The sequence below is a fragment of the Gastrolobium bilobum genome, unplaced genomic scaffold (genome assembly GCF_033153095.1).
Source record: "Gastrolobium bilobum isolate Gb01-03AN ecotype WA unplaced genomic scaffold, APGP_CSIRO_Gbil_v1 utg913, whole genome shotgun sequence".
Classification (NCBI taxonomy): Eukaryota; Viridiplantae; Streptophyta; class Magnoliopsida; order Fabales; family Fabaceae; genus Gastrolobium; species Gastrolobium bilobum.
The window spans coordinates 534,133-598,557 of record NW_026900059.1 but is presented as its reverse complement, the minus strand read 5'-3'; the positions used below and the strand labels follow the sequence as shown (position 1 = coordinate 598,557).

General features: G+C 33.9%; 3 protein-coding genes and 1 pseudogene across 4 annotated transcripts; 3 read left to right on the top strand and 1 right to left on the bottom strand.

Moving 5' to 3' along the window:
- The first annotated feature begins 13,980 nt into the window (after positions 1 to 13,980).
- On the top strand, positions 13,981 to 16,423 carry LOC133295096 (uncharacterized; annotated as a pseudogene).
- An 18,443-nt stretch (positions 16,424 to 34,866) lies between these two features.
- LOC133295049 (common plant regulatory factor 1-like) lies at positions 34,867 to 40,391 on the top strand. Of its 2 annotated transcripts, none has more exons than XM_061493825.1 (13): positions 34,867 to 35,023; positions 36,157 to 36,261; positions 36,349 to 36,402; positions 37,168 to 37,263; positions 37,385 to 37,465; positions 37,896 to 37,937; positions 38,038 to 38,198; positions 38,340 to 38,388; positions 38,507 to 38,555; positions 38,937 to 39,172; positions 39,309 to 39,386; positions 39,616 to 39,741; positions 39,825 to 40,391. In XM_061493825.1, the coding sequence occupies exons 2-13, from the start codon at positions 36,199 to 36,201 to the stop codon at positions 40,059 to 40,061; spliced, it is 1,272 nt and encodes a 423-aa protein (XP_061349809.1). In that variant the 5' UTR covers positions 34,867 to 35,023; positions 36,157 to 36,198; the 3' UTR covers positions 40,062 to 40,391. The 2 variants fall into 2 exon arrangements, with proteins under 2 accessions (XP_061349809.1, XP_061349810.1); XM_061493826.1 differs by lacking the exon at positions 34,867 to 35,023 and adding an exon at positions 35,146 to 35,163.
- A 1,806-nt stretch (positions 40,392 to 42,197) lies between these two features.
- LOC133295113 (4-hydroxy-tetrahydrodipicolinate reductase 2, chloroplastic-like) lies at positions 42,198 to 46,540 on the bottom strand. Its single transcript, XM_061493910.1, has 8 exons — positions 46,229 to 46,540; positions 44,996 to 45,233; positions 44,442 to 44,575; positions 44,261 to 44,335; positions 43,591 to 43,692; positions 43,052 to 43,161; positions 42,848 to 42,935; positions 42,198 to 42,526 (listed from the first exon to the last, which is right to left on the bottom strand). The coding sequence occupies exons 1-8, from the start codon at positions 46,445 to 46,447 to the stop codon at positions 42,458 to 42,460; spliced, it is 1,035 nt and encodes a 344-aa protein (XP_061349894.1). The 5' UTR covers positions 46,448 to 46,540; the 3' UTR covers positions 42,198 to 42,457.
- A 3,639-nt stretch (positions 46,541 to 50,179) lies between these two features.
- LOC133295047 (large ribosomal subunit protein uL18) lies at positions 50,180 to 52,806 on the top strand. The gene is made up of 9 exons (XM_061493823.1): positions 50,180 to 50,305; positions 50,636 to 50,705; positions 50,803 to 50,894; positions 51,087 to 51,213; positions 51,324 to 51,403; positions 51,489 to 51,605; positions 51,688 to 51,822; positions 51,925 to 52,094; positions 52,488 to 52,806. The coding sequence occupies exons 1-9, from the start codon at positions 50,303 to 50,305 to the stop codon at positions 52,600 to 52,602; spliced, it is 909 nt and encodes a 302-aa protein (XP_061349807.1). The 5' UTR covers positions 50,180 to 50,302; the 3' UTR covers positions 52,603 to 52,806.
- The last annotated feature ends 11,619 nt before the right edge of the window (positions 52,807 to 64,425 follow it).

Here is a 64,425-nt window from a genome sequence, read left to right as displayed (position 1 = left end):
ACCCGTAAAAAACGGAGCGGGGCGGGTTGATCCGCCAAAAAATATGGGTTGTAAAAATGAACCCACCCCGTTTTATGGTGGGTTGGCGGGTTGGCGAGTCAACCCACCAACCCGCCAATTAAAAAAAATTAATTAAAATTCAAAAATAAATTATATTTTATGAATTTTTTTAATATTATTTTATTTTATTTCACACTTCTCTTTTTTTTTTTTAGTCTCAATCTTAAATGTATACTAATATTTGTCAAACATTCTTTAGGAATTTATAAATAGATAACATTTGTTATAAATAAAATTGTTATTCTTTATTTTTTCTAGAAAGTACTAAGATAAAAAAAAAATTGAATATCACAAAAATTTAAGTACTAATGAAATACTACCTAATTGTAAAAAAAAAAAAAAAAAAATTAAAACCCAGCAGGCAGCGGGTTGAACCCGTTTTGACCCACTTCTAGGCGGGGCGGGTTGAGGTGGGTTGAAAATCTCAACCCAACCCGCCCCGTTTTGGCGAGTTGACGGGTTGACCCGCCGGGCTCAACCCATATTGCCACCCCTACTTTAAGTTGACTACTATGTTATTGTTCGAAGTTTTTTTTTTTTTTTTTATAACAATTGTTCGAAGTTTTACATCTTTGTCTAATGACATTACCACATTATTACTGAATTCAATAATTCATGCATTATAAAATTTATTAAATGATATGATATGGCATCATTAAATAATAGTATAAAATATTTTACAGTAATAATACATAAAAACTAAACTCTAAAAAAAGTTTATGTTGTATTTTCACTTTATTTTCAGCAAAAATTTAAGGATGGAATGCAAATTATGACCACACCATTTTGATAATATTTTTAATTACATCCTAACCACAGCGTTATATAATCCAAATTGAATTTTTTTTTAATTTCTAGCCCTCTCACTCTCTCTCCCTCTCTATCTCTCTCTCTTTTCACTTTCGTAAACACTAAGCACACATTTTCGAGTAATTCAGGTGCTGACAAAACCATTCAAGAATTCGGACAGTACCACATTTGCTTTGTCAGCAAAACAGAAATAACGAATGATAAGGTCATACGTGATATGTGTATATGCAATAGCTTGTACGTAATGAAGACAAAAGTGATAATCCAACCTTTTCGTGTAGGAATCTTGTCTTTTAAAGCAAACTCCTAATCTATAGGTTAATGCATAAGCACAGTTTAAAGTGGTCTAGATATGTGAATAAAGTATAAATTTACAACTCCTTTAATTTGTTCTAAAATTCTTTAATAAAACTCGATAACGAAAATAGGTATCGATACTCTAATGCAGTTCCACCTACATGCACAATGTATAATTACAATACAAGAAGATATATTATATAGAAATAAAATAAAATAAAAACATAAATTATAAAATTAATTAAATAATCAGATATAAATATAATTTTGAATTTTCATGATGTTTTAATTCTGAGTTTTCTAGCAAAGAATCATAAAACTATCAAGTAACCAAAAAATATTTAGAGAGGGTGCAATATTTGAAAAGGTGTAATCGCAATTTATTTTATTTAATAGCAAACCAAACTTATTAATAACAAAATTGGATATTTTACAAGGATCCACTTGTATTTATGTGACAACGGTTCATTGCAAATTGCAATGATTGACCAAGATGTACCACAAATAATTTGATAGCCAAATTTGATAAAAATAAATAAATTACGAAGTATAGGGTACCTAATCATGTATGCCCAAGGAATACTAGCATGAGATATGTGTATCTAAGTACGAGTAAAGCACAAATTTAGGAGCACAATTCCATTAAAACAAAATAAAAAGCATTAGATGGATTATTTTTTAACTGATGTATTAAGTATTTTTTTTTTATTTTTTTTTTGATAACAATGTATTAAGTATTTTATATTACAAGAATAATGAAGATGTTCAGAATGAACACCAACTATGATATTAGGATGACTGGGTAGGTGTGTGGGATACGCTAAGAGTGGATATGATATGGTATCGATGGTATAAAGGCCAAAGTGTATGGAATGATGAATGTCTTAGGTTGCGTATGAATGTCTCTGAAATGTCCCTCTTATGGTACTGTAGATATATTTATACGAGTTGTGGGGTGCAGTTATAAGGATGTATCGTGGCCTTAGGTGCAATTCGATTAGTGACGATCGTGAGTATCAAAGAGCGGGAAAGAACCGTGGGTCACAGTCTCACGATCCGAGCTAGCGAGTTACTATCCAGACCTGATATGTTAAACCCGTTGGGATCGTCATTAAACTCATTTAGGGCCTAGGTTCTTAGGCTCGTAATGGTGGGCCTGCCTGGGTATATACCCGAAACGAGATGATATTTTCAAGATTGAGATTAATTGAGAAAAATGATAATATAGTAGGAATTGGAAGGAGGGGTCACACCACTAATCTATTGTGTATTATTGTCATTTCAATTATAAAATCAGTCCTCAGAGGGATATGGTTGTTTGATCCGATTAATTAATATTTTATTTTCAATTAATAAACATAAGTTTGGGTCAATGGAAAATATATTTGCATTTAGGGATGGTTAATGTCCTGATCCCCTTTCGCATCTTTATTTTTTTATTTTTTATTTTCTGGGAAGAGGTCACAATAGATACCATAGAAAAAAATGTTTTCTTATTCACCGAATTCTAACTTCCTTCACATAAATATCCCTCAACTGAGTAGGAACGTACAAAAAATGCACTCGCATTATATAATCTGGAAGTAGGAAGTTGTCAATACAATGTATTATATACGTGTGTGTAAAACGTACAACCTGCTCCTCATCATGAACAAATTTGTCGGCAAAAAAATTAATTTAGTGCATTTTAAATGAAAAATTACAAATTTTTGGCTATTTTGAAAATATTTACATATTTATTGTACAATATCACGCTCAATTTGGGGTTCACATGTCAAGCCTCATTTAGGCGTGACACCCACGTGGGTCACGACTAAATGGGACGTGACATGTGCTGCTCAAATTGGGCGTGACACATGTAGACATGCTGCCCCCAGGGCGTGAATGATGGAAAAAAGTCTATATAAACCCTTATCACTCTATACACTCTTCACAACTCTTCTCTACCATCAATTCTTACATTTACATACATAATTATTAGCTTAAATTTAGTCTTTAATTTTATTTGTTATTCCATTTTAAAATGAGTTCAAATTCTGATTCACTTCGTGTTGTGTTATATTATAATGGTAGGAAGGTGGAAGGCCGACGAGGTGTCATGTTTGAAGGTGAAAAAGACCAACATGCATCCAATGCAATGCAACCGTTGATGAAATTCATTAGAGAATTCGTCAGAAGTTAACTCTTCAAGGTAACCAATGTATCACCCACCCAAGTCTGGAGAAGAATGTGGCATCCACCCATGTCAGATCTACCAGCATCTGTACACTCGCACAAATTCTTGAACAAGTGTACCAGAACCACAGATCCCTAGCTATATCGGTCAATGTCATCAAATCCTACCCAAGCAACGTGACTAGATGGCAATTCATGTTGCCACCTCCAGACCAGTCGCACAGTAGCCAACACCCTAGCATACAGGCAATACGCGCCCTCGTGAAAAAAAATCTCTCGATCATGATCCCCGACTGCATCACTCCACCGGGCCCACAACTGATCGAAGAATGAGATGCGTAGGACGCCTGTGCCATGAAACTCATCGGCCAGAGGCCTGGCACCAAAAACAACCTCACAAACAGCAGGCCAATCCTCGGATGTAGACCCGGTAACGACTTGCCCGTCAATAGGCAATTCCAGTATACCGGCCACATCCTGCAAGGTGATACTCATCTCATCATGTGTCATGTGAAAAGTATATGTCTCTGGTCTCCACCTCTCAACCAGAGCATTAATCAATGCAGCATCAATCTGAAATACATTATACAATTATCACACGATATGTCATTGTATTGAATAACTATATAAATTGTCACATCGTCAAATGCGTACCTGAATATGTCGCATGCGTGCAAAATGTATAAATTTAGCCTGTGTGGGGTAATCGACGACCACGTCTGGAATAGCGCTGGCAGGTGGCCCCTCCTGTACCTTATCGCGCTGGGTCTTCAACTAATGAACATGCTCTGTATTCCACATTCGCTATGAAATATGGGCACTCTGCGTCCTCTTCCAAAGAGCCTCCCACCTATACGGCCCCATGTCACAACCGGATCGCGACATGACGGCGAAGGATTGAAAGTTAAAAAAAAAACAATGGAGTCGCCACCAAGGTTTATTTAAGAGAACATTGAAAAAATCTTTTTGTTTGAGAAAACTGATCTTTGAAATAAAAAATGGGTTCGGGAGTCAATTACGAGTAGGGAAGGTATTAGCACCCTACACCGTCCGTTAAAAAAGCGGTTACCTTATATTGATTGTGAAAATTATTGATAAAATTTTAAATATTTAAGTCACCCTAAAAAAATTAATACGAATAATTATTGGAAAAGAAAACTAATTTTGAAAATTTATTTTTGTGCTTGACGGGAAAAACCCCGCTCCGACGTATCCCTCGGTACAATAAGAAACTCAAAGCTACGTCGTTCTGTAAAAATATGTGTGTTTATTGACTTTAATTTTTTAAAATAACTTTGAGAAAAGATTTTTTTTTGTTTCTGAAAAAGGAATACATCGTAGCTCAAAATTTAAGGTAGCATGACTACACGTAAATTCCTACGAAGCTTACAACACTTGAGGATAGAAGGTCATACATCAACGTTGTACATCGCTGCTAGGATATTGGGAATTTTAGAACAAAAAAATATTACATAAATAAACTTTAATCTTTTGAATCTCGGAAGATGATATTTTAGAAAGAAAAAAAAAAAAGAATCCATATTTGCCCAAAGTTTAAGAAAACATAGCTATACGAAAGCCCGTATAATATGTACAACACTTGAGGATGAAAAATGTACAACACTTGAGGATGAAAAATCATACATCAACGTTGTAAATCATTGCTGTGGATTAAAACAAATTTTAAAATTTAAATTTTTTGAATTTTTTTATAATTTTTATGACAAAATAATTGATCGTATCAATACTAAGTTAAGAAAATTTCATAAAGACAAGCAACTAATAAAACCATACAGGAGACATATGTTGTTTTATCCACATTTGATTTTTAATTAATCATTATATTTTATCCTTTTCTTTGGCAACTAAATAAATTGTAAAATAATACTATATAAAAACAAAATAAGTATAAAAATATAAAAAAGAAAAAAAATATTTGAAAGAGCACCCCTGTCAATTTCTTCAACATCATGTCCTTTTGTATATTTTTTGTTTTGTTTTATTTGCATAACTTACTTAAATTTGTCATAAATAATTATTTTTTTTAGTTTTTATGATATTTGACCGTAACAAATATTATATATGAAAAATCTAACAACCTATAATTAATAGGCTTCGTATACCCAGCCCATTGAGATACACTACAATGACCCGAACCTAACTCTTCAATTTTTTAAAACCTAACAGCAAAAGTCATTTACTTGCGTTATTTGAGAAATCCTGACGGTGAAGGAAAAAGGCAGAACAGCAAGGTGGCGCGGTGGAGCTCGAGGAGGGTCTGTGGTGGTGCGACTCGGCGGTTGGCTGCTGGTATACGATGGAGATGATCGGCGGTGGTGATCCGGCCGGTGTGCGCAGTGACTGGCGATGGCGGCGCAATGATGCTCCGATCGGCGTCACAAACTCTTTATTGTGTTGGGTTTTGTTAGATTTGAAAGTTGATGATTATAGATTTACGGTGATTCAGTAAATGGCACACACAACTTAATATATTGGTTTTTTCTGGATTTAGGTTTGAAGGATTTTGAGTTTCAAAGTGTTAGAGTGATGAGAAGCTTGAGATTTCTCTACCTTTCTTCTTCTATTTTTTGATATTTTCTTTTTTAGAGAGTAGCTAGAAGCAAAAAAATCTTTGATTTTGTTGTGCGTTTCTAATTTGTATAGAGGAAGAAAAAGAGGAACCACACCCGTTCTATATGGGGGTAATAGATAGAGGTGAACTCTCCGGTGTATTGCAAAAGTGCCATTCTCGGACCACATGGAGATCTTTCAATGTTCTATTTTTGATCTCTGCCTTTTTCTACTTTCACAAGCAAACACGGTGTCTTGTAACATGGGATTGTGATCAAAATGTCACCCTTTGACGAAAAAAATTATCAGAATAACACGTGAACAGTAAAAATTTTCAAATTTTCACGCGGCATAATTCGTTAAACAGGGTAGCGAATTATGTATGCAAGTAATTCGCTATACAGTGTAGCGAAATATGCCACGTCAGAATGAACAGAACCAAAAAGTGCCGTGTGTCAGAATGTTGAAATTCGCTGTATAGAATAGCGAATTTCAACATTTTGACACATGGCACTTTTTGGTTCTAACGTGACATATTTCGTTACACTGTATAGCGAATTATGTCGCGTGGCAGTTTGAAAAAATTTACTGTTCGTGTGATATTCTAGTAAATTTTTTGTCAAAACGTGACAAAATGGTCACTCTTCCCTTGTAACAATAACCAAACCTCCATTGCACAACAACAGTGACAATATTTTTTTTGTTTTATTTTAAATTTGAAATTCCTAGACAATTTTTGGTGTCTACACCCTAGTATGATATACATACTAGGATATCGGCTCATAAATCAGCCATGATAAAAAATTATACAAAGTTGAAAATTTACTGTAATAGTTAATTTATAATAAAATTATACATACAAGTGTAATACAACATTGAAAATAATTTACAGAACAACAACTTATAACAAGTAACGGCAACATTTATTAAAAAGTAATTAAGCAAATTCCTATTCACTATCAAAATTATTAAGCAAAAACCTTAAATCACTAATTCATTCATAACTACATAATATTATCATGCCTAGGTCATTAATTCGTTCGTAAGTAATTAATTCATACCAATAATCACATCATGTTCCTAACAATTTTACAATCAAGTATATTAATTTATTATTAATTAATAATAATACCTAGGTCACTAATTAATTTGTAATTAAATAATAATAATACATGGGTCACTAATTAATTCGTAATTAGATAATAATAATACCTGGTCACTAATTAATTCGTAATTAAATAATAATAATAATACATGCTCACTAATTAATTCATAATTAAATATCAATAATACCTAGGTCACTAATTAATTAGTAATTAAATAATAATAATACCTGGGTCACTACAATATTCCTAAGTCACTATAACAATTTTCCAAGTCACTAAATATGCTAAACCCTAACATATTTCTAATGTAGCACTGTAATTTAAACGTATACACAGCAGGTATTAAAAGCTGCATCTAAAGGCACAGAATCAGTGTTATCAGGCTACCAAACTATATGTTCGTCCCCATCCTGATCAGTATCATCCACATCTCCAATCATCATTAAGAGCTTAGCCTTGCAATGATGTCTGGAGGTCCATTTTTCATCACAGGTATAGCATAAACCAAGATCACGACGCTTCTGCAAGTACTCATTGGAGAACTTCTTAATTGGAATATTAGAGGGCAATGTTGTAACAGTTTTGGTTTGGTTGGTAGTGGATGGTAAGGCTAGAACAGAGGAAGATTGGTTAGTCGTGGAAGGTAAGGATAGGTGGAAATTGGTGTGGTTACTATCAGAAGCAAAATTGGACTTCTGAAAATTTTTCTTAGGAAAGCTTGGGTTTGAGGGAAAGGAAGAACGAAGGTCAGCGAAATGTGCTTCATAAACCAGGGCCAATTGCATTGCTTGGTTCAGGGAAATAGGTTTGTGAAGTTGGATTGCTCTCCTCAGTTCCAAGGATAAACCCGAAACAAAAAATGTCATCAAAACTTCATCCGAAAAATCATCAATTTGATTAATCAGGGATTCAAACTGTTGCATATAATCCGCTAAGGTACCTGTTTGTGTCAATTTGGAAAGGACGCCCCTAAGATCTGAGTAGGCAGAACCCCCAAAACGATGACAAACTGCATTCTTAAGATCCTGCCATGTTCCAATCGATCCACCCTTGAAGAGCCATTGATACCAAGGGGAAGCTGGTCCCTCCATCTTCAATCCAGCAAGGCGTACCTTGTACTCCTCTGGAATCTGCTGTAAACCGAAATACAGCTCTGATTTAAAAATCCACCCATGTGGATCTGCCCATTGAAGGTCGGAATTTCCATACGAACAACCTTTAATGGCAAAGAAAAATTCGCCATCTGTGCCCTAGGAATGGCAGCAGAACTCTCTGGGCGAACACGCTCATCTCTTCCCACAAGCAGTTCTTGAAGTTGTTGCATCTGCGCAACTAGGTTCATGAACTGGGTCTGGTTTTCACGCTGACTTTCCATAAAGCGTTGATCGATCCGAGCTTGAAAAGCATGATTGGCTCCTCTGTCCTTGTCAATTCGAACTTGAAGAGAAGAAAATTCTTCAGCAAGTTCTTGGATGCGCATGGTGATGAAAGCACTAAATGATAAGAACCCAGTTCTTATCGAGAGAAGAAGAGGAAAGAATGCTGAATTTCTCAATTAATTTCTGAATGAATGAAACTATACAATGAGTTTCCAATATAAACCTTGGGTCTAGTTATTCAAACAGAATAACCAACTTACTAACACAAGCTATATTACTCTACAACCATATGTATTTGACTAATATACAACCAACTAGTCTACAATGAATATTAACAGCTTCCTACATATGGGCCGAATAGTCCATGGCCCAACTGGGTGCTCCCTTGATCCTTCTTGGTCTCTGTATTGTAACATCTTCATAATCAGTTCCAGCCATAAGACAAATGTTTGCTTCAGTCTCACTACTTTCAGCGTCTTCTTCTTCTGATTCAGAGTCACTCCAAGCAGCCTCATTGCTTTCTTAAACTTTTTCTTATCAAAGTTTTTGTGTTCTTTTTCCTTCTTCTCTTTCTTGGCTTCTTGCTCTAATCCAGGACAATCTTTGACCCTATGATCTGCGTACCGAATTATGCCGCGTGACAATTTGAAAAATTTTACTGTTCGTGTGACATTCTGGTAATTTTTTGTCAAAACGTGACAAAATAGTCACTCTCCCCTTGTAACAGTAACCAAACCTCCATTGCACAACAACAGTGACAAGATTTTTTTTGTTTTGTTTTGTTTTATTTTAAATTTGAAATTCCTAGACAATTTTTGGTGTTTACACCCTAGTATGATATACATACTATGATATCGGCTCATAAATCAGCCATGATAAAAAATTATACAAAGTTGAAAATTTATTGTAATAGTTAATTTATAATAAAATTATACATACAAGTATGGGTGTCAATATGGGTTGACACGACACGAATTCGACACGACACGAATACATCAACACGAACACGACACGAATTTTTATTCGTGTCAAAATCTTCAACACTGACACGACACGAATTTTTTACGGGTTGACACGACACGACACGAATAACACGCAAAATAGGGGTCAAAACGGTAATTGACAAAAAAAATTAAAAAATAGATCGAAAATAAAATAAAAATTAAAAAATAATAATTAAAAAAAAATACGGGTCGACACGAACACGAATTGATAAACACAAACACGACACGAATTTTTTTACGGGTCAACCCGAACACGAATTTTCGTGTCGTGTCGCGGGTCGACCCGCGTGTCAAAACCCATATTGACACCCCTACATACAAGTGTAATACAACATTGAAAATAATTTACAGAACAACAACTTATAACATGTAACGGCAACATTTATTAAAAAGTAATTGAGCAAATTCCTATTCACTATCAAAATTATTAAGCAAAAACCTTAAATCACTAATTCATTCATAACTACATAATATTATCATGCCTAGGTCATTAATTCGTTCGTAAGTAATTAATTCGTACCAATAATCACATCATGTTCCTAACAATTTTACAATCAAGTATATTAATTTATTATTAATTAATAATAATACCTAGGTCACTAATTAATTTGTAATTAAATAATAATAATACATGGGTCACTAATTAATTCGTAATTAGATAATAATAATACCTGGTCACTAATTAATTCGTAATTAAATAATAATAATAATACATGCTCACTAATTAATTCATAATTAAATATCAATAATACCTAGGTCACTAATTAATTAGTAATTAAATAATAATAATACCTGGGTCACTACAATATTCCTAAGTCACTACAGCATTCTAACTCACTACAAAATTTCTAAGTCACTATAACAATTTTCCAAGTCACTAAATATGCTAAACCCTAACATATTCCTAATGTAGCACTGTAATTTAAACGTATACACAGGAGGTACTAAAAAATTACTTTTGTTAGCAAAGCTTCAATACGCAAATTTCCAGGTAAGGTAGGGTGTGTATGACAACCTTCCCGGAATCAATTCTTTTTTAATTTCTGTTCCCGAGAACAAAATTGGATAAGAAACTCGTTTGGTAAAACTGGTTTATTTTTTTGTTCCCGGGATGAACCGGTTTAATTTTTGTGCTAGGGAACAGAAAAAAGAATCGGGCACAAAATGAGAAACACTTATCCTCTCAATCACTCTCCACCATTGTACCACTAGTGTCGTCGTCACCACCCCTCGCCACCATTATGCCACCACCACCTCCACCTATCCACCACCCCAACTATCGCCGCCGCCGCCGCCACCGCCACCACTATCACCATCACCACCACCACTACCGCCATCAACCACCACCACCACCATTATCGCAACCATTGTCGTCACCGCCACCATCGCCATCACACGCCACTGCCACCACCTCCATCGCCATCACTACCACCACCATGACGCCACCATTACCATCACCACCACGTCACCAACCACCACTACTATTGCCGCAGCCACTACCGTCACCACCACCGTCGTCGCTGCCGCCGCGACCAATCACCACCACCATCGTCACTGCCATTACCGTCTCCACCACCACCATCGCTACCATTACTCCACCCCTGCCACTACCATCACCACGCCATTGCCACCACTACCACCACCACTGTCTCCTACTACCACCGCCACCGCAGTCACTGCCACCACCACCACCATGTCACTGCTACCATTGTTGTCGTCACCAACCACCATACCCACCACCGTTGTCGCAACCACTGTCGTCCCCTCCACCACCACCATCCCAACCACTACCATCGTCGCTGCCACCATTACCACCGCCATTGTCGCATCCACTGCCGTCTCAACCACCACCAATATCTTCACCACGTCACTGCCATCACCACTACCGTACCGCCGCCACCACCACCCAACCACACCATGTGGAAAGGAAAGTGATGATCCGGAATTTATTTATATTTAATAGGAATTATTTTTTATTATATTATTTGTTGTGTTATCAAACACAATTCTCATTCTCGGAATAAAAATAGGACATATTATCAAACATATTTTTTTCTCAGAAACTGTTCCATGGCACAGAAATATAAAAGAATTGTTTTTTTCAGAAACAGTGCTAGGGAATAGAATGGTTGTCATGCACACCCGTAACGAGCACAATCGTCTTAGAGAGAGGTTAGAGTGAGGGTGTGAAATGGTAAAAAAATAAAAATGAGGGTTTATATAAGCTGCATAGGTTATGCCCCTTTTGGGCGTCACGTGCCGTGACCCACCAGGCAATGACGCCCTCTTTGGGCGTGACATCATGCAATAAATACGTAAATTTTTTCAAAACAACCATAAATTTATAATTTTTTATTTAAAGTGCAATAAATTATTTTTTGCCCAAATTCGTCACATCCATAGAATATTAATTTTAATATTGTTAATTTTTAGTGATTAGTAAAAGTTAGTGAATAATAAATAAATAATGAAAATATTTAGTGATTAGTTTTTTTTTTTGGTAAGCAGTGATTAGTTTTTTTTAATTGTTAAATTTTGTAGTAATTAAATATAAATAATAATTATTGTAGTTTGTGGATCATAGTTACTGGCTTTAAATTTAATTATATAATATTTAAATTAGTATTATATTTTATAAATCATTAAATAATAATTTATAAGTAATAAAATAAATTTAAAGTAATAATTAACTGGTATTTAAACTATATGATGAACAAATTATTGACTGCAGGACAGGGATAATAATGCCTCTCTGACAGAATATTCGATTTCATAATTAATAAAAATATTTAAATAACAACAAATAAAATTAACACTAATATGAAATTTTAAATTTATTTTATATCAAACGGTTATGATTTAATATGTGGGAAGCATGAACTTGTCAATTACATTCATATATTCTTGTAACCTATGTATTCAGCTAAAAAACAAAAATGGATGACATTCCTAGCAACCACATATAGGTTTTCTTCTCCTTAAAATATAAGCGTAGTCAAATATATTTTTATAAAAACTCTTATTATAAAAATATTTTTTTTATAATTAAAAAAATAAAAAATAAAAAGCTCCCAAAAGAAGCTTTTTTAATATGTGTGTCAATTTTGTTGACTCCTCATATTTATTTTATGGTTTTTCTCTTATTCTAAACTTATATTTATAAATTTTATCTTTTATCCTAAAATAAAATATTTTATCTTTTCTCCTTCAAAACTATTTGAATAACTTTATATAATCACTAAATGATTTTTAGTTTTAGTTTTTTAACTTTTTTTTAAAATTTTAACTTTAAAAAAATGCAAACAGACTATTAGTGTTCTATTTCTTTTTGTTGCTTTGTTTCCATTTAAAAGCAGTGGCGTAGCCACTTAGTCGCAAGATGGGGCCCGGGCCCCTGCTTACTTTTAAAAAAAAAAATTATTATATATATTTATATAATTAATTATTATTTAATCCCTTTTAAAAGTTAAAATTTGGCCCCTTCTTGGAAACCCCAGCGCAGCGTCTTCGTGTTCTCGCCATTGTCCAGACTCCAGAGCTCTACTCATCCTCCAAAGAATCTGTCTTGAAGGATTTCCAAATGAAGAGCTCTCAAGGTATATAGCAAAATCCTTTTTTTTTTGCTTTTCTATTCTATGTTGTCATTATGTTGATTTTCTTCACCAAAAATGTAGTTTTTCTCTCTGTATGTATTATGTATAGTGTCTTTAGCATGTTTATTTGATGTTAACATGGTTGAAAATAGTGCACCACAAGTCCACAACGACAAGATTGTGTAAACAAGTAAAACATGAGGTTTTCCTTGTTCACTGCAAGCCATTATTAAGTTATTCAATCAAACATCCATGTGCACACCCATTGCAAACCCTTTGCGACTTTTGTTGATAATCCAGGTTTGATTTGGGGTGAAAGGCGTGGGTGGGTTATACTTTAACAGTTGCCACCAATTTGGGGTGATTATATTTATTATCAGTTTGGTTACCATTAGACTAGTTTTAAGTCAACAGTTACAGAATGAATATAAGGTGATAAAATAGGTAGAGGTAGATTTAGGATTGATCTATGGTAACCCAAAATTGATGGTAAATATAATTGCCCCATATTTAAATCAGAGTTCTTAAGGCCAATCCTGTTGAGGACAAAAGATATAACCACTTAAATAGAATTTCTTGTTCTATAATTTTCTAATATACAACCTAGAATTTCATGTTTTATGGGATGCATTTTGATAAGTGTTTTAATTTCTTGTTATAATATACACCCATTTCATGTTTTAATTATGCCTTTGACTTCTTTTGAAGATTATCTCAGGCTTGCAGAATTTTAATAATGCCATGTGCTTATAGGGGGGAGCAACTCACGTGGACATAGCATGTGACCCAGATTTGGTGAAGCTAGCTATCGGCTTAACTTCTTATCCGGTATATTTATACTCTTCCAGATTTCTTAACCACTCTCTTTAGATGGAGCAACTTTCCTTATTTTTTTCATATTGAGCTTAAGAGTTATGACTTAATTATTATCACAATGACTTTTACAAAATGTCTAACTACAAATTAACATGTAGGTTGAAAAAGTATGGGCAAGGATAAACAGAAAAGTATAAATGTATTCTTTAAAAAGAAAGTAGTCTCTGAAAGTAAATCAAGTGATGCTCCTACAAACATAATTTCTGAAAGTGATGCACCTTCTCATGAGCAACCTCCTTCCAAGTGTCGCAGAATTGAACATACTGATGACATTATTACAGTGAGAAATAAATTTTTTGAACGTGATCCAGGCAAACGTAAGCCAATTTGGGAGTATTCAGCTAATGAAGTCGATGAGATACGGAGAGCTTATTTAATGGTTGGGCCATATCAACCTCAATGCTCCTACCCATTTTCAAAGGAAAAGCATCCTCGACGTTTTCAAGCTTCATGGTTCAAAGATTTTTCTTCGTGGCTTGAGTATTCACCTTCTATAGATGCTGCATTTTGTTTACCGTGTTATCTTTTCACTACAAAGGCCGGTGGGCGACATGGTTGGGATGCATTCACAATCAAAGGTTTTAATACTTGGAAAAAAGTTCGTGGTGGAAAGAATTGTGCTTTTCTAAGTCACATGGGAGATGATCCTTGTTCACTACATACTAATGCACTTGTCTCATGTGTAGATTTAATGAATCAGTCTTGCCATATTGATAAAGTTATGCATGCTCAAAGCTCCCAACAAATTGAAAAAAATAGGTTGCGTGTTAAGACTTCAATTGATGTTGCCCGTTGGCTTGCTTTTCAAGGATGTGCTTTTAGAGGGCATGATGAGACTATTAATTCAAGAAATAGTGGTAATTTTATTGAAATGATCAAACTTTTGGCATCTTACAATGAAAATGTCGCAGATGTTGTTCTAATGAATGCTCCATTGACAGCCAAATATACTTCACCTCAAATACAAAAGGAGATTTTATATGTTCTCGCAAACAAAGTGCGAAAACAGATTTGCAAAGATATTGGGGACTCTAAGTTTTGTATTATTGTGGATGAAGCACGTGATGAATCCAAAAGGGAACAAATGGCTCTTGTCTTGAGATTTGTTGACAAAGATGGTTTCATTAAAGAGAGATTTTTTTATCTTTATCACGTTCAAGATACATCTTCTATGACACTTAAAAATGCTATTAGTGAAATACTCTCGCATCATTGTCTTGATATTCAGAATATCCGTGGCCAAGGATATGATGGTGCTAGTAACATGCGTGGTGAATGGAATGGATTGCAAGCATTATTTCTTAAAGAATGTCCTTGTGCTTATTATGTGCATTGTTTTGCTCATCGATTACAATTAGCCTTGATTGCTGCCTCTAAGGAAGTTTCTTCTGTTTATCAATTCTTTCAGAATTTGAATTTCATCATTAATATTATCAATGCTTCTTCTAAGCGTCATGATCAATTCCAAGCTGCCCAAATTTCTGAATTTGAACGTTTGCAGGCTATTGGTGAGCTTGAAACTGGGACAGGTTCTAACCAAGTAGGTACACTAAAGAGGGCTAGTATTGGGTTCTCATTTTTATTCTATATGTAGTCTTCAACGAGGGTATAATGAATCGTGTTCAGTCCTTGAAAAAATTCGTAGTGAAGGCTCAAATTACTCTCAAAGAGGAGATGCTACTGCAGCTTATAAGATGATCACTTCTTTTGAGTTTATCTTTAATTTACTTTTGATGAAGGAGATCATGGGCATCACTGAAATTCTTTGTCAAGCATTACAACAAAAATCTCAAGATATTTTGAATGCTATACAATTAGTTTCAAGTACAAAGGAACTTATTCAAGAATTACGAGATGATGGTTGGAAAAGAATACTTGAAAGTGTTGTGAATTTCTCCAAGCTTCATGAAATAGATGTTCCAGATCTTGATACTCAATATATTGAAGGTCGTGGTCGTCGACAACATGATCAAATAACTATTGAGCATCACTATCACTTTGATATATTTAATTCAACCATTGACTTTCAATTACAAGAGTTAGATAAAAGATTTAATGAGCAAACAATGGAACTTTTATCACTTAGCTCTTCATTAGATCCGAAGAATGGTTACAAAGCATTTAATGTTGATGATATTTGTAGCCTTGCAGAGAAATACTATCCTCTTGATTTTTCTGAGCAAGAGAGAATTATTTTGAATTGTCAATTGAAGCATTTTCACAAGGACATCCCAAAACATTCAGAACTTCAAAACTTATCTTCAATTTCTGAGTTGTGTCAAGGATTAGCTAAGACAGGAAAGTCAAATTCCTATCATTTGGTGGATAGGCTAATTCGTCTTATCTTAACACTACCAGTTTCAACAGCAAGTGGTGAACGTGCATTCTCAGCAATGAAAATTGTGAAAACAAGGCTTCGAAACAAAATGGATGATGACTTTCTTGCAAATAATTTGGTTTTGTATATTGAAAGAGAGATTGCTGAAACTTTTACTACAGATTCTATTCTTGAAGATTTCGTCAGTTTAAAAGAGCGTCGTTTACAATTTTAGGTATGCATTTATTTTATTACATTTTAAATTACTTATTAAATGTTGTTATAATATTTGTGTGTATTTATATCCCTAGGACAATGCTTGTTCATTACTTATTATGCTGTGGAAGAAAAGTGTGATTCTTTTGTTTGGAATGCTTGCCGGAAAGGTTAGTTTTTTTTTATCTTTGCTTTGATATATAATAGTCGCCTATTGTTTATTTGAATTTTCAATATTATGTGACATTATTTAGTAAATAATTTAGATAAACATGCTAGAATTCATGGTAAATTTTTTTCCTAATAAATTTGTGTAATTACGATAAATATTTTGATAATTTGATGTGTCAAATTTTTTGGCCCCAGCTAAAATGAAACCCTGGCTCCGCCACTGTTTAAAAGTGTATTTTTTTACCAAATTCATTTGACACGGGTGGTAAGGAACTTAGGTTCTTTAATCAAAGATCTCGAGTTTGTGTACTAGAAATGAAAGAAAAAAAGATTTAAGAGAGTCGATCTTGAAAGAGTTCGATATTGGTCTATGGAGATTAGCCTTCAATTATAACTGAAGGATACCCTTAAGTTTATTAAAAAAAAAAGAAAAAGTGTATTTTCTAATAGATGATGCTGTTTTCCATGTGAACCGTCATAAATAACAGTAAGTGAATAGTGCTTCATATCTATTTCTTAGAATTACATCATTTTACATAAATATAATTGAAATTTAATTATATAAATAGTGAAGGGGTTTTAATAATAATAAAATGACAAAAAATAAAAAAATATGAAAATTATATATACATATATATTAGCAATTACGTACATAAAAATCACCTTAAAGACATTAGTGATATTATTAGTTGACGTGACATCCAAACTACAATGACACGTTCGCAAATGTGAACATAGAAGAAGAAAAAAATTAGCGGCGGATACGGGCAAGTTGGTCCATTGAAAAAAAGTAGTAAATTGGGGTCCCACACTATGTGTACTGTAGTAAAGACCATGTGATTGCGGGACACGTCATCATGTCGGTAAAGCACAACGAAGGCATCGGAAGAAAGATAGGACACCACGTCATACACATGCCAAATCCACCGTTAAAAGCGCATCCTAGCCAGCTAACCAACGGTTATAGTTTGTCTCCGACGTGTCTCCCACTCCTATAACGCTAAGGACACCTACTATCCCACGTATCGAAATATCGGTGTAACACTTTACATGCCATCAGCATCTTGCACCTCGTGTAATCCATAAAATATAACCGTCAGATAATGTATATAGGAAATTAACGGATAGAATCATTAATTGACTAAATTGGTATTTTTATTTTATTTATTTTTTTAATTTTGTTTTAGAAAAACATTCTGAATTTTTTAGCCTCATTGGTTCCCGTATTTGTTAGGGAGGTAACTTGTTAAGTTTTTTAAATTATCAAAAAATAAAATTATTGCAAGTTTGGTTTTTGTAAAATGATACACAAAGCGTTATTATCTAAATTTGTAGTACCGCTGGCACCGTCATAGCGCATATTCCCAACAATGGGCGACATAAATTCCAAACAAGTTGTGTGAGTCAGCACCAGCCTCCTAAGTGCAGCTCAACAAAATTGACGCTGCTCCATATTCAATCTGCGAAGATAGTGAGAGGGCCAAGGGGTTTGGTGTCATAAAGTAGTTTGAAAAATATATAATTTATTTCACAACCAAGTTTAATTCTTTTTTTATTTTAATTTTTCACACCCTTAATTTGCTATGTCCTACGGAGTGAATCTAACAAGACGTTGATGGAGATAGATGTGTTGCTCTCCTCGTTGAACCATTTCGCCCAAGTATTGGAAGGGACTAAAATGTAATTTTTTACGTAATTGTAGGACCTCACCCATCTTCAAAAAATGTACAGATTAAAAGACATCGGCTCAAAATCATAACTATATTTGAATTAAGCAGGCATCTTTACAATGTCAGAAATTTTAGTTTATAATCTTAGGGGGATATATCTTATTAGTTGAAGGCTATGGGATAGACACCGTAAGTGCTATATAGGCGAGGTTAAAAGAGAGGGATGTACCGAGTGTAAGGTGATCAGAAAAGATTGAATGGTAATACCTCCTGTTGAGATATATAATTTCGCATTGGTTGTATGTGTAACTAAGATAAGATTTGCAGATACCTCTTTAAGTATGACAAGAGATATATATAAGTGTAAAAAATTCTCTCATGATAAAAAAGAAGAGAGTCATGACTTTTACCTTTTATCTCACCTTTTATCTCATTGCGTACATGAGAACATGCTCCACTACATGGTGTAGTGAGCTATGCAACAAGGTAAAGAATCATCTACTTCGAGATCGGAAACACTGACCAAAGTGTCACTGTTGACAAAAAAATTTATCAAACTGTCACGCCAACAGAAAATTTTGCCAAAATGCCACGTGGCATATTTCGCTATACTGTGTAGCGAAATATGTGTGCAAATAATTCGCTACACAGTATAGCGAAATATGCCACGTCAGAACCAAAAAGTGCCATGTGTCAAAATTGTTGAAATTGGCTACCCTACGTAGCGAATTACAACAATTTTGACACGTGACATTTTTTGGTTCTCAGCATTCTGACGTGGCATATTTCGCTACACTGTGTAGCGAATTACTTGCAAACATATTTCACTATACAGTGTAGCGAAATATGCCACGTGACATTTTGGCAAAATTTATTGTTGACGTGACAGTCTGGTAATTTTTTTTGCCAAAAGTGACAAAATGGTCACTGTTCCTCGAGATCGAGGTGCTAATCGTGGGAAATTACGGATATGACCTCTTCATGAGCCTTATCTGGCTCATTATGCCAATAGTGAGCGATCAAGAACAACTCAATAGTTCCATGAATAACACATATTGCACACAATAAATTTGATTTTCTTTATATACAATAATAACACTGAGTTTGAACACATGATCTCGTTTAAATTACTCAAAACTCTCACCATTACATAATCTTAATGGGTTCGGTTATGTGTTTCTTAATACACACATATAGGACAAATCACTTATCCTATCACCTAAACACATGAAAATTTTTGGGACCAGAGGACGTGCCTCTGTTTTGATGAATTAGTCTCATCCTTCCTCCGATAGCAAAACTCAATGCACCCACTGTTCCAATGAGCAACTAGCCTTCGGGCCGTACTCCGAAGACAAGATGACCGAAGAAGGTTGAATGGAGATACCCTCTAAGTTATACCAAAAAAAAACACACACACACGAAAATGTGTAAATTAAAATATGTAGAAAGCAATTTCTATTTCTTAACGAAATAACACGTTTCCTTTAATAAAAAGCAGTGGGGGTTGAAGAAAAAAAAGTTAAAATTTATCTTAACTACATAAATAAGAATATATTAAATATTAAATTTTAATAAATTAAAAATATAATGCATTTCAATTTAAATAAAAAAAATGTCCTCTTGCTTATTTTACAAGAGAATAAGAGCGTTACGCAACCTTGTAGGAGGCACAACACAATCATTCATAGTGCACTCACGTGAGACACGTCACCACAGTCACCGACATCAGCCAGGAAAGTTGCTGTGAGTTGGGACCACTCCAATATCCTTGTACGTACTTAAGAAGATAAAAAAAAAAATTATTTAAGACACTACTCTAATATTTATTTATTTTTTTCTTTCTCTCTTTATTTATATATATATATAAAAGATGAATTATTAAATATATTATTAATTATTGATTGTATTTAATATAACTTTAAATACTCATTTTAAATAAATATTCAATAAATAATTGGAAACAGAAGTTAACTACCACGTTACGAATTTTTTTTTCAAAATTTATCTATCATTTGACAAATAAAAAACTAATTGTTAAAAACATAATTAAAACTAAAAAAAGACTCTTTCTAATAATATTGTTTTGGCGCATATAAATGTTAAGATGAAAAATAGAATCTCATATTTAAGAAACTCGTGACTCTTATCATTTCAACTCCCATAATTAAGGCTACATGCCCACAAGAATTGTCTTTTGCAAAAAATGAAAATTTCTAGACACGACATATGGTGTGGCGAGGCAGGCCTCGCTGGCAGAGATAAGATGTGGCGTGGCTGATTATTTATACACTAATCGTTTGATGACAACAACAATAACCGTACAATGATGTGCCCCTAGTACCCTCTATTTAAAATATAGAAAAAAATATTTATTCTTTTAAAAAAAAATTTTAATTAAAGTAACTATTTTTATTTAATATTTAAGTTAAAAAAATTATTTGTGTAACTCTTTCTCTTACTATAAAATATTATAATTTTAATTAAAATAGCACAATTCTATAAAAGAAAATAATGAAATAATTATTCTATTTTATTCCAAATATTTCTTTTGAACTTAAACTTTTTTTTTTTTTCAATTCGTCTGTACATGATGCATGCCACTTGAACTAGCAGCTTTCAAACTTATATGTTTTGAAACTATTACTATGGCTTCGATCCATGCAATACGAAGTAAAAGACACTTGACTGGGTTAATTTTTTTACCAAATTATTTACTAATTAAATATGAGTAAAATGTAAATGGAAGTGTGGTAATGATTTGTACAAAAGACAAAACATGTGCGCGATGTGTCCCTTTTTACAAGAGATGAATAGGGATTTGTGCGGCTTAAACAAGCTTGATAAGAATCCGCACCTCGTATTCTAGATAAGTTACACATGGGGCGATTTAGGATCTGAATCGTCTCATAATTAAAAAAATATATATTATATAAAAAATTATAATCATATAAAGATAGGTTAGTAATAATAAAGAGAAAAAAAATTATTGAAATAAATAATTAATTCATAATCGCTGACTTACTTTTATATGACTGTGATTCTTTTATATTATTATATTATACATTGAATTATTTTTTTAATATGAGATAATTCATTTCTGGTTATTAAAGATGTGCATGACAACCATTCTATTCCCGAGCACTGTTTCTGAAAAACAATTCTTTTCTATTTCTGTGCCTTGGAACAGTTTCTGAAAAAAAAATGTGTTTGATAACATGTTTTATTTTTATTCCAAGAATGAGAATTGTGTTTGATAACACAAAAAATAATATAATAAAAAATAAATCCTATTAAATATAAAAAGATTCCGGATCAACACTTGTCTTTCCATATGGTGTGGTTATGGTGATGGCGACGACGACGGCGGTACGGTAGTGGTGGTGGCAGTGACGTGGTGAAGATAGTGGTGGTGGTTGTGACGGCAGTGGCTGCGACGATGGCGGTGATAATAGTGGCAGCGACGGTGGTAGTGGTGGGGATGGTGGTGATGGAGGTGACGGCAGTGGCAACAACAATGGTGGTGGATATGGTGGTGGGTGGCGACAACAATGGTAGCAGTGACATGGTGGTGGTGGTAGTGAAGGCATCATTGCGGTGGTGATGGCAGTGGCTGCGGTGGTAGTGGTAGGTGATAGTGGTGGTGGCGGTGGCGGTGGCAGCGATGGTAGTTGTGGTGGTGGTGGCATGGTGGTAGTGATGGGTGGAGGTGGTGGTAATGGTGGCGATGACATCGTGGTGGTGAGGGGTGGTGACAGTGGCACTAGTGGTACGATGGCGGCGGCGACGATGGTGGCGACAGTCGGGTCGGGATGGTAGTGGTGGGGATGATGGTAGAGGTGGAAAGTGATTGAGAAAGATAAGTGTTTCTCATTTTGAGCCCGGGAACAAAAAAGCAGAAATTTTTTGATTCTTTTTTCTGTTCCCAAGCACAAAAATTACACCGGTTCATCCCGGGAACAAAAAAATAAACCGATTTTACCAAACGAGTTTCCTATCCACTTCTGTTCTTGGGAACAGAAATTAAAAAAGAATTGATTCTGGAAAGGTGGTCATGCGCACCCTAATGATTTAAACGCACATATTTTTTATGAAAAATATTTTTCTTATGTTATTGGAGATTAATTATATATTAGCGAAATAAAATTATAAGATGGACCCACAAATAATTGGAGAGAAAAAAATAGAGGGACTCATATTTGTTATGTGTGTGTAAAAATTTGAGTTATCTCATATTAAATGAGATAAATATAACTCATTTTTTGCTTATATTATATTAATAAATAATTTCTAAAAATAATAATAATCCGATGAAAGGTAAACATGGCATAGGGATGCAGGGACACGTGAAGAGATAATGGACGTGACTTGTGGAATAGTTCGTGATGATTGGAAACTGTTCTGGTGAATCAAAGATAAAAGATGCGTGATACATGGAGCGCTCTCCGGGTCTGAAAGCGGAGAGAATTTTAGATATATTCAGTCAATGTACCTATATTTCCATTCAAAAAATTGACTTTGATTGAAAAAATTAAAAATTCTATTTTCCATTCAACATTATAAAAAATATCTCATTCTAATTGGCTCATCATATTATATCAGTAATACGACTGTATACCTAAAATATTTCGCTGAAAGCGATGGGTGCCTTCCATGGGACAATGACCATATTGCCATTTTTTAGGCAAAATTTTACCTTGATTGTCACTTCTGAAAAAAAATTTGTCAAAATACCACGCCTGAATCTCGCTGGTCTGACAAGCGGTTTTTGCCACGTGTCAGCATTCTGTCATTCTAGCTGGGCGGCCCAGCGAGAATGGTTGACCATTCAGACGCTGACACGTGTCCAGTCTATTCCCGCTTGTCAGACCAGCGGGATTCAGGCGTGGCATTTTGGCAATTTTTTTTTCAGAAGTGGCAATCAGGTAAATTTTTATAAAAGAAGTGGCAATATGGTCAATGTCCCGCCTTTCATTGCACTCTTATTCGAAAAATGCAGATTACAATTTTTTTAAAAACGCAACTTTTCTTATTATTAAATCAATTTTATGTTAATTCCATTTAATAATTAAATTTTTTATATATAAAAAGATGAATACGAAACTTTATTCAATAATTTATTTTTAAAAGTATCAATAGATATGAAATATATGCTTCTCTACCTGCGTGTATTTCAAATATTTGCTTTTTTTGCTCAAAGTCTTTTATAATGATTTAAATTGAAAAATGAAATAAGAAACTGAATTAAGGATTCAATTAACTTACAAATGTGCTTATAAATAGGGAATTATAAGGTAATGTAATTATATGAAGTAATTTCTTAACTTTATACATACATATATGAGAAAAATATTTCTGCAGTTAATGCAGATAAATTATCTGCATTTATTTCCAAAACGACGTCATTTTGGTATTGAAATCTTAAAAAATTATAAATATAAAGACTATTATAACCTTGAAATAAATTAAAATTACAAAATACCATGATTTCCGTCCCAAAACGACGTCGTATTGGGCTTACTGCAGATAAGTTATCTGCAGTAACTGCAGAAAAAACGAACCCTACATATATATATAGTATTGTTATTGAAATTTTGTTCCAAACAAGAGCATCACATATGCCTAAACATTCAAGGTGTCATATTAGAATACCAAATACAATAAACATACTATATGCTCAAACATCTCATGCCGAAATGCCTAACATCCAAAATGTCTCCGAGGCATGAAAACTCTCTTTAAGTCGCAAATTTTACATTTTTGTATGAATAAAGCTTAGAGGAGTTTGATGCATGTATATTTGTTCCATATCCCAACAACTAGATAAGCTCATTACCACCGATAGAGGGAGAAACTCAAGTCAAAATCACGACAATAGGATAGGATCTCATAACAACCTCATAACAAACTAAATGGAGGCCCAAACTAGTAACCCATTATAAATAGGGATCATCACCATCAGGTACACACTTTTTGGCTCATTTTACTTCGGCTATCACTGTCCACACACATCACGTCTTGACTAATGTCGTACCATTTAAGTGCACAATGATCCATACACTTCTTACAGTATTTCTCTTATAGATATTCGTGAGCGCACAAATCTGATATTGGTCAATAACCCATCGGGTGAACATTCACGGTCCACCCGAACCGAACATTGGCGTCACCTGTGAGAAAAATCGATAAATTTTGATTCACAACCAGCAATGGTACATATGCGAAGTGCCGTGAACAATTTTCCACCACCATAGCCCCTCATAGATGAAAAGGGCAGCAGGCAGAACATAAGTCTGAAGCCTTAAATTGACCCCATGTAGGTTAGAATTTAAAACAAAGAGATAGGAGGTTAATACACAACAAAGATATATCCCTCCTCTAAAGTACCAGGTACGATATATCCATCCTTCACAAAGTAGCTGGCATCCATCTATTTTGTAATAAGGCTTGAGTTCAAAATTCGGGCTTGATCAATTGCATTAGTAAATGATTGTTCAACTGCGTTCCCCACCAAAGCCTTAGCCTCCTCAAATTCAGCTTGTAGATTTTTTAATTGACGCTCCTTTTCTTTTGTTGCTGCCTCAGCCGAAGTAATAGAGGTCTTCTGTTCTCCCTCAATTTTGCTATGTTTTTCGTTGAGGGTCTTAATTTCAGCCTCCAAACCAGATTTTTCTTTAGAGAGCTCATCCACTTTGAGAGAAAGTGTCGCACTCAGGGAATTGGATGACTTGTAGCTCACATGAAGTAGCTGAAATAATTGGATCAGAGAGGTTATTTTCAAGGACTCCTCCTCCATCCAATTTAGAGCGGCCAACATGTTAGCTTTGAGAGGAGAGCCTTCAGTCAATTAGGGAGGCAACCTCATCACAACATGAAAATTGTCTGAAACTCCTTCCTTCCAAAGTTCCCTAAGCTCAAGGAACATCGTGTCCCCAAATTAAGGATGAGGAGGTGGGGGCGCAACAGCTCGCTGGGAAGTAACAACCCCGTCATATGAGCTCCTCTCCTTAATCTCAAGCATCTTCTTCTTTGGAGTCTCTTCAACAGGGTTGGTGGGCCCCGATTTCCACTTACTTGAAGTCTTCTTGATAAATTTGCGATAATTGGGACCCGTCATACACGCTGCAAAATTAAATCGAAGTTAAGAAACACGATAATAAGGAAAATATTCAACCCGGTTAAAGCCAAGGCAACATACTAAATTCAACATCCAAGTCGGTCTCGAATTTGATCACAAATCGACTTAAGTCGAATATCATGTTATCTTCAACATACGTCATTAACGTATTGAAGGCTGCTCTCTCTGCGTCTATGAGTCGCTCAGAGGCCTGATATTGGCCAGTAGTTTTATGATAATGCCTTTGGGACCAATACAAGGGGAACCTAGTTGATGCAGCACGACCTCAACCTCGTTCAGAATAGACGAGCCTCCTCTCACTTCCACCGCCTATGCAACTACGGAGGAGCAACTGTAGTTTCTCCTCCTCTGTATAATCTTTACCCCAAAACCATAAATGAACCCCTTTGGGCAATCTCTGGACCAAGTTATTTTCTTTAGTGGGACCTCGACTGTCTCCATCTTGGCCAGGGGCCATACTATAACCTTGACCATCGTTCTCATCTAAACCTAGGAAGTCACTCACCACCCTCCTTCTACAAATCAAATGGTGGTAAATTCCTACTAAGATTTTCAGTCCAAAAAGAAGGGGAAAAAATTTCAAACACTAAAATCCTAAACTTCAAGAAATTACTAAGGACACCCAAAGTCCTTGAAATTATGCCAAGAAAATGGAAAGAAAGTACCAAAGGAAACAACAACAGACTATATGAAAGGGAAATGAAAGTATAGAAATACCTTGGGGAGGAAGACGAAGGCAAGCAGGGAAAGACCTCTGATCAAGCTATAGCCTATAAGCAAAGACAAACCCAGACAAGAAAAAACTAGAAACTCAGTTGGTTATAGGAAGTTAAAAATGAAGTGAATAAGGTTCAAAGTAAACCTAAGGGGATAGATGTGAAATGAGGTGACCCTTTGCGCGATAAGTTGAAAGCCAAGGGTAAAACGATAATTTCATGAGACACATTAAATTCAAGTTATCATTGTGTGCGAAATGTAAGGGTGGCGTGTAGGCCTCGATGCGCGAACCAACAATTGATATATGACACATGGACTAACGAACTGCAAAGAAACAACAAAGATATGGAAAGTCAGGCTGACGTGATTGCATTTCAGGCTTTAGTGTCGATATAAGCTCTACCCCCTCACCACGTCAGAAGCAATCATGTGGATGTCCGACCTCAACCACGGTATACGTGCTCGAAATCCTACTTGGGCTCAGTACCAGCCTGAACTGTCGAGCTCAAGGCATAGACGTTTGTCGGCCCATGGTATGTGGACGATCTTAGCGGAGATCTTAAAATACCTTGGCCAAATACGAGATCAACCTCGGCAAACATGCATCAACTCAGCCCTAAACCAAAGCCCTAGCTAAGTTTAGCAGCTCGGTATGGCCGAGATTCTCCGCTTACCTCTACACCCCAAAAGTTCGAGCTCTCAAACTACAGTGTTGGGGGCAATTGTTATGGACCAGGATGTGGGTCCATATCCCAACAACCTAACAAATGGATAAGCATACTAGTAGTGATGAATAGAGGAACTCAAGTCAAAATCCTAACAATAGGATATGACCTCATAACAATCTCACGACAAACTAAATGAAGGCCCAAACAGGTAACCCATTATAAATACACACTTTTTGGCTCATTTTACTTCTGTCATCACTGTACACACACACACACACCATGCTTTGGCTAACATCGTACCATTTAACGTAACAATGATTCATACATCTTTACGGTATCTCTCTTATAGATACCTATGAGCGTACAAATCCCATATTGATCAATCACACATTGGGTGAACATTTACGAACAATATCAAATATTAAACTCATGACATTCAAGATGTCTAACCATATAATATTTAATATGTTGTTATGATAAGTTAAACATTTCAAATGTCCATCAATTAAACTCTAATATTATGTGTTGGGTTGCCTATTAAAAAAGCATTTTACCAAAATGAGATAATCCTGCACACACGTGAGGTCATTCAATTCGTCATGAAACGATATAACCTTCCAAAGATTGAATATGGATAGACCCAAAACCATTTATTTGTTAGAATTGAATCGAACTAAACTAATTTATTTTTTCATAACTTGTTTGGAAATGATTCACGTTAACTTTAAACCATTTCTTTTTGTGGAAAAACATGTTGGAGTCTAAATAATTTACGTTAAGCTGGAGTAAGGCTGAGTATATGAAGTGTGATTTTTCTCTGATAAGAGATGTAGATCAGGATCTCGTGCATCTACTTGGTCAATAGGTACTCAAGAAATATGTTTTTAGATATCTGGGATCCATTTTGAAAAAATATGAAGAGATTGATGAGGATGTAAATCATAGAATCAGAGCAAGGTGGATGAAATCAGCGAAGCACGAACGCACATATTTTCTTAAAAAATGTGTGTCGAACACCGACACGCGATCAACATTTTGGACACGCGGTCAACGCTCCAACACATTTTTTGACACTTAGTCAACTTTTTCCGACACGCAGTCAGCGCTCCGACACGCATTCGACACATTTTTTTTAGATCTTGATTTTATTTTATTAACTAAGCATAAAAAAAATTAATTTATAAATCAATTTTTTTTCTGTTATGAAATTTGACATGAAAAATTAACAAGGTACGAAAAATTATTTATATTTATATTTATGTTATGAAATTTGAATATTTGATTGGTTATATGACTTATTATGAGCTGTTATAAATTATATTGTATATATTAAAAGTATTAAATATAAATTATATTGTATATATTAAAATTATTATTTAATATCAAAACGTGTCCAGGTATGTCGAAATATGACATTTTTTAGAATTAACGTGTCGTGTCCCATGTCCCGTGTCAATGTCAGTGCAACATAGGATGAAATAGCATAGTGCATCTGGATTTTTGTGTAACCATAAAATCCTCCTTATGTTAAAAGGAAAATTTTATATAACAACATTAAGGCTTGCAATGTTATATGGAGCTCAATGTTGGCCAACACATAGGTGACATAAGCATAAAAGGGGAATAACATAAATGAGGATGTTAAGGTGGATGTGTGGTTATACGAGAATAAATAAGATAAGAAATGCAGATATTCGACGAAAGGTAGGAGCAGTACCGGTGGCTAAAAAGATAAGAGAACATAGATTGAGGTGGTCTGGGCATGTAATGAGAAGACCCCTGAATGCTCTAATAAGAGCAAACCAGTAGCTCGACACGGAGAGTGGTAGAAGGAGACCAAAACTTACTTGAGATAAGGTAGTAATATTAGACTTGATGGAGGGGGATATAGTTTAATGGACGATGTGTCTCGGGGAGGAATGGAGAAAAACTATGAGAATAGTAGAGAGTTAGACCTGTTGTTATTTGATGTGCCTCTGGCAGAGAGAGAGAGTCTTGCAATGATCTAGTTCATCTTCTTCTTCCCCTTTTCATTTTCCAGTTCATGTTGAATATTGATATTTTAGCTATGACAATGGTTGGCTAAGTTCTTTTTATTGTAGTTATGTGAACCCTTTGTTACAACAGATTGGTTTATAATTATTCGTTTATATAATTATCTTTATCTCTGCCTTGTACGTAATTTATGTCTTCTTTGTTAGAACTGATCAATCTAATAGTTGATGATAGTTTGAGGGTTAGAACCCTAGATAGGAATATTGGGATTTTGATCTTGAAAGGTTGTAGGATAGCAATTTATATGCATGCTAGGAATATATGTATATTTGATTGCAGATGCTTAAATTATTGGGTTCGCTGCTTAATGCCATGAGGAACATTGTAAGGAATTGGGGTTCCAATTGAGATTAAAGGGTTAACCTTGCAAGGAATTGAGGGTTAACTATTAAATATTTTTAAATAATAATTTATCTGAGTCATTATATAAATGAGTATTGTAAATCAATCCAGAGTAAGAAGCAGGGATCAATTGGTGAGTGCACTTTATCTACAATGCTTTCTCATACCTTTACAAATCAATCCTTATTTTTATTTTTTTTATTATTCATCACAAAAATTCCAGAAATACGTTCTTGCTTTTATTTCTTATTTTTAATCAAATCAACAATATTTGTCACACCTATTTGAACTCTTCCCGTCTTAAAAGGAACGATTATTTGATATTCGATCACAATCCCTGTGGAGACGATACTTTTCTTATCATTGTATTACTTGTGCGATCGGTACATTTGCCGGTGAGCATCATTATTCCTATGTTCTAGATGGTCCATACCAAAACTTACTTGGGATAAGGTAGTAAAATAAGACTTGATGGAGTGGGATATAGTTTGACGGACAATGTGTCTTGGGGCGAAATTGAGAAAAACTATAAGAACAGTAGAGGGTTAGACCCGTTGTTATTCCTACGTTCTAGATGGTCCATTTTTAGTCATTTTTTCTCTTTATCTCCCCATTCTCCTTATTTTTCCCTTCTTTTATTTTATCGTTTTTCCCTTTACCCATCTTTTCTTATTTTTACTTGTATGTGTGTGTGTGTATACAGACATAATCCTTTGACACCCGTGTCAAACTTTGAAATTTGACACCAAATTCTAACTATTGATTTTCACCAATCAAAGATTATCATTTATTGAGAATCAAACTTATTAATTAATTATTAATTCCTAATAAATAATAATCGTTGATTGACGGAAATCAACGGTTATGATTTGGTGTCAAATTTCAAAGATTGACATCGATATTAAGGGAACCTATCTTATATATATATATATATATTTATATATATTTATATATATTTATATATATTTATATATATATATATATACACACACACACACACTTAAGTTTTATTTCTTTCTTTTTTCAATCTCTTCGTATCCTTCATTTTAGTTCATCCACCATCGACACTAATTAGTTGGGATGAATGTGTTGTTGATGTTGTTAGGAAATTATTCGAAACTGATTCAGAAGTAATTATATTTCAAAATTTGTTTATATTTCAAAACCAGTTCAGAACGGATATGCAAGTCTGTTCTGAACTAGTTTTGAATTGATTTCCTAACCGTTTTTAATCAATTCGTCTGGTTCAGTTTAATTTTAAAACTGTTTTATAAAATTAAATCAATTTTCAAAACTAGTTCAAAAGATACAATTTCATTCAATTTAGTTTATTTCAATTCATCGACGGACCTACACTTGTGCCATTGTCTGCAAGTGCATATACAAATTTTTTTTTGGGAGGAAGAGTTCAAATAATGGTACGAAAGTGTAAAGAAGTGTGGATATATATAAAGAATAAGTATTAAATGTTAGCTTATGATTATATCCGCCGAACTCTCAAATCCAAATAAAATTGCTTGAAGAATGAGTATTCCAGTGCCCTAGTCAAATCTTGATATACTTATCATTTCCCTTTGTCTTTGCACTAGGCCTCATCCCATGATCTTGATAGATCCTTTGGCTTCCCTACAACACTCCTACATACTCTGTACAAGTCATTTGATGAGATTTTGGTCACACTGTAACTTAATTATTTATATTTGACTCTTGATTATTATTATTTTATGTTAAGCTGAAGTTTTTTTTTGTTTATATATATATTTTTAAATAATTTTTATTTTTATTTTATTTTTTTCACTAAATAATGAAATTACGTTGCTATTTCCACATAGTACGGGTAACGTAGGAGACTGCAAACATAAATAAATTTTTTTGAGTTCGCCACTGGTTCAGATCAATTCAGTTAAATTATTTTACACATCCTAAAAATCCTTTCATTTGAATTATTGTACGTCTTGAAAGCATTATTTAAATTTGATTTTAATATCTCTCATATTATAGCAGATGAAATTATTTCTTATACACACATAACAGTGTGTGAGGGCCATATTCACATGACCCTATATAAGTCTTATATACTTTTATGTATGTGTAGCAGATAATTTTATTTCCTATAACATCAAAATATAAAACCCTTTAATTTTTTGTGACCTTGGTGGTTTCTGATTTCTTGGTTTTTCTAGCTACTGACATGTGAATGTTTTTTCTTCCGAGCCACCGCCACTTCATCATCTTAATTGCTTGGTTTTGATTCAGCATGTCCTTCATCTTTCAACTAGCGCCACTTAATCGATTTGCTGCGAAGTTTTCAATTTGCAAGAATTTTAATTGAATAATTTTTTACATCTACTTTTTTATCAAAATTAAATTAATAATTATAAAAATAACATCAAAAGAGAAAGGTTAATTTAATTTTAATTTGAAAACAAAAAATAATTACTATAGGTGGGGGTTAAAAATAAGTTATAACCTTATAACATTTGTCTGTTTAACAAGGTATGACATCGATCTATCCTATATTTTCTATAAAGGTTTGTTTTCCAATTTTACTATGGTTTCTTATTTACGTGATTTTTCATTTGGATTATCGTTTCTCTTGTTGTAGAAGATATTTTATTTTGTATACATATATAAATATAACACCCATATACTTTTTTATATATTTAAGATAATTTTATTTTTTATAATATGGAAAACACTAATTCATTTTTTATTTGAAATATATGTTTAAATAGCATGTTTACGTTAGTAAAATAATTTGTTAATACTATTTTAGATGTTAGTATTTTTCAATATTTTTTAATGCTTCACTTAGTGTGGAGTTAAGGATTCAACAAATCAATTTTTGGTCATTGCCAACAAAGATCAACATAAATAGCTAAGGGTTTGACTCATATTTTTTAAAGGTGTGAGTTTGAACTTCAGGCACTTTATTGGGAACGGTGGTCAAAGTGTCACTGTTGGAAAAAAAACACATCAAAATGTCATGCCAACAGTAAATTTTGTTAAAATATCACGTGGCATATTTTGTTACACTGTGTAGTGAAATATGTGTGCAAATAATTCGCTACACGGTGTAGCAAAATATGCCGCGTCAGAATGTACAAAACCAAAAATGTCACGTGTCAGACAGGGAGAATTTCGCTACACTGTGTAGCGAAATCCTCCCTGTTTAACACGTGGCATTTTTGGTTCTGACGTGGGATATTTCGCTACACTGTGTAGCGAAATATTTGCACACGTATTTCAACGTGATATTTTGACAAAATTTATTGTTGGCGTGATATTTTGATATTCTTTTTGCCAATAGTGGCACTTTGGCCATTGTCCCCACTTTATTGATTGATGATATATAATTTTTTTGAAAAATTCTCAAAGAGATTGAGTGGTCATCTATTATTCTAATGAGATATCAGTGTTTAATCTCACTTAAATTTTATTAACCAAAAATAAATAAATATTCTGGCCATTAAGAAAATCTCGCCACCTGATAACTTTCCGTCGAATCTTTATCTTTTAAAAAAATGTTTTAAAATTCCGTAGCATAATCATAGGGTAGAGCTAAAGCTCTCAAAAGGGATAAAGACATCAGAAGAAAATATCTTGCATACAAACTTAGTTTAGATTGAAATAAAAAAAAAAATCGCACGATAAAATATATGAAATTATCATATTATCATTAAGACAAAAATTATTTCATTCTTTAAGAAGTAAGTTGAATATATAAAAGTTAATAAATAATCAACCATTTCATCTTATATCTTCTAAATAAAAAAATAAAAAAAGGAACTGAGATCTGATGGAATTTACAATTTTGCACGATTTCACCGTATTTTAAACAATTTAAACATTTGACAATTAATGTCATTTTGTTTCATTCTTATTTACTTTATTTATTTTTATTAATCTCAACATAGTCCTAATGCATTACACTCTACATTTCAAAATAATTGTCATTGAATTTTTTTTACTAATTTTCAAATATTGATTGTTCTCTTAAAAACCAAGAAGATGTTGAATATTGATTTTTTTTTTTGGTGAACAAATATTAATTTTATTATCTCTTTGTATTTAGCGTAAAATAATAATGTAATAAAATATAGTCATATATTTTTTAAAATTGAAAGTATTTGATACCTTTCATAATTTTTATACAAAATCTCTTAAACAGATATGATTCTTTATTATGGTATATGAGTCTTTATGACCATACGGTCCCGAATTTTATTTTCTCCGCTCCCATTTTTTCAGTGAATTTTTTTTTTTTGGAATTTTTTTTTTTCAGTGAAATTAAGTGAACACAAGGAATCATATGAAAATATCTTAAATCGTAATTATTTAAAAACACAAAAGATAATATGATTTTAATATAACGAATCAAAATAGAAAATAAAACCCTCAGAACCAGGCCTGCAAACAAAATTTTAAGTAATCTCGAGAGTAAGAAATATTTTTATATCATTAAATATATATATAGAGGATAAGGAACATTTTACATCGGTGTAAGACTAATAAATCTTATGTCATTTCTCAATCGTTGATTTTTATGCATCCGACGATTATAATTTAAGAAGTTATACAAATTAATTAATATTATTTAATCATTAATAAAATTAAAAATACTAATCATTAATTTTCGCCCATTAACGATTGAGATATGTATATAAAAAGAATTGATCCATTATATATTTCACGGTAAATATTATATAGGAAATAATTGTCTCATGTTGCATGAGATAATTATCTCATGCAATAGAGACAAAAATAGTTAGATTCATTATTTTATTTTTTTAAAAGTAGTGGAACCTACAATCTTATCTCTGTTGCATGAGATAATTTGCATGAGATAATTATCTCATGCAACGTAAGATTAATAAATTTCATATATTATATTAAGAATGTAGTTAAAACAAATTTCTTAATCCTTGAAGAACATAAAGAATTTCTCAACATAGCGCGTCAGAAGACTAAAAGCCAAATCACTACCCGTGGATTCCAAAGGAACTATAAAATTTAGTTTATTTCGATTTTCATAGAAAGCAAACAATGTTAAACACACACGTTTTTATGATACGATTATATCTTAATTTACTTTATATTCTTCACAGTTCACACTTATAATTTAGGTGTAAAAAACGTAAAAATATAAGGGCAGTGTAATTAATACTTTTTTAGAAAAACATGGGTACGTTACTTCTTTTAATATTTATTTATGGTATTTAATAATTCCCAAATAAGTAATCAAACAAATAATTTTAAATCTGAAAGATCATGGAAGCCCACTAACAAATTTTTAGTGTATCACATCACATGTATCTAATGGAAAAAAATTCATTACTTTTGAAAATTACTTTTCCCCTCATATTGAATTTTTTTTTCTTTTTAATAAAAAATATACCCAATTGAATTTATCTCATACATTTAAGATTTGTTCATAAGCTCACATGTGACATGACGAGTGGGCTAGTGGGTTGTACCTCGTAAAACAATTACCACGTGTACGGTCCCGATGACGTTGGAATAAATAAATAGCCAGCGCAACAACCACCATAATCGTATATCCGGTGTACGCATACGCCAGCTCCTACATACGACACGTGTATGGTGACGTGGAAATTGCCTTCGCTGTCTCTCTCTTTCTCTCTCCTCCTCGTTCTTTTTCACCACCCCTTTCTTTAGCTGTCTCTCTCTCTCAAAGCAAAGCTCTTTCCCTCGTTTTTTTAGAGAGAGAAAGTAGAGAGAAGTTGCGTAATTGCTTTACGAAACCTTAATTTGAGGATAGTTCGAAGCTACGAGGATTGGTTATCGTTGTTCCTTTTTTTTATTCGTGACGACTAGAGTTTGGGTATATTTTTCAGGTACGTGGAATTTCGGTGCTTTGTAGTTTGGAATTTGGAGTTAACCGCAGAAAGATTTGATTTTGAATTTATGGAACTTTGCAGTTTTATGATTAAGGGAAAACCGTGGAAGAAATTATCTGGTTCAGTTTGAATTTTTGGTTTGTGGAAACACCGAAAACCGAAGCTTAGCGTAAATTTGTGTTATGTTTTTTTTTTTAGCATAATCTTTGCATATAGCTAACCAAACAAGGGGATCTCGTGTTTTATGTGCTAACATCTTCAAACTTGTATGCTATCTGTGTTTTGATTCCACTTTTTTTATGTTTATTTGGTAATTTTTTTAAAATTTAGTTTTCCTATATCTAATATAGCTATCTTCAAACTTGTATGCTATCAGGATTAGAAACTGTAAATTATAACTATGGAGGTTCAGGTAGCAAATTCAGAAGTTTCATTAGTCAATGACTCACCATGAGAAAAATGGAAAAAAAAAGTGTTTTTGATTTGAAGGGCTTTTCTGTCATTTAGTTTCCGGATTGTCCTGTTTGGTTTGGTTTGATTATGTTATACTCAATTTGTGTCCATCGCTTTCTATGCTACTTGTGGGGTAGTAAATAGACATAATTGACCCTCTACCATTCTGTCGTTGACTGTAATATTAAGTCTTTGATTTCGGTTTGTTTGTGGTCCTTGGCTAGAAAACTGTAATAGTTGTATGATGCTATCTTTATAGTAGTTTACAAAGTCATAGTGTCAAACAGAAGAAGTTATTTTGTAATATATGTTGTCTGTTCCTGTGTAGTCATTAACTGAGTAAAACCGAATTTCTCCTAGCTATTATACTATTGCTAGAAGCCTACAACCTCTCTCACACCTTCAATGTAATTATTTTGTAATATATGTTGTCGTTTTCTTTATGAAACAATAATTAGAAATGTTGGAATTGTTCTTCCTTTATTTTTTTTCCTTTGTTTTTCTTGCCTTTATAACCTGTTTACAGTTTTTGAGTATAAGATTATGCTGTGCCGGTATAACGAGTAGGTTCTGAAGTGCATGAACCTTGGTTTATGAATTTTGACTTCTCTTCCTGGACTTGTCTTCCTTGCATCGTTTTCTCGCTGTAATAACTTACATTGCACCTTTTAATGCAGTTGAGTAATTTCTCAGGAAGTATTCCACTCAGTGCTTACCTCATGGGAAATAGTGAGGAAGGGAAATCCATTAAGAATGAAAAGCCTTCTTCACCTGTTATAACTGTAAGAAGCTGAGAAAGTGTATGTATGTGTGTGGAAACATTTTATAAAGGCTATGCCTAAATATTGTTCTTGTTACCATATTGACAGGATCAGACCAACCTGCCAAATGTTCATGTCTATCCTGATTGGGCCGCCATGCAGGTTACCTATTTTTTTCCTTCATTTCCTTTGTACCTTATAATTGAAGTTTTCATTGTAATTAAGTGTTTATCTAAATTCACTTTCAAGTAAAAAAACTGTACTCAAACTTTAGTTTTATTTTTATCCCAAAAAAAAAAAAAGACTGTAGTAGTTTAAGCTGCTACTTCTCTTAGTCAGTCACCATTAATGACTAGGTTAAATCTATCCGTTACAAATCACCAACTTTATTGGATTTCTACTAGCTACTTTACTCTTTTTTAAGACTTTTATAAGCTAAGTCTTGATATTTACAAATCAGAGAAACATTATCCTCATCATCTCCGTTTATTTCATGCTTCGAAGTCAGTAACCTGGTTTTACCTACTCCTGGGAAGACATTAGCTACCTTTTATTTGAAAAATATTGTCTACGTATTTTCATTTTTACCTATTCTTGAACAAATGATCTGATGAAAGCTGTTTATTTTGTTCCATTTTGCAAATTGTCAACCATTTTCACTGTAGAATAGAAGTATTAGGTATAGTATTATTCCAGGTTGCGTTGTATTATCTTTTATTTTGTGAGTTGCTATATAATATCAATATTTATTAACTGATTAATATCATGTTGTAATTCTGCATCACGTTGCTAATGGTTTTCATGATTGGTTGGGTTATGAATATCTATGATGGAATTTACATTGGCCCTAAATGCTTTTTCTTTTGAAAATAATTGCCCACTAAAAACTGCTTTTGGTGACTTAAAAAGTGTCTACTATATCTTCAGGCATATTATGGGTCAAGAGTCAACATTCCACCATACTACAACTCAGCTCTGGCTTCGGGTCATGCTCCTCACCCATACATGTGGGGGCCACCACAGGTAATAGCCCAATGAATCATTTATTTTCTTTTACGAATACCATTGTGTGTGTTTTTTTGTTGTTGCATGTTTTGCCTAGATGGCAGGGATGAATAATTTGCTAAATTATCATTTCTTCCAGCCTATGATGCCACCTTATGGGCCGCCTTATGCAGCATTTTATTCACATGGAGGGGTTTATACTCACCCTGCAGTTGCTATTGTAAGTCTACATTCTTCCAATTTGATTTTGTGGTCCTCGACCCACAACAGATAGAGGAGTTTTTCAATAAGAATTTGGTTGAGGGATAGGACAAATTGAATCCATTTATCAAATATTTCATCAATTTCTACCATACTATCTATTATTGTAGTGTATAAGGGTTTTCTCAGTAGAAATAACGGTTTAACATTGAACAATCTACCTGAAATAATCAAAAAGCAACTCTTATTCTTCCAATTTCATTTTTGATATTTCATATTTTTTTTCTTTCACAATCATAATATCATATAAAAAAAATAATCATATTACACACACACACACACGGGTGTATCTCAGCGGTTATTAACCTTTCTTTAATCTCCTTAATGTAACGTACCTTTGTGATTGAAAATTTTCCCATGTACTCATGAATTATATTGGTAAAATTTAGGGGCCACATTCACATGGTCAAGGAGTTCCATCTTCACCTGCTGTAAGTTTTGATTATCTCTGAGATCACTTCCTAGGTCCTACTCTTCTGATTCCCTGTATGCTATCTATTGTGATGGGTTTGACTTGTTGAAACGATGCAGGCTGGGACTCCTTCAAGCATAGAGACACCAACCAAATTATCTGGAAATACTGATCAGGGTTTAGTGAAGAAATTGAAAGGGATTGACGGGCTTGCTATGTCAATAGGCAATTGCAATGCTGAGAGTGCTGAGCGTGGAGCTGAAAACAGGCTGTCACAGAGGTTTGTTGATCTGTTTTCTTTCTGTGTGATTATTATCTGAATAAACTCTACTTCCTCTCCCTCCATGTAGAAGATTGGTCCATGAATTGCTTAATCTATTTGGTTCATGTGGATAACTGTATAATTTTATGATATAAGCAGTGTGGATACTGAAGGTTCCAGCGATGGAAGTGATGGCAATACTGCAAGGGTAAGAACTTTCTTGCTATTAACTTTTTTCTTGACCATGTGCACAAATTGGCTATTTTATTTGTAATGGTCTGACAATTGAATCATTAAACTATGTTATTTGCCAATTTTATGCTTAGGCTAATCAAACAAGAAGAAAAAGAAGAAGTGAGAGAACCCCAACCACTGGTATGACTCTGTTATTCACTGCCACCTCTTGATGAACAATAGAGTTGTCCTGGATCACAATTATACTTCTAGTGTCATAACTGTACACATGGTGATATTATCCTATTGTGTATGCACAGTTAGGTGAAATTACCTACGTTATTAACTTTCTAATTAGTTTGACAAATGTGATACTAAGATGGGCTTTTACCTGGTTTTCAGACTTTATAATATCATGTTTTTGGTGTCCTATTTATGCAATTATTAATAAAATGTCATACTTACGTGCAGAATGTAATATTTATCCACAAGTATCTTAACTCTTTAAGGTATTAATTTTAGGAGCTAGGTTGTTAATATAATATGTGTTGATGGTTATAAATTTCCCAACTTTACACGCAGATGGAGAAGGGAAAACTGAGATACAAGATAGTCTGGTTTTGAAAGAGACTACAACTTCCAAAAAGATGATGCCAGTTACCCTAGCCAGTGTTGCTGGAAAAGTAGTTGAATCTGTAGTTTCTTCAGGAATGACCACGTCACTGGAGCTGAGGAACCCTTTGACTGTTCATTCTAAGACAAGTTCCTCAAGTGGCACACAACCTAGTGGAGTTTTGCCTTCTGAAGTTTGGTTACAGGTATGGTCGGATTATAGTTCATCCTAATGGTTCAGATCATATGCAGTACCATAGAGATGCTTGGGAATCATATTTTAATAATGCTGCAGTATCCTCATCACTAAGTAATTCATGTGGGTATTTTTGAATTCCTTAGACTGAGCGTGAACAGAAACGTGAGAGGAGGAAACAATCAAACCGCGAATCTGCTAGAAGGTCCAGGCTGAGGAAGCAGGTATAAATTATTGCGATTTTGTTTCATAGACTTGTAAACCTTCTGTTGTTTCTTTAGTTGTCTGATAAAAGGCATAAACTGATTAGTGTCTTTACTATCACCAGCTTTTCCATTTATTGCATGTACTTTAGTGCTGAAAAAAAATACAAAATAAAAATAAAGAAAAATGAAAAAATTATTCTGGTAAAGAGAAAAGCTCATGAGTAATGCTCATATTTCCTCTGTTCAGGCTGAGACTGAAGAATTGGCACGAAAAGTTGATTCCTTGGCTGCTGAATATACGTCGCTGAAATCAGAAATAAATCAATTAACTGAAAGTTCTGAGAAGCTGAGGATGGAAAATGCTACATTAAGGGTACTATTACCATCCTATTCCTCTATACTTTTGCATTTCGTATGTATTCTGTGATACTGAGTACTTAATTGATTTTGACTCAGGAAAAACTGGAAAATACTCAACTGGGACAAATGGAAGAGATAATCTTGAACAGTATTGACAGCAAGAGGGCTACACCTGTAAGTACAGAAAACTTGCTATCAAGAGTTAATAATTCCAGTTCTAATGATAGAACCGCAGAGGATAATGATTTCTGTGAGAAAAAACCAAATTCTGGTGCAAAGCTGCATCAACTATTGGATACAAATCCTAGAGCTGATGCTGTGGCAGCTGGTTGAAACCAGTGATTGCACTGGCTGATTGTGTAGTTTTGGCATATTACAAGCCCAAAATTACTGCTAAGTGCTAACAGTTTTCAGAGGGATGGATCAGCTGAATTTTAGGTCTAAATCCATCAAGACCAGAACTAATTCTCTGCTTTTCAGTTTGTTTAGACATAAAATGTATCTTCTATTAGATTTGAGAGAAATGTTTGAAAACTTTAAGGTTTGTAAAATTGAAGAGGATTAGATATTTAGTTTATACATTAGAGGGTTGTCGAACCATTTATATAATTGGTTATGTATTAATGATTGCTGTGAACCTTCTAATGATATCTGAGTAAAGTTATTCTGACTTTTTGTTAGTTTGGTTTGTATACTTGTGCAAGCATGCTTACCTTTCAATGTGCCTTTTATCACTGCACTTTTAGGTGATGATTTCCTATTACATTTTATTACGTTCGTTGAATGATTGGGAAAAGCCTTCGGGGAACGTTCTAAGTTTCTAATATCATCATGTTTGGTGGCCTTCTTATTTGGAAGGGCCTTTTCAATTCCATTTAACGTTTTCTTGTTCATTTCCTTTTAATTAATCTTTTTTTGGATAGTGTTAATAAAAATCACTTAAGAGATTTATATTGACAAAAAGGATAACTTTTTTTTTTTTTTAAATAGTATTAAAATTGTATCATAATATTAAGATACTTTTGTTACTACACACAAATAAAATTAGGAAAAATGTTTCTGCAGTTACTGCAGATAAGTTATCTGCATTTATTTTCAAAACGATGTCATTTTGGTAGTGAAATCTTAAAAAATTATAAATATAAAAACTATTATAACTCTGAAATAAATTAAAATTATAAAAACACTATGATTTTCGACCAAAACGACATCGTATTGGGCTTACTGCAGATAACTTATCTGCATTAACGGGAAACTCAATAAAATTTAACTTACAATAAGAGTAACAAAATCTTGCATTATTGCTTTTATTTTTTCTCAACAATGATAGTGTTTGAGAATCCAAAATCCCATTTTACTCATGAATTTTGGGTTGAAACGTAGAGCATAACGTGTGTAGTACAATTGATGCAAGATCAAAGTTTGGGTCTAACCTCCTAAATGTCGAGGCAGCGTTTTCTTGCTTTTGCGGTGAGTTAAATTCTACTTACGTATAACAAAAAAAAATCTACTTAGGGAAAAAAATATAAATGGTTATCTACTTACGTATTAACTGTAAAAAATATCCTCTAGTTCGATGTTATATTACAATTATAATAATACTTAAATAAGAAAAGTCATGTCCTTTTTTTGTAATTATACATAGGAAAAAACATCTATCCTTTTAAAGGATATAAGTTTATATCCTTTTTTATTCTAACCGTTGATTTCCGTCCATCAACGGTTATAATTTATTGGGCCAAAATTAATGGGCCAAATTTATTAATTAATTAATTAATAATTTTAATCTAATAAATTATAACCGTTGATGGACGAAAATCAACGGTTATGATCTAAAAAGATATAAGTTTATATCCTTTAAAAGGATAAATGTTATTCCCTTATACATTTAAAAGTAATGTTCATTAACACTATAAAAAAAGAGAAAAGTGTATGTCATTTTAAATGACAGAAAATTATGTCATTTTAAGAGAGATACAGACACAAAATTTGAATTTTAAATTAAAAAAACCACCCATTTTCTCTCTCCCAAGATCTCTGTTTTTCTGTGTCTATCTCTCTCTTAAAATGACATAACTTATGTCATTTAAAATGACAAATACCAAACTCATAAAAAAATATTTATGATGTTAAATTACTTTCCAAATAAACAATTAATCCAAATCCACTTTTAACCAAAATCAATCTTGTAAACTATTCCAAACTAACACTAAGATTTGTTTTGATTTTCCTGATTGAATGTTCTCTTTTTTCTTTTCTTTTTTTGAAAAAGTTTAGGTAGAGGGAAAGCTATGTCATTCAAATGCGTTGGGGGCATGCCAAATGTATCAATGAAGGCTTTTGAACTCAAGGGGGAACCAAAAAAAAAAAGACCAACCTTCTGGGTTTCAATTTCATCGTAATAACACTAAATTATCACAAAATGATCATAAAGATAAAAGTTGAAGAAAAATTATTATAAAAAGGGCGATTTTAAGGTGACGTGGTTAATTAAGGTTATGAGAAACTAAACAAAAATCTTGAAACTGATCCAAAAAAAAAAACTGAGTGTTTACATAGTTCTGGACGATACACAGATACATAGTACACTCAATAAGCTTTCCTCAACTTAGACAGAGATGAACAATGAACAAAAGATGAAAATTGCTTGGTTCTCAAAAACCAGAATATCAAATCTCGTTAAGCAAGTTCTCCAGTTGACATCTTGCATCCAGATTGCAAGGAAAATTTCATCGCATATTGCCCTGTCGCAAGACATCAATCATATTGTATATTCTCTTGTGATCCTTTGTTTCAATCTGCATACATAAAATAAAATCACAATCAAAGATTGTATACAGTTAATTGTTAAAATGGTATATTTCATTATAAACAACAGCATAGTATAGTAGAATTCCATATATTGAAAATATTATAATTATCAGAAACTTATAAAGCTTTCCTATCAAAGTAATAGTGTTGTGGTATGATATATTTTGTTTGGGTTAAGACTTGTCGTATGTTCTTAGTAATGCATTACTTGTTGAGACTAATTTTTTTTAAAATGAAGACCATTAATAATCAGAGACTAATATGCATAATCTGATGACAAGAAGTAAATTAAATGGAAGTATAAGCACCTGCTTAGCAAGAAAAATTACAGCATCAACAGTGCCCTCTGCATATATTGATCTACCACAAACATTATGTTGAAACTCAAATGAAACTCTGCAACAATTTTTGAATGCAACAGAACATAAGAAAGATAAATAGTTAGTGACAAGGAGAAATATGTCACAACAGATAAAAGAAAATCAGAATGAAATGAAAATGTTAATTATTACGTGTCATCTGGTGATGTCAAATGATACATATGAAACGCATGACCCAATAAATGCTCCTCTGGGACTCCCACCATTTCAAGTTGTTCCTTGGGATCCCTGATCAATTGTATCTAATGAAATTCATTGGAAGAAAGGAAAGAAAAAAATCCAGTAAGAATTCATAGATCTTTTAATACAAATACCACAATAGTGCTATCTGTATGAAAACCAGAATGGCAACTTGGTGGTAATTTTTCTTTCAGTGCAGATTGTGATCCAACGTGAAGTTATGCATGTTACCTTAATATCAACAACACTTAAGAATCAATAGGACAACCTAACGATTAAAATTCACTGATAACTGGCTTGTGATTAGAAACCAGGAAAACCTCAATGTGAACTACAACTGATACTAAGATATAAGTTTGTCGTTTATAAAAAAAAAGAAAAAAGATATAAGTTTGTCTAAATTCAGACCAAAAACACACCCACACAAGGTTCAGCAATCGAGAGAATACGGCTCTATACCACAATGAATCATGCAATGTGAACTAACACACCTGATCCATGTTGAAAGACACCCCAAGTTTGTTGAAGCAAGAAATTACAGCCTTCGCAGTCCCAGATGCATCAGCTTTGCTGGCTTGATGAGACTCCAATACCTACGATCTTGGAAGAATGCATCAGAAGCCTAATTAAAAGAAGAGAAACACTCAAATTAAGAGTTTATGAAACATAAGGTATGGTATACTACTCGGTGTTCAGATATAAATCTTTCGTACTTTTGGCTTAGCAATAAGTACGATAGTAAATTCAGCGTAACTGCAACTTCCCCTTTTTCCAATTACAAGCAGCAGGATAGTATTCCCCAGAACTAGCATTACCAGTACCATTAAAGTAATAAGAAATTTAAGCAATTGATTTACTTGCACTGCTATCCGTTCAAGTTTCAAACAACTGAAAACTGTTGACATTTTTTCATACAATCTATCTATTTGAGTAAAATACTCTTGGTGATTTAAGTCAGTTATAGTTTCAGTAGGAAGAGGATAGAAAGTATTGATCATGGGGGAAAAGGATGGTGCAGTTTACAGCTCCGCTCACCCCACCAAAAAAATACTTTTGTTACTTTCACATTAGACTAAACAGAGGCAATTCAAGAGGTGTACTAGGGTAACTAAGTTCCTAAAAAAAAACCTCCCCAATATGTCAATGTGGCAAAAGAGTTACCTGTAAGGAATACCCAGAGAAGGCTCCAGGAAATTGCTCTGCCATAATTTCCATGGCCGCAAGAAAAGCAACAACCTAATGGGAAAAAGTACAGCAACATAAAGATGAGAAATTGCAGGAGTGTAATAGACATCAAAAAAATTGAAAATTGATCAAGGTTCTCTGGAATTAACTTATATACCTGCTTTCCCATTTGCGGGGATATTACAGCATAAATCTTTGAGTCTTCAACAGTCTTATACAATAGGTCCCTATCTCCACCGGTGGTTCCCATCACGAAGGGCACCCCGACCTTACAGTATAACTCTGCATTGCCTGCATATGATAATGAATTCATAAATAACACCAATGCTACTAGAGTCTTCCTAAACTACTCCTAATCCTAGAACATAAAATCCAAAGTCCAAATGAAAGTCAGGACACAGATCTGGTCAATGAGAAGGCCAAGTACAACCCACATATTCTATGCTGTCAAATACAGTATCCTCAATTCCTATGTTTAAAATGTAGAGTTGTGTACCAAAAAAAAGTAAACTTTTTGATTTTAAGATAAATCACGACTAAGGCATGAAAGATATATGACTATGTAACGTGTTTCATGCAAACATACTTTTTGCCTTTCCTTTGCCACATGTGAGATTTCATAATATACATTATATATAAGATGGAAAAGGAATTAAAGATTAAGTTTTGGCTTCTCTCCAATCATGAGAAAATATGGTTTAAAATAAATACCATTGACTGCAGTTGGAACTGTGTAGTCCACGACAATCAAATTCGGATATTTATCAAGGACAGTTAGAAGAACACTCTCCCTGTCAGAAGGACCATCCACAAGAAACTCCTTTCCACAGACCTGAAAAGTCTTTCCAGACTCCTCTTCACACCCAAATGATACGGGAACAACATGCAATCCAGCAGCTTCTGCTGCATTAATGACAGCCTTTCCCATTTTTCCAGTACATGCATTAACCTGAATAGAACAACTCAATAAAGTTTAAGGCATATAAGCATATTGCACTGTGTTTTACAGCTAGTGTTTTAAATAAAGACAGTGAAACAAGTACAACATGAATAATCAGAAATATTAATAGTAATGACTCAAATTTTATAAAAGTGTGACTGTTGAGTATAATCAAACCACAAGGTATGGCTTTGTTGGCAAACTGAGTTCCATATGACCGGACTTTACCTACAGTCTAGGAGCCATTTAAAACACCCTGGGACTAAAGCCAAGCCAACGCCCAAACAAGAATTAGTTCCACAACAATAGGATCGCAAACCGCTCTTGGTCTTAAAACACAAAACGAGAGAGAGAGAGGATATTCATGCTCAAATGAAAAAGCTTTGAACTCGGGGTTGAAATGTTCAAGCTGGCACCAGAAGAAAAGATTATAAAGTGGAGAAAAACTGAAAGGAAGAATGACGCAAGTAGAAGTAATCGGTAATTATGTGTTAAAACAGATAAAAGTACAGCATGTTACAAAAGATAGAAGTGAATAAACAGAGAATATTTATATGGTGAATCTAGTTTAGAATCAAATAAGATTAAAACAACCCCTAATTTTTGGGATTAACCTTCTACTTTTTATTGTAATTCATAAAATTATCAACCATGGCTTATAAGCTGTGCTCTTACTACAAAATCGAACCTAAAACATTAAGTCCTATCATTGACTTACTGACCAACTGTTACTAAAAATGGAAGAGATTGACACAATAACATGATACAGTAACTAGGGAAACTAGATCACATCTTGGGAATTATAAGCATGAGTCCAACTTAACCTCATTTAAGATGCAAAAAAGTTTCTCCCTCACAAGTTGGACATAAGAACAGAGTTCATGAAGCAATGCAAAATGAAATACCAGTAATTTAACAAGATGGGTTACCAAAAAATAAACTTGGGCATTCAAACATGGAGCCAAAAGCTAGAAAAAAGAAAAATTTCGTTTATGGCTAATCACCATTATTGGAAGGCCAGTGTTTTGAGGCGAAGGTGCTGACTTTTCAAGAAAAGTCTGAACCGGTGTGGCTGTCATTGACACTATGGGGAAGAAACGCGATCTCCTCTCATGCGAAATGGGGACACTGCTCCTTGCACTAGCGCCATTGGAGAAGAAGGCGAGGTGATTGTGCTTTCTGTGGAGCACATTGGTTGGTATTTCCAGCAGGGACGTTGCCATCAGAGACTGAGCTCAATTTGGGGTTTAGGGTTTTGTTTCGGTTAGGGTTACAGAGTTTTAGGGTTTTTGGCGCTGCTTTTCCTCCACCATTGTTGACGGAAAGGATTGATGACTGAACTTTTGGGCCTGCAATCTCGGGCTGGGCCCAACTCCTGAAATTTCATTCTTCTGGCTTGTACAGTGGGCTCAGCCCATTGTCCGTCGTAGATACTAGACTAGCCCAAATGAATTTTGTACACTCTAATCAAAACGGGAGTGGATCATCTCATGTGGAAAAGTGGTCATGTGGTCATGTTTTTTATCACAACCACTCATTCAAAAGTTATATACTTTTCTCTTTCTTATCTCATCATGAATGAATGGTTGTGATCAAAAAACATTACCACATGACCACTTTTTCACATTAGAGGATCCACTCTCAATCGAAACTATCACTAATCTTGAAAGGTCATTAGAAACAAAATCAAATGTCTCTTGTGTTATTCATATTGTATGAGACAAATTTATCTCCTTTATACACATAAATGTATGTGAGATTCATATTTTCTGTTTCTCTCTGTTTTCTTTTCACTGGTCTCATATACTTTTATACTAGTCTATGACCCGTGCCTTCGCACGGGATAGTGGTAAAGTAAAAATTATAAAATAGAACTAAATAAACAATAAAATTACATGTGCATTACATATTATAATGAAATAGCAAATTCTGTAAATTAATGTATAATAGTTTAGCAAATAAGACAAATTAACTTATTTCAACCTTTGGAAAGTTTCTTTGAACACAATGTTTGTTATAGTATTGGCAACTCTATCATGGTCGTCGAGTATGAGAAGCTTTGATCGCTTCTTGCTTTTGATCCTGGAAAGAGCAACATACAATTGACTATAAGTAAAAATTGGTCTAGGAAAATAAATTCTTACATGAGATAAAGTCTTATATTGACTCTTGTTTATTGTCATGGCAAAGCAAACTACCAACGAAAATTGCTCACGTTCAAATTTTGCTGGGAAGGTGTAATTAGAAGGACTAAAATTCATTCTTGGAATTAACACGGTCTCGCTTAAGCTATTGCCTAAAAGAATTTATCCTTCAACATGTTCACCAAGGGTATATACAATTGTTTTTTGGAGCGCAACTTGGAACGAAAATTTTCTGCTATTGCTGACTCATTTAGTTTTTGTTTCTCATTTAGTTTGCATTTCTCAATTAATTTCCGTCTTAAATATAGTTTTCTTTTTCATTTAGTTTCCATTAAGGGTATATATTATTATTTTATTTATTTATTTATTGTTACTGTTATTAACTGGTTAAGTGTGAAAAGAAATCTGGTTCATTAGGTCTAAAATAGATGTGTGACATATTTTTAGTCATTAGATGACTAATAATGCGTTGAAGAAATAAAAGAGGACGTTACATTAGGATACGTTTCAACATCCTTGAATTCTATGAATGAAGAACCATTGTTAGGAAGGTTGACATCGACACTGGGCGTCACAATAATTCTTAGATTAAAAGTAAACATGTACTCTTGTTGAGTTGACTTAAATTTTTCAAAATTAAGGTCAACACAAAAATTGTGTATAACATGCATTACATCTTCCGCCAGTTGATCTCTTATCCTCGGGGAACCCTGTACAGTCCCCTAAATCTTACCACCTTGTTATTACAAAAATGAGGACTCATAATGTTTAATAGTTGTAGATTTAAAAAAAAAAAAAACTAACATGCATGATAGAAATGCGTAACAAAATTCACACGTTCGTCTATTAAAATCATCCATTCATTGTCTCCCATCTCGGGTTAATAAAAGTTTGGTTGCCTCCAGAGTCTGATAACCCTAACTTTGATACTCCATTGCTCTTTAGATGGTGTCAGATCACAGATGAAATCAAATCTTGCAACCATTTCAACAGATATCGAAACACAAAATATGGCCAACGAACATATTGATGTATCCTATTTGACGAGTTAGGTGAGTCAGTTAGTTTGGCTTATGATATGGGTGTGACGCATTATATGTTTTTGTTTTTCATTTAATTTTCGATTGCATATTATTTATGTTTCTCATTTAGTTTACGTTGCTCATTTAACCTTTGTTTGAAATGTAGTTTCAGTTTTCATTTAGTTTGCGTTTTTTCATTTAGTTCTCACTTAGGGTATATACTATTATTTTTTTAAGTCCAACTTGGGACGAAAAACTTCTGCTATTGCTGACACATATAGTTTCTGTTTCTCAATGGCTTTTCGTTTGAAATATAGTTTTCATTTTAATTTAGTTTACGATTTTCATTTAGTTCCCATTGAGGATATATACAATTATTTTTTTGAGCCCAACTTGGGATCAAAATTTTTGCTATTGCCGACTTATTTAGTTTTCGTATCTAATTTAATTTCTGTTTCTCAATTAATTTACGTTTTTTCATGTAGTTTCCGTCTCATTTAGTTTGCGTTTTTCTATTAAATCCTCGAAAGGGTATATATTATTATTTTTTTGAGCCCAACTTGAGACAAAAAACTTCTGCTATTATATTACTAACTCATTCAGTTTTCGTTTCTCAAATATTTTTCGTTTGAGATATTACTTTTGTTTTTTTAGTTTATGTTTTCATTTAGTTCCCATTTAGTTTTATACTACTATTTTTTATTAATTTATTATTATTATTTTTATCCAATTATGTGAAAAGGAATCTGGTTCATGGGGCATAAAATAGAAAAAGAATCTGGTTCATGGGGTCTAAAGCAAGCACATGACATTTTTGTCCTCTAATGACTTATGTCTTCTAGTTATATATAGATAGATAGGTAGATAGAAATTGAAAGCTTATGCTATTTTTGACTTATTTAATTTTCATTTCTAATTTAGTTTATGTTTCTCAATTAATTTTCGTTTTTGATGTATCTTCCAATTTTGTTTTTATATTAAAAATCCATTAAGGGTATATACTATTATTTTTTTGAGCCCAACTTGGGACGGAAAACTTCTGTTATTGCTAACTCATTTAGTGTTTATTTCTCAATTATTTTTTTGTTTGAAATATTACTTTTGTTTTTATTTATTTTACAATTTTCATTTAGTTTCCAATAAGGGTATATATTATTATTATTTTATTAATTTACTGTTATTACTGTTATTAACCGGTTAAGTATGAAAATGAATCTGGTTCAAGGAGTCTAAAATAGACACATGTCATTTTTGTCCTCATTATTATTGTTATTAAGCGGTTAAGTGAGAAAAGAAATCTGCTTTATGGAATTTAAATGATATTTTTATACTCTAATAACTTCTATAGATATTTATCCTCATTATTATTTTGTTCATTGGGCACGATAAAAGGAAGGGTAAAAAAGTCACAAAAATTACGTTTAATTTTTCCAACAAACCGATACTTGGAATACCATCCTTTTGTTGTATTTTTAGATGGAATTTTAGTTAATCATTTGTACTACAGTCAAAACCCTGGGTAAATTGGATTTTTGGTAAAAAAATTTTGCATTTCTTGTACCAAATATGGATATATTAGAATCCCAACAACACTTTTTCAGAATTTTAAAAAAATCACACCTACCAAATAGCCTCTGTTTGTTTATAAGAGATAACTGTCATAAACGTGAGAAACATAAAAAAAAAAAAAAAAACCTCACTGCTAACATAGTTCTGGACGATACGCTGTGATAAATATTGTCAAACCTATAGCCCACTAGCCCAACACATCTCAAATAAACCTAAAACCCAAACTCTAATACCGTTTCGACCCTACCCGACCCATCCAAATCAACACCTCAATAAGAACCCTAATTTGCTCAAACTCGTTTTCATCACCTTCGAGGAAGAGGTCGAGCTTCGGCACAGAGCAATGGTAAGGATCTGTAATCTGTCGCTGTTCTATTCTTCTATCCTCTCCATATAATGTTTCGTCATTTCGTTTCTGGCAGAACTTTAATTTTGTTCTCTTGTTTGAGAAAAACTTGCATTCTTCAGATCTGTGTTTTATGAGATATTTTCGAGTCTGTAGGGTTTATAGAGTATATTCAGTTGTTTGTGTGTGTGTGTGTGTTAGTTTTGGACTACTGATGCACTCTGGATATTAATTCAACTAGGTTCGTGTGTGTTTGTAGCTATCCATATAAGCTTGAGAGATTAGCAATAACAACATTTTTTTTCCATTTTTTCTTTATGTTTAATACAGGCATTTATCAAGGCTCAGAAATCAAGGGCTTACTTCAAGAGATATCAAGTGAAATTTAAGAGAAGAAGAGGTATTATAGTTGTTTATCTCCTTTCATTTTGTGTTTCTTTATTATGCGCGCTTTATCTCTGCTTTGTTGATGACTTTGTTTACCTAAAAATTTGCAGAGGGAAAGACTGATTACCGAGCGAGGATTAGGTTAATCAATCAAGATAAGAACAAGTACAACACCCCAAAGTACCGCTTTGTTGTTCGTTTTGTATCCTACTGTTAGTCTGTAGTTTTATGTTTGTCTTACTGGCATTCAAAATTCTGGCCACATTACTATCAATTTTAGTTATTAATAGTCAATGCTGGTTAAGCATAGCATTTAAATATTATCATTTGAAAATTGAAGTTATATTATATGTTGATGTTTATCTGTGAGTACAAACCTTAACCTCATAATTAGACCAACAAGGATATCGTTGCACAAATAATATCTGCTAGCATTGCCGGTGATATTGTTCTTGCTGCTGCATATGCTCATGAACTGCCCCACTTTGGTCTTGAAATTGGCCTTACGAACTATGCTGCCGGTACTTTATGAGAAAATCCCTTATCCTCCTTTCATTTTCTTTCAACATTTTCGTGTGTCGATCCTTTCATCCTTTCTGTCTTGTTATTGAATATTTTAAAATCTGACCAGCTTATTGCACCGGACTCCTCTTGGCTCGTCGAGTCCTTAAAAAGCTTGAAATGGATGAGGAATATGAGGGGAATGTCGAGGTAACTATGAATTTGCTATACTCTAATCTCTCCGTATCTTTTTCTCATTCTGTGTAAGTTAATTGGTTGTATCCTTTTTTATTAGGCTACTGGAGAGGATTTCTCTGTGGAACCTGCTGATACTAGGAGGCCATTCCGCGCTCTCCTTGATGTTGGTCTTATTAGGACCACAACTGGCAACCGTGTCTTTGGTGCCCTGAAGGTACTCAATATTATACTGCAATTCTAATGTGAATGATTTTGCTTTAAGGATGCTCAAATTGAATAATTGCGATGCTTTTCAGGGAGCTCTTGATGGGGGTTTGGATATTCCTCACAGCGACAAAAGGTTTGCTGGTTTTGATAAGGAGAAGAAAGAACTTGACGCTGAGATTCACCGCAAATACATCTTTGGCGGACATGTTGCTGCCTATATGAAGGCATGTGCAAAGATTTTATTTGATGCACTTCTGTTGGAATTTTCAGTGCAATATTATGAGTTTGCAGACATTTGTTTAACCACCTCTTTATATTTTCTACAGACCTTGATGGAAGATGAACCGGAGAAATACCAGAGGCACTTTCCGGAATACATCAAGCGAGGAATTGAGGCTGATGGACTTGAGGAGTTGTACAAGAAGGTTCATGCTGCCATTCGTGCAGATCCTGCAGAAAAGAAATCTGAGAAGCAGCCACCAAAGGAACACAAGAGGTAAGTTATTATATTTCAGCTATCCTTAAGAAATTTGTTTTGATTTGTTTGCTTGGCATGAGCAAATATGGTTTGAAGATTTTAAGTGGAGGGGAAAGGAAAGGAAGGGAAAGTAAGCAAGGGAATGGAGGGGGATCCCCCACAGGAAAAAGCTCAAATTTCAGGTTGAAGAACTTTGATGCCTTGGGAGGGGGAATCCTATCCCCATTTAAAATCTTCTAAACAAGGGATAGGGTTGTTTTTTCACTCCTTTCCTCTACCTTCCCATTCCTTACCTCATTCAAACATAGATTTAAATGACTGACCGAGTGGAGAATATTTGGTTTGCTAACTTTACAATATTACTTACGGATTGTAGATTCCTGAGAGTTTTCCTTTGTATCTTTTCTCCAGGTACAACCTGAAGAAGCTTACATATGAGGAGAGGAAAGCTAAGTTGATCGCCCGCTTGCAAGCTCTCAACTCTGCAGCTGAAGCTCCTGAAGATGATGATGAGGATGACGACTGAGAGTATATTGTGTATGCATCACAAGTGATGCATATGTAGAACATATCCCTACTTGCATTTAGAGAATCATTTTCTTGAAAAATTTTGTTGCTTTTACTAATTTATTTTCTAGATAAAAAAATTGGATACTTCTTGTTTTGGCGTTTTTTTGTGTCAAATTTGACTAAACCTGGATGGATGTGTTCTAAAAAATTTTCTGTTTCACACATTATTTTTTATTTGTGTCTTACCTTTTAGTACTGCTTGTGGTCTTGTGGGTGATGTGGACGGTAACATGCATTTCTTTATCTTCTTATTCTTGGATGTAGGCTTGGAAAATAAGCTGTGTATCAATTTTGTAATAAAGTCAACGTATTCTAAAGGCATTCTAACCTCGAGTCAGTCAATGCTAGGTAGATACGTCGGTTATTTAAAGAGTCACATTCTGGCCTTCACTTTTAAATATTAATGCTCTCTTTTAAAATTTGTTATTAATTTATTATTATTATTTTTACTAACAGATCAAGTGTGAAAAGAATTCTGATTCACGGGGTCTAAAGGAGACACGTGATATTCTTGTCCTCTAATGGCTTCTCTCTTATAGTTATATATAGATAGATATAGATGGAAAGCTCTACTATTGCTGATTTTTTTGTTTTCGTTTCTAATTTAGTTTATGTTTCTCAATTAATTTTTGTTATGGAATATTTTCATATCCTAACCACCTACCCAAGGATCCTTTAAAGGATAATTCTCCAATTATCCTAATAATATAAAACAGTAAGGCGGCTAAGGATAGTCTCTATCCCAATAGAAAGGAAGTTAAATCCTATTACAACTGGGAGATCTACACAAGCCCAAGAGGTAACCCTTATAAATAAGAGGTTAAAGACCCCAGTTATATACTCTGAACTCATTTACTACTGCTGCCCACACTGTGCACACACCCACGTCTCGGCTATAAGCCTATTGCTTGTGTGCAGTGATGGGGATATTGGCTATAAGCCAACCAAGATACCTATCCATAGGATATCTCTGAGCGCATACCCTTGAGGTATCAATATACGGTTTAATAAGACCGAACATTGGCGCCGTCTGTGGGGAACGGCAAATTTCGACTCTCATCCATGGTGAACACGCGCGGCATAGCACGAAGCCAGAGATTGTAGGCGACCTCGCGCACCCTAAAATTGCTGAAACCACATACATATGAGGAGACAAATCCTACCGCAAAAAAGGCTTTTGATCCTCCGAGAGACTCTAGAATGGAGCTCTAGATCCAAGCAGATGACGATTTGACAAAGATTCTCGTCGTCGCAATTCTTGATGGAGCAAGTGAAGACCTGGAGGTCATTAAATCATAAGGAAAAAGCTCCAACTCAGCCCAATGAAGGGCTTCACCGTTAATAGCTCGGCTTCAGCCTTGAGCTCAGCTCAATGAAGGGCTTCAAGATTAAAAGCTCGGCATCAGCCTTGAGCTCAGCTTAATGAAGGGCTTCAAGATTAAAAGCTCGGCATCAGCCTTGAGCTCCAACTCAGCCCAACAAAGGGCCTCAAGTTTAAAAGCTTGGCATCAGCCTCGAGCTCATCCCAATGAAGGGCTTCAAGTTTAAAAGCTCGGCATCAGCCTCGAGCTCAGCCCAATGAAGGGCTTCAAGATTAAAGCTCGGCCTCGGCCTTGAGCTTCAACTCAGCCCAGAGAAGGGCTTCAAATTTATTAGCTCGGCCTCGGCCTTGAGCTCAGCCCAATGAAGGGCTTCAAGTTTAAAAGCTCGGCATGAGCCTTGAGCTCCAACTCAGCCCAGTGAAGGGCTTCAAGATTAAAGCTCGGCCTCAGCCTTGAGCTCAGCCCAACAAAGGGCCTCAAGTTTAAAAGCTCGGCATCAGCCTTGATCTCAGCCCAATGAAGGGCTTCAAGTTTAAAAGCTTGACATGAGCCTTGAGCTCCAACTCAGCCCAGTGAAGGGCTTCAAGATTAAAGCTCGGCCTCAGCCTTGAGCTCAGCCCAACAAAGGGCCTCAAGTTTAAAAGCTCGGCATCAGCCTCGAGCTCAGCCCAGTGAAGGGCTTCAACTTTAAATTTATTAGTTCGGCCTCGGCCTTGAGCTCCAGCTCAGCCCAATGAAGGGCTTCAAGTTTAAAAGTTCGACATCAGCCTTGAGCTTCAACTCAGCCCAGAGAAGGGCTTCAAATTTATTAGCTCGGTCTCAGCCTTGAGCTCAGCCCAATGAAGAGCTTCAAGTTTAAAAGCTCGGCATCAGCCTTGAGCTCCAATTCAGCCCTTCAGGCTTCAAGATTAAAGCTCGGCCTCAGCCTTGAGCTCAGCCCAACAAAAGGCCTCAAGTTTAAAAGCTCGGCATCAGCCTCGAGCTCAGCTCAATGAAGGGCTTCAAGATTAAAGCTCGGCCTCGGCCTTGAGCTTCAACTTAGCCCAGAGAAGGGCTTCAAATTTATTAGCTCGGCCTCAGCCTTGAGCTCAGCCCAATGAAGGGCTTCAAGTTTAAAAGCTCGGCATCAGCCTTGAGCTCCAACTTAGCCCAGTGAAGGGCTTCAAGATTAAAGCTCGGCCTCAGCCTTGAGCTCAGCCCAACAAAGGGCCTCAAGTTTAAAATCTCGGCATCAGCCTCGAGCTCAGCCCAATGAAGGGCTTCAAGATTGAAGCTCGGCCTCAGCCTTGAGCTCTAACTCAGCCCAGTGAAGGGCTTCAAGATTAAAGCTTGACCTCGGCGTTGAGCTTCAACTCAGCCTTAGCCTTATCTTCAGGCTCCGAGATCAAAATGAAGACAGAAAATGAGAGATGTGATCCTAATAAAAGGATCACACCCCAATCTGAGATAAAAATGAAGACAGAAAATGAGAGATGTGATCCTAATAAAAGGATCACACCCCAATCAGAGATAAAATGAAGACAGAATCGGAGAGATGTGATTCTAGTAAAAAGATCACACCCCAATCCGAGAAGACGAATTTGGAGAGATCGTGATCCTGGAAAAAGATCACACCCCAATTTGAGATAAAAGAAAAATCGAGGCGGCATATGATGTTGGGCTCCTATTCAAGATTCTATTCAAGATTTTGGCAACAAAGCCAAATGACAAAGTTTGCGGCCCAACAGACCAGCCTCAAATTAAAGATCCACAGTAAATGAAGCGGGGTTCAAAATAAGAAAACCACGGCGTAAGAAGCCAGGTTCAGATAAAAAGTCCACCGCTAATGAAGCGTGGCTCAAAGTAGAAAGCCACGGTATGCGAAATCGAGCTCAAACAAGACTGGCAAAAAGTCTAGTCCAACAGTAAAGCCACGGTACTTTAAGCCGGGCTAAAATCAGAAAGGCAACGATATTGCCTTCAAAAGTGTAGACAAGGCAAAAGCCGAGTCAATTTAAAGAAAGCCATCGCAAATGAAGCGGGGCTCAAAATAAAAGCCACAGTATACGTATTCAGGCTTAAAATGGAGGAGGCGAACTCCTCCTTCAAGAATCCAAGACTATGGCAAAAGAAGCTAAGTCCATAAAAAACAAGAGAAGTCATGGTATTCGAAGCCAGACTAATGGTTCAAGGCACGAAAGACCTTCCCAATATTAACATTGGCAGCAAGTAAAATCCAAAAGGGGGAAGTCGTAGTAAGAAAATCCGTGCTCACTAAAGTACAATACACCTTTGCAAAAAGTGAAATTCATGCTAATAGAGACCTTGGTATGCGAAACCGAGCCAAATCTGGAACCACGACACTTAACGCCAGGAAGTGCAAAGTCGGGTTAATTATTAAGGAGGCACGAAATGCCATCCTAAAACTTAGGCGAACGCCTATATAAAAGACTGACTATAAGCCTAGTCAAAACTAAAAAACCTCGGCAAAAGTCAACAAAAAAAGGCAAACACCGCCTCACCACTCAGAGACTTCAAGAAAAGAGAAGCCAATATAAAAGGCTAAACCCAGAAGAGGTAGTCACACCAGACCCGAGGCAGAATCATAGCACCTCGGTAGGGTCGACTTATCAATCAAACTTAGGCACCCCAGCAGTCCGAGCTTCCGAACTGCCAGGCTGGGGGGCAACTGTTATGGAATATTTCCATATCCTAACCACCTACCCAAGGATCCCTTAAAGGATAATTCTCCAATTATCTTAACAATATAAAACAGTAAGGCAGCTAAGGATAGAGTCTCTATCCCAACAGAAAGGAAGTTAAATCCTACTACAACTGGGAGATCTACACAAGCCCAAGAGGTAACCCTTATAAATAAGAGGTTAAAGACCCCAGGTATATACTCTGAACTCATTTACTACTTCTGCCCACACTGTGCACACACCCACGTCTCGGCTATAAGCCTATTGCTTGTGCGCAGTGATGGGGATATTGGCTATAAGCCAACCAAGATACCTATCCATAGGATATCTCTGAGCGCATACCCTTGAGGTATTATTATACGGTTTAATAGGACCGACAATTTTCATTTTTTATGTAGTTTATATTTTCATTTATTTTTCCTTTTTCTATTAAAATTCCATTAATGGTATATACTAATAATTTTTTGAGCCTAGTTTGGGACGAAAATATTCTGTTATTGCTGATTCATTTAGTTTTCTTTTGAAATATAGTTTTCGTTTTCATTTAGTTCCCATTCAGAGTATATATTATTATTATTATTTATTTATTATTATTATTATTGTTAATCGCTTAAGTGTGAAAATGAATTTGGTTCATGAGATCTAAAACAGACGCATCATTTTTGTCGTCATTATTATTGTTATTAACAGGTTTAGTGTGAAAAGAAATATGGTTCATGGAATTTAAAGCAAATACATGATATTTTTGTCATTTAGGGCCTGTTTGGTGTGATGTATTAGGCCTGGTAGTATGAGCTTATATTATATGTCATGACATTTTCAGTTGTTTGGTGTGACCATCGTATAGTATAAGCTTGTACAACAAGATCCCTTTATACATCAAAATGATGTATAACTTAATCAAGCCTAGGAGTGGTGGATTAGGCCTGCTGCGGGATTGATGTATTAATATTGCTTACAAGTACAGTTCCCAAGAACTAATATATCATTTCAATATTTATATATTAAATTAATTTATTTTAATATATTAATTTTTTAAATATTGAAGGATATTATCGTATACAATACCATACCAAACGCTCGATAACATTAAAATTTAATCAGGTTTTATACAATCAGGTTATATATTATCAGGTATTAACCGTTGATTTTCGTAAATATGACGGCTATAATTTATTGGATTACATTAATTAATTAATTATTAATTTCCATTAAATTACAACCGTCAAATATATGCAAAATCAATGGTTAAAATTTAGTGTAACATTTAAAATTCTTTTTACACTGGTGCAAGTTGATATTATCTCTCTATATATAGGGACAAAATATATTTCCCACCACAAAATTTTACCACACTTACAACCAACACAATCACCGTCGATTTCCGTTAATCTAATGGTTATAATTATTGAATTTATTGAGAATTAATATTTAATTAATAAGAGCGACACAATTTTTTTTGGTATATTGCCAGGAGGTATCCCCATTCAACCTTCTCCGGGCACCATGCCCTCGGGGTACGGCCCGTTTGGGCTAGCCCCTCATTGTAACAGTGAGTGCACTAAGCTTCGCAACCGGAGAAAGGACGAGACTAATCCCCCAACCGAAGATTTTTTTGGCTTACCCTCTGGCCCCCAAAGATTTTCCAAGAAACTGCTTGAGGCAGGGTTTGATCGCTGCACCAAGCAATCCCTTGGGAGCTCAGCTGCCAACTAAGCTACCCTTGGGGGTTTGTTATACTTTTTTTTTCTTACTAGCTCTTACTACCAAATCTTAACCTATGATTTTCGCCAATCTAACGGTTATAATTTATTGGGTTACGCTTATTAATTAATTATAAATTTTAATAAATTATAACCGTTAGATTAACGAAAATTAACGGTTAAGATTTGATAGTATGAAGTAATAAGAAAAAAGGTGTCAAGTATAACATATATATATATATATACATATATATATATATATATACAGGGTCAGGATAATTTTACATCAGTGTAAGTTACACTCTTAATCTTGTCCGTTAATCCCACTTATATCTAAGGGCTCAAATTTGTTAGTAATGTGAGCCATTGGATTCAAGTGGATCAATGGTCAAGATTGAGTGTAAGACTTCTAACTCTGACACCGATGTAAGAATATCCTGCCCCATATATATATATATATATATATATATATATATGTATATGGGATAAGATCAACTTACACCGGTGTAAGAATAATAAATCTTACACCAAATCTTAACCGTTGATTTCCGTGTATCCAATGGTTGAGATTTATTGAGAATTAGAAATTAATTAATGAGTGAGACGTAATAAATCTTAACCATTAGATGCAGAAAATCAATGGTTAAGATTTGGTGTAAGACTTATTATTCTTACAAATAAGAGTCGTTGATTTTTTTTGATCTAATGGCTCTAAGATGAGGTGTCAAAGGATCTTACCATATATATATATATATGAAAAAAAATAATTCTACAACCACTTTAGCTACCATTTTTAGTTAAGTATGACCGGTCATACTTAGTTATAACAATAAAACAGTTCTTTTTTCTCTTTCTTCATACACTGTTGGTTGACGTGGCGGAGAGAGAAAATACAATTCTAATGTATGACCGGTCATACTTAATTAAAAAAGGGTAGCTGTAGACAACCTTATCTAAAGTGGTTGCAGAAATATTTTCCCCTATACACACACATATATATAGGGGAGAGTTATATTTATAAACTTTTTATTTACAAACTCTTACAAATTACACTATGTTCTCCCGGGAGTACATAGTGTAATTTGCAAAAATTTGTACAAAAATTTTGTAAACGGATCCTTCCATATATATATATATATATTTATTAGGGGAAGTATATTGTAACAACTAAATTGTGTTACTACCATTTTACTACCAATCAATCTCACTGTTAAATCGATTATGTTGATCCAACGTTTATATTTATTTTCTTCTTTATATGGTTATGATTCCCCATATTTAAATTGAAAACATTAAATATAAGAAATCATAACCATACAAAGGTGGAAATAAATATAAAATATTACATTTTGAAAATCATGACCATATAAAGACGGAAATAAATATAACCGTTGGATCAACATAATCGATCTAATGATGAGATTGATTGATAGTAACTTGGTAGTAATACAACTTGGTTGTTACAATATCCTTTCCCTATTTATTATATTATATTTTTTTTCGTGAGACAAAATCTAAAACCCATTTCGACCCGACCCACCCAAACCAATCGCTTATATAGCAAAACATTGGCAAACCCTAATATACTCTCACCCTTTTCCATCACTTTCTGGCGGAGAGATCGTGCTTCAGCACAGAGCAATGGTGAGTATCTCTAATCTCTCACTATTCAATTCTCCCATCCGCTTCATTGCATGTTTCATCATTTCGTTTCTGGCAGGACTGGAATTTTGTTGATTTTTTTGAGAAAAACTTGCAGTCTTCATATCTGTGTTGAGAGATATTTTCGAATCCGTAGTAGGGCCTAGTATTTATTCTGTTGATGTTTTATCATCATTTGGTAATTTATTGGATTATAGAGTTTTTTGTGTTATTTTTTGACTACCGACTCATTATGGAGTGTAATTCAACTATTTGTGTATGGCTATTCTTATATGCTTTTGAGAGCAAAAACAACATTTTTAATTTATTTATTTTTTGTATTTTTACGTAGGCATTTTTATCAAGGCTCAGAAATCAAGGGCTTACTTCAAGAGATACCAAGTGAAATTTAAGAGAAGAAGAGGTGTTGTAGTTGTTTTTCTCCTTCCACTTTGCGTCTGTTTGTCACGCCGTCTTTATTTCTGATTTATTTACGACTTTATTTCTGATTATGTTTGTCTTACTGGCATTCAAAATTCTGGCCACATTACGGAAGGTCACTTGTACCCTCAAGGCTAAGGGGTCCCAATCCTAACCCTTTAAATTTTATTTACATCCACCGTGATAATGACATGACTTATTCCACCATGATAATGACATGATTCCATTCACCATGGTAATGACATGATTCCCCATATTGGAATGAGGCAATCTACATTCCCTTTAAATTTTTTATTTACAAAAAGAAAGTTATTATGAAGGAAGAAAAAATAACTATGCATTTTTCAAAGATGATCAACTATTGCCAAGCTAATCTTGTAATTTAGTTTACAACTAAATATGTTAATAAAGATTATTTATGTGAACAGTTTTTTATTTAATTAAACTAAAATAAACTAGACACTAAACAGATGTGAAGTAAGAATTTGAAGGAGTGATAAAATGAAAGGTGAAAATTCCATACTTTAAATCCAGTGTTGAACAAGATTTTTAGTCAGTGACTTGTGCTATAAAGCGTCAGGGGACAAAAGTATGGGACAGTGACCAAAATGACACGCTATGGCAAAAAAATTACCAGAATGTCATGCGAACAGTAAAATTTCTCAAACTGTCACGCGGCATAATTCTCTACACAGTGTAGCGAAATATGCCACGTCAGAATGCACAGAACCAAAAAGTGTCATGTGTCAGAATGTTGAAATTCGCTACATAGGGTAGCGAATTTCAACAATTTTGACACATGGCACTTTTTGGTTCTGCCGTAGCGTAATTCGCTACACTGTGTAGCGAATTATTTGCATGCATAATTCGCTACACTGTGTAGCGAATTATGCCGCGTAGCAATTTGGGAAATTTTACTGTTTGCGTGGCATTCTGGTAATTTTTTTGCCAAAACGTGACAAAATGGTCATTGACCCCAAAAGTATAATCAAAGATGCATTTGGTAAATTTAAATATATCTCAAAATATTTTGTAGAGTATATTTGGTAAATTTTCTTAATGTAAAATAAATCAATTGGAATACATCTATAATTTTATAAAGTATAATAGAAGATACATTTAAATTTTTTAATACATGATTTCGATATTGCACTTTTTTTTCTTTGAATACATATTTTAATAGAAAAATCTATATTATATTTGTGCTGACCATTAATAATGAAAAAATTTATAATTGCTTTTATAATTAATAATTGATAAATTATTATTAAATCCCAATAAAATATAACCATTGATTGACGGAAATCAAATGTTAAGATTTAGTGTCAAATTTCAAAGTTTGACATCGGTGTCAAATGTCGAACTTTAAAATTTGACACCAAATTCTAACCGTTAATTTCCTCCAATCAACGGTTATTATTTATTGAAATTAATAATTGATTAATAAGTTTGGTTGACGAAAATCATAATCGTTGATTGGTGAAAATCAACGGTTAGGATTTGAGTGTCAAATTTCTAAGTATTACTACTATACTAATCACCGTTAATTTCCATCAATCCGACGGTTATAATTTTTTGGTTTACATTTATTAATTAATTATTAATTCTCAAAAATTATAACCTTTGAATTGACAAAAATTAACGATGTTTAGTTTAGTAATTAGAGCAGTAAAAGTTTTCAATAATAAGTATAACCGGTCTCGTATATATATATATATAGGGGAATGTTATACTTACAACCTATCTTCGTTTACAACCTCTTATAATCATATATTAACTGCTGATTTCTCTCTCTCTCTCTCTCTCTCTCTATATATATATATATATATATATATATATATATATATATATATATATATGGGTAAAGGATTTCTCCAGTCACAGAAGGACGTCGTTTTGGGGCAAAAATTAAGGTATTTTTGTAATTATAATATATTGCAGGGTTATATTAGTCTTTATCATTATAATTTTTTAATCTTATAACCTAAAACGACGTCGTTTTGAGCTCACCGGAGATAATTTTATCTCCGGTGACTGGAGAAATATTTTTCCCTATATGGGTATATATATTTTTATATATATATATATATATATATGTGTGTGTGTGTATATGGATCCGTCTGATATCCAATCACTAGATATAAGGATTTGTCTAGTCAAGAAAATCATAACCATAAAAAGGTATATCAATGATAATAAAACAAGAGAGAGAAAGAGAATATCCATTTTCGATCAAATAAATAAGGGAAATAAATATCCCAAACGATGTAGTTTTGGGTGACAGAACGATGCAATGACATAATACATGATAAACCCCATATATATATATATATATGTGTGGGATTTACATTTCTGCAGTTGTTGTACGTGCAACAATCAAATACTTGCCATATATATATATATTTGAAAGCATTAAATGCGGGGAATCATAATCATACAAAGGATGAAAGCATAAAATGTGAGGAATCATAACCATACACCTGTCGTTGCGGCTGCAGAAATATTTTTACCAATATATATATATTTGGATTATTATTTCTTATGTTATTGGAGATAATTTTTTATTTTATTATTATTATTTTTTTGAAATCAAAGGAAAAACTGAAAATACGTACTACATAATACAGGATCTTTGAAAGCCAATCCCGACCAAATCCCTCAAAATTTATGAGACATTATTTTCTCTCTCTGCTCTTCATATAGCCTCACATGGGCCCAACATATTTTTATATGTACGTAGGAGATAAAAATCATCACCTATAATGTGAGAACCATTAATCTTTTATATATATATATATATATATATATATATATTATTTTTGCTAATCTTAAGGTCGCAACCCTGCTCTAAATTTTAATTTCTAAATAGTATATAAGGCAGTGTTTGGTTCGGGAGAAATGGTCATTATCCCATGGAAGTGGAAGTGGGATTCTCAGGTCTCCACGTTTGGTTGAAGAGAACTTCAAATTTATCCAGCAATCTGAGTTCCCCAGCTAAGAAGATATGCGTGTAAACAAGGAGCAATTTCACTGTTCAGGATGCCTTCTCTGACGATGGTATTGTTGGGAAAACCGGCTAAATGGAAAAAGGGGATAAAAAATGTGACAAATTTACGCCCAGCTGCTGCTTCAACTTTTGGTTTGTTTCATGCAAAGGTTTCTTGCTCAAAACACAATTTATCTTTCTGTTCATCTCATTCAGTAAGTTAATTCGCTTCTGGTATTGTTGATCAAAGATATGTTGTAAGCCGCAAACTGGAGTTGAAAGATGAAAGTCATAGGACATATACACAGATAACATAACCCATGTCCATCACAAATTGGAGTTCACGAGGAAGCTCCATGGAAAAGCTTTGGGACATCTATGAAACATATTTGTTTTGGATCTGTTGCAAATGCCTGTTTGACTTCAATGTTTCTTATAAGGGCCATTTTTTAATGAAATATTAAGTTAATATACTCAATCACAATGTGGATCAGTAATATTGAAAACAAGTACCACAATTTTACTGTGATAAAATTATCCCCACATATTTGTAACCATATCAAAAGAAGATGCTCCATCCCAAATATCAAAAGGTTACTTTTGTAATTTCATTTTTTTTCCATCTATCTTTTATTTTCAACCAAACATACATCAGGATTTTTAACTCAATTTTCCCATCAATATTTTGCGGTACCAAACAACTTTTTTTAAACTTTCCTTCCATTTCCCTATCAATTACATTTCTCTAGTAAATTTTTTTTTTTCCCGAACCAAACACTACCTAATAGCAAACAGACTATGTTTACATCCCCGTTCTCTTCTGCCTTTAATAATGGAATTGATTCCAAGATGTAAAAATTGTAAAATATATACATTTTGCATGTAATGGATTCAAATTTAAGTCTCTTATTTGAGGATTCGAATGTTTATTATTGGACCACTTTTTTTGTTGAGTATAATAGTCATAATTTAATATATATTATATATTATTTTGAAATTCAACTG

Coding starts and splice junctions, on each gene's coding strand:
- LOC133295049 (XM_061493825.1), top strand. CDS start 36,199: ATGGGAAATAGTGAGGAAGGGAAATCCATTAAGAATGAAAAGCCTTCT. Junction 38,199..38,339: donor GAAAACAGGCTGTCACAGAG/GTTTGTTGATCT, acceptor TGATATAAGCAG/TGTGGATACTGAAGGTTCCA. Junction 39,387..39,615: donor GGTCCAGGCTGAGGAAGCAG/GTATAAATTATT, acceptor TCCTCTGTTCAG/GCTGAGACTGAAGAATTGGC.
- LOC133295113 (XM_061493910.1), bottom strand. CDS start 46,447: ATGGCAACGTCCCTGCTGGAAATACCAACCAATGTGCTCCACAGAAAG. Junction 44,576..44,995: donor AGTTCCAACTGCAGTCAATG/GTATTTATTTTA, acceptor TATCATATGCAG/GCAATGCAGAGTTATACTGT. Junction 43,162..43,590: donor TGTCTTTCAACATGGATCAG/GTGTGTTAGTTC, acceptor GAATTTCATTAG/ATACAATTGATCAGGGATCC.
- LOC133295047 (XM_061493823.1), top strand. Junction 50,706..50,802: donor GAAATTTAAGAGAAGAAGAG/GTATTATAGTTG, acceptor AAAAATTTGCAG/AGGGAAAGACTGATTACCGA. Junction 52,095..52,487: donor CCACCAAAGGAACACAAGAG/GTAAGTTATTAT, acceptor TCTTTTCTCCAG/GTACAACCTGAAGAAGCTTA.